This window comes from Chamaea fasciata, unplaced genomic scaffold (assembly GCF_029207755.1).
Source record: "Chamaea fasciata isolate MVZ Bird 193981 ecotype frontalis unplaced genomic scaffold, bChaFas1.0.hap1 SCAF_1, whole genome shotgun sequence".
Classification (NCBI taxonomy): domain Eukaryota; kingdom Metazoa; phylum Chordata; class Aves; order Passeriformes; family Sylviidae; genus Chamaea; species Chamaea fasciata.
This window is the reverse complement of record NW_027094086.1, coordinates 50,212,089-50,284,177: the sequence shown is the minus strand read 5'-3', so window position 1 is coordinate 50,284,177 and position 72,089 is coordinate 50,212,089. Positions and strand designations below refer to the sequence as shown.

Genomic DNA, 72,089 nt, shown 5'->3' with positions numbered 1-72,089 from the left:
CCGGCAGGCAGGGGCAGGATGTCCCGGCAGCGCAGGGGGTGCAGGGTCACGCTGTAGCAAGAGGAGCAGCGCCGAAGAAGCCGAAGGTGAGGCAGAGCCTGGACCAGCTCCCGCGGGTGGCAGAGAAAACTCAGGATTCAGGCCAAACTGGTGATAGATTTCCCAGGACTGGATCCCTTTGGCCACAGTGAAACTCTTCCAGCCAGCAACAGCTGTTCTCTCTCTCCCCCGAACGCCAGAAAAAAGAGCGCAGCTGCCTCAAGGTCTGTCTTTTACCTGCCTTTTACCTGCGTTATCTCCCCCTTCCAACTTTGTCCACCTCTTTGTTTTGGTTAAGTACTCTCAAGTATCCAACACTTGGTCTCCTTGGTAACTTATGGGGAAAAAATTCTTTAGAGAAAGAAGGAACAAACCTAACCCCCAACACTTGCCTTCTCTGTAGACACATTCCCCACTTTTCTGTCTCAATCCTGTCCTCCTCTCTGTGCTCACTTAAGTCCTTCTGACTCTCTATCTGCTCTTTTAGCAAAGGCCCTTATTGTTTCACTCCACTTTTCTGTGGAAATATTTAGAATTCATGGTGTGCATCCAGTATTCCTTCACACCACCTTGCTGTGATGTAGACTCGATATTTTCTGAGGCTGAGAAGAGCTAGCTCTTCTCAAGAGAAACTTTTCAACAGTTTTCTTTTCCCCAAAACAACCTTGTGTAGGCAATATTCCTTTCCCATAAAAACAGGTGTTGTTTGCTATTTCTATTACTTAGCCTATGGGAGAGGTGTCAGCCCCATGGACCAGTAACGTGCCTCCTTAGTGCAGCATGTTATAAAAGGACTGAATGAATTGTAAATAAAGCCTTCTAATTTCTACTGCCTTCTGACTGGAGTCAGGCATCTCTATTTGGTGTCCCATTGCGACACTGTGGTCTTCCCTGGGAACATGGATTCAGCCAGCCCATTTCAGGGCATTATTTCTGTCTAACTTGTTGAAAGTAAGGTTAGTATTGCGTCTCTTCAGGCAATTTGTGTATATTTACAGCTGCAGCATTTTTTAGTAGAAACAGCTCTGTCTAATTCTGTGTGAAGGCAAAATGGAGACACCCCCAGAAAATGTGATATTTGTTAGTGTATGAGAATAAAGAGGTAACATCATTGCTATGCTGACACATAAACTGTTCTGGAATAAACTAACGGTTTTATTTCCACTGATGCCCATGACCAAATGGGCATCTTCACTTGTCCCCAGCCTTGTCTCTGAACTGGAGCTGGATTCCACCTGATCTGCTAAAGCAAGGACTGAGGAAGGGGACTGTTTCCTCCCATTTTAGTACACATGATGCTTACATAAACCTTAGGAATACAGTGAAATGTTCTGACCCACATGAGGCAGACTGCTGTGACACAGGCTGAGCAGGTCAGGTATCAACTCACTGATTACATGTGTCGGCGCATTTGTACTGAAATGATGCATCAACAACATTTATTCAGCCATGCTACTCAGCTCTCCTTCAGTGCTTTTAATGCTGCAGGAGGAAGATGGCATGGCAGAAGAGAGGCAGGCAAAGCACAGGCTCGGCCAAAGCCTTGTGGGTTACAGGAACCTTGGCTGGCACTCTGCATGTTCCATCTGTGTTGTGAAGTACATCAATCATCCCAGCAGTTAAAGGTAATGGATGTTGTGACAATAGTAGGCCCAATTGGCTACCTATCCAAATTTTACCATTATACACCCTTGTGTCTTGGTTTAGATAGACAGGTATCTGCCAGGGAAGGTTGGAGTCTCCCTTGGAATGTGAGCCCCTCCCCCCACTTTCCAAATTATTATAAATTTGCAATTAAAAGGCTGTCAGGCAAAGATTTTGGGAATAGGTATAGCAGTTCTTTACTAGGGGTATAAAAAAAATGCAAATGCTGTAGTAAGGAAGAATAAGCAAGCAAACAAACAAACAAACAAGAAATCCTAGAAAGCCCTGACAGTCAGAAAAACAACCTGATGCTCTGTTGGTCAGGGTGTTGGAAGCAGTCCAAAGTAAGCCCTCCTGGAGTGGCAGATGTGTCTTTGTTGGAGTAGAGATGGTCCCGTTGAAGAAAGGGTCCAGTAATGGTGAGATGGGTCCGGTCTTCTTCCAGGGATCCGATGGAAAACTGGATACCTGGTGGCACTTGTGGCTCCTTTTTATCTAGGTGAAGATGGTTTGGCTCCTCCTCCCTGGGTGGAGCATCTTACAATAGTGCAGTGTAATGTGTAATGTCATTGATGAGCTCTTAATGGTCTATTAGCAGAAGATATCCCCATGGGGGTAGTAGAACAATGAAGAGAGATAAGCAACATTCCACCATCTGATAAGTAAAACTGACCCACTCAGCCCCAACAGATGGAAGAGAATAACATTCTTTCAGTTACAAAACCCAAGACACCTTGTTTTTCCAGAAATGTATGTTCAATGTGGGAAGCTGATTCCAGTTTCTTCAGTGAAGTATGTTTATGTCCTATTGACAATTGACCCTGCAGTGTTAAGGGACCCACCAGGTGCTTTGGCAGGCCAAACCCCATTGCTCTAGTGATTTGGAACAAGCTGGGGTTTTTTTGTCGAAAGAAAACTAATTTGGCCAAAACTAAAAACCTGCCTTTTTCAGTCATGTGAAAAGATCCCACCAAAAGCCTTATCAAAATTCCATCAAAACATCAGTATTGTTAACGTGTTATGGTGGCAAAATCAATTCCTTCACTTTGTATGATGGAACTTATTTTTGAGCCTGGAGAAGACGATGTGACTGAAAGACAAGGTAATTGGTTCAGGATCAAGAAAGCTGCATCTTATGCCTGAGTCTCAGTAAAAAAACTTTGCTATCATGTCAAACTCTATGCTGTGTCTAGAACATTAATTCTGTACTTCTTTAAGACAAAAAAAATGGTGGCAAAGGGAAAGAAAATTCTTGTGGCTATTCATAAGAGAATGATCATATGAAAAAAAGAAGACCTCCAGGTATGTGCAAGTAAAATAAGGCAGTAGTGTTGCAGCAGATGGTGATACAGAACAATGAATAGCTATGTGGGTTTTGTAAAAATCTTGGGGGTTTTTATTTAGGAAAATGAGGTAGGGCAGAGGATGCTAATGCAGAATTTCTGTAAAAGTAACACAACCTATTTGTCTAAGTGATGCTTGGTAAAATATAAATCAGACAAAATGTACCACATGTAACGAAAACATGAGATATGCAAGGCAACATATCTCTTCTGTTAGCATGTATCCTGTAAAATGCATTCTTAGTGTTCATTGCAGTCATAAATTACTAGCATTGCTGTCTCCAAAAGGAGTAAAAATGGTGATGGACAAATATCCACCCACCATCTGAAACAGGCATATTTCACCTTTACATGCTATTACTTTAAGATTTTGATGAACAGAGATAAGAACAGAAAAGGCCATCCCCATAATGTTGCTAAATTCCACAGCATGTCCTCAGGTTATATAATACTAAAGCATATCTCTAATCATGTCTTTAGATACCAACAACTGTGCTGTTATTTGATGATACTTTTAATGTGTGCCAGGGAGAAACTAGGCAAAAGAATCTATATCCACTGCCTGCACAGTTGCTGGGAAGGTAGTGCTGATGGCTCAGTCATGAGCAAAAAATTTGAAGGGATTTCATTATGCAGTAATATTTGCATTTGTATTTTCCCCTTCAAAAACAGGCACAAAACTACAAATTGTGTGAACAAGACTGAAGTATTTCAACACTAAACCAGTAATATTGCTGTACCTACATGAAATTATGCAAAGCAACTATTGCTGAGACTCCCAAGTAAGCTGATTTCAGATGTACATAATTTGATGATGATGTTCACCTTAAATTATCTGCTTGGTCAAAGAAGACCTGCGTGCTCATCTAGTCTGGCAAATAGATTTCTTATAAGTCAGTTGGTAAATATTTTGTCAAAATTGATGCACACTGTGTTGGCACCAACAATTAAAACTCACCCACCTCTGACACTCTTTTGCTGCTGGAGAGAGAAATAATGATCTTTTGAGACAACAGTAATATCTAAGACCTCCTAATATAGCTGTCTCTGCATCCATTTCTCTCCCAGAGGGAGAAAAAATAAACAAAGACAGCAGAAATTCCCTCTTGATTCTCTTGGGAATACACTGATGGATAGAAGTCATAATCCCATGAAGGCTTTGCTTCTAATAGGACAAGCCATTGTCCTCAGAAGATGGGGTATTTGAGAGCACTGGATCTGATGTTGTCTTTTGGATCTGGTGCTGCCTTTTCTAGCTAGTTTTCAGCAGTCTCCTCGCCAGCCTTTCCTGCCCAGTTACATTGCAACTAATCTGGAACTGCACAGAGGATAAACCTGCCTCTCCTGGTTCTGCTTCTGCTTCCTATATCCCTCTCAGGTATTCTGCACTGTTTCTCACTGCTATGCATTATGGGCCCCTTGGCTCTCATTCTTCTTCTAACAAAGCTTTCAGTTTCATCTCAGTCATTTTCTCTGGGATGCAGTCACAGCCACACTTCCTGTTGAGCTTTACTGTCATCTTCCTGGTACAAAAAACCAGTGACACAAGTCACAAGACCTGAAGATCTGACCTTACCAAGTATTTTGTATTCAACAAATACCATACTGCTACTACCTTGATGACAGAAATTTTCACAGGCATCCATATCAATGCAAGGTGGTAGAGAAACTTCCCTCATGCCAACTTACTTGTCAGCCAATACCTGTGGCTTGCTCAGAGCCTACTATTATGGCAGTCAGGGCTAGGATCTGTCCACATCATAAACACCCATGTATTGGGTCCCTGTCCATTATGTGGATATGACTGAGCATTAATCTTACTGTTAGCAGAACAGAAATGCATAAAATAGCTACCTAAAAAGAAGTTGAAACCAATAAAATATAACACTCTCCTCTACTATTTTTTATTTTTATTTTTATCAAATGATAGCTGCAATGTGTCTATATTCATTTTCAATAACTATTCCTTACAAATTTCTTACACATTCATAGTTCTCTATACCCTGCTGCTGTGCCTGATGAGCAGAAGTTTACAAATGCAGTGTGTATTAGTATTATTGCTATCAAAAAACAATTGTCAGTCTGTATTCAATGTATCTAATTTCAAATATTAAGGTATAATAATCTCATGGCTGATGCAGAATAAATTGAATATTTCCTTCAATATCTATAATAGGAACTTCTTTTATGATGTGCAGAAACAGACACCCCTCTCAAATTCACATGAAAGTGACTTCAACACTAAGAAACATGTGCCTAGCTCCAACAGAGCAAAGGTGAAAAGAAGGTCACTACCTTTCCTCAGACAGTTTGCATTTTTGTTTCACTGGAAAGGAAATGCCCATCCACTTCACAACAGTGATCTGCTGTCATTCAGAGAGGGGTCCCTCCACATGTCCATTTTGTATGTTATGCTGGTCACCAGCATGGCTTGTCAAGATCCTGCTTTTGAAGATGATAATACAATCGAAACATTAACAGAAACTCCTTTACTTCTTCTTTCTCTTTAAGTTTGAAATAAAATTATCAGGTGGTTCTCAGATCAGCCTTAGCAAATGACAAGGAAAGCTGTCATTTTGATTTGGTATTATTTTCTGTATCTTGGTTCCAATGCAAGTACAAGTGAGTTTGGCATGGTAGTGGCAATGGGCAGGCACAGCTTCTAACATGAGAGGAAATCTCACTGGGAGATGTTGTCTCAAGACATGGAAATGTGTAATAGGAGAATTAAAGAATGCATATTCTTTCTTCAGTGCATATTCCTTCCTACAGTGCCAGACAGGGAAAGAGTTGTGACAGACCTAGAAGGAAATAAAGCATCTGCCTACATCACATAGGTAAACATATATATTTGTCTCTAAGAAGAGAGTTAATGTGGAAAAGAAGGTCTGTATACCCCGAGGACTAGGAGTCTAAATAACCCCCACAGATGGGTCTGAAGGATATAACCCTAAAAGAAGGCTATGCAAACAACAGATGTATAGCAGATTTACCAGGTTGTTCTGAAAGCAGGAGAAGTAACTTGGAACAGAACATTTACTATATGTTTGCACTCTAACAACTGAATTTGCGAACAGTACTTGCTAGATATGCTACTTTTGTTACGACAAGATTTGGAGTCTGACTTGAAGCCAGATGAGAAAAAAAGAAAGGAATTCTGCTGTGTCAAGTTTTGTTATCCCAGTAAACAGAATTCTACAAGGCCTTCCCATTGCTGGATACAACCTTTTGGGATTTTAGTAAACTTTATAGAGAAGGTATACATTCCACTGTTAGCAGGAACTCAAACTATGTCTTAAAGCCCTCTTGCCCTTTAAACCATATTTCTTTAAATGTTGCAAGACACTGTGTAGTATCTCTCTGAAGTAAGATCTTGCCTCAGAATTTTACTTCAGAAGATCAATATTCCTTCAAAGAGGATTTTTCCACCCTATCTCTGGCAGTAAAATAACTAAAAATCAAAGCAATTCACTAGAACTACAATATCAGAGCAGCCTCATAATTACAGCAATGAAAATCGAGGCCTATGAACACCACAGATCTTTTGGGGCCCAAACTGGTGAGGTCTATTTTACTATATGAAGGTAAGTCATGAGGCAAATATGCCTGAGATTTATTAATATTTTTTTCTTCCATGGGAAACTGTAAATACACAATCTAGAAGCTCCTGATCACACCTCTAGGTTTAAGCCAGTGCACTGAACACAGGTTGTATATCTGGCATGATGTCTGGCTGACTTATTTCAGACTGACACACTGCAAAAAGAGAGGAATGGACGCTGTTGTACACCGCAACGACACAGACTCCGACTTCAGAAGGCTGAAAATGACTCCTTTATTTTTGGGATGTGTCTCCCTTTTATACTATTCTACACAGACCAATTTGATTAGTGAAACAAAGACAAACCTCTTCAATCACATTGTTTAGACCAGAGGGACATCAAGAAGAAGTCCCTCCTAGGGAAAAGAATGAAAACATAGGTACAGTTACAAAAACATGTCTCTTGTTTACAGAAAATTCCCTGGGAAAAGAATTTCAGAAAACTAAAACATCTCAGGCACAAAACCAGGGCTACAAGGAACTAATAACAATTAAGTTCATCATCAGTACAGTATATACTGAACTATATGTACAGTATATATATCGTTTGTTTTACTATACTGTCTTGAATCTCTGTTCATGGTCCAAAGCTTCATTTTGCAAGACACAGAACACATACAGAACAAGAATGCGGATTCTTCCACTAAACAGCTTACAGGCAATACAAAACACATTGGTAAAGACACCTAGGTGAATAGAAAGGGATGTGAGGGGTGAAGGATTCCAGTGCACATAGCTTGTCTACTATAAAGAGCTTTAAAAGGGGAACTTTTAAGAAGGACAAGAGAAACACTTTATTTATGTTTATAGAAAATTTCTGGAACAAACTCAAAATAGTCCCACAAAGACTGAGAAAAAACCTAGGGTAAACTAAGAAATTAAGATACAAGTTTTGATGGCTGGACTAGTGACAGGACATGACTGTGGGGGCAAATGAGGCAAGAAACTAAACTGTACCAAGGTTGAATGGAGCCAAAGATCACAGAGAGTTTTCTTCAGGGAAGACACAAACTCAGTAATCATCCTTGTGGGGAGTTCTTAGATAAGCTTATAAGGATGAGGAACTGGGCAGTTATAATTATCCATCAACAAGGAGGTCACTGACATCTGAACACGAAGGGCCTTGAGAAGAGAAGAAAGACATTCAACAGAGAACAGTAGGCCAAAATTAAAGTCAGTGCTCTATAGGGTCCACATACCAGGTACCCAAAAGATAAGAGAAGGGTCAGGTGAGCTCAAGTGCTCCTAAAGTCAGAGAAGGTGAAAATATTTGACAGTAAGAAGACCGGAAAGTAAAAGATGTCACATCCTCTCTGGTCTTTCTACACTAGTGATCTTATGAGAGAGAAAAGGCACCCAAATCTTACTTGAGTTATTGTTTGTGTGAAACTCCTGTGAGCAACAAATTGTATGTTCAGGAAAAGCAAAGTAATTAGCTGGGCAGAATTCATGGTAAAATTGCTCCTGCAAAATGAGCAAGCAAAAGGTTTTAACAGTGTGTTAGAGGACTGCAACCGAAAATTGCTGAATCAAAGCAGCCTGCAATGCCTAAGGCTGTTATGACATATTTAGCCTCTGTATTGTGGCTCTTTAACTGTCACAGCAAAACTTGCGAACATATATAGTTAACACTTAGTGTAGTAAGCTAATAGACAGCATACTGATCCAAAGCTCTAACAGATGCTCTGACTTGTGTGGTGCATGAAATACTTAAATATTGTGATCATTAGCAGCCTCTGCTTGAGGATCACAGGCAGTCTCGGGCACCACAATATGAAAAAGATATAATGCTATCAGGGAGCATCTAAAGGGGGGCCATGAGGCTGGTGAAGGGTCTCCAGGGGAAGGCTGGTCACTTGGTTTGTTCAGTCTGGAGAAGAGGACACTGAGGGGAGACCTAACTGCAGTCTACAACATTTCACAAGGGGAAGCAGAGGGACAGGATCTTCACCCAGAGGGTGGCTGAGCACTAGAACAGGCTTCCCAGGGAAGTGGACATAGCACCAAGCCTGACGGAGTTCAAAAACCACTTGGACAATGCTCTCAGGCACAGGGTGTGATTTTTGGGGGGGTCCTGTGCAAGGGCCAGGAGCTGGACTTCGGCAATGTCTCTGGGTCCCTTTCAATGCAAGATATTCTGTGATTCTAATATCTGTGATTAACCTACCAAGCTGTATGCTCTTAAGATAATAAATTCACTTTTTCTTTTCCTTTTAATACACAGCTACACCTGAGTTTTTCAAGCTAGAGGGCTAACAAAGGCTATCACATTCTCCTGAAACACTATGGCAATTACGTTAGCAAAAGAGAATCACTGAGAATTATATAGCACTTATATTTGGAGATGTTAAAACAAACAAAAAATCTTCTGCTATTTTTCTCTAAATTTGGATTTGGACAGAGTTACAACACAACAGAGTGCACATTATAAGTGCTACAATATCTCCTGAGAAGCATTTGCGATCCCAACTGCAAAAGGCACCATATGGGTTAAAAGTGATGATATCTGGAATCTTTTGTGGATCTCATATACATGAGGATGTCATGTCTAAATAGAGAGGATTCTGCTACTGAAATGAATGACATCTACAGAGTCTATGTCAATATAAGAGGTGAAGCTTATAGCTGCTGTCATTTCACACTCACTTCTGCTGTGTTTCAGTTTGTTTGAAAGACATCTCTGAAATCAAGGCTTGTACTGTTAAGGTACCCATGGTATGGCCTAAGAAATTTCGAGTGCATGCTAGAACTGCTTTCACAGCCACTGATGGGGAAAAGTCACAGAATTATGTCATGGTTTAAGTCAGAAAACCAGCCATTTTCTCTCATATGGGTGTATTTGAAGCAAGAGTTATGCTAGCACTTTGGTTTCCTTCAGTGTGTATGGGACCTTGCTTGTTGTCATTTTAACAGCTGTGAACGCCTGTAAGTGCATGCACCTAAGGCTGACAAAAAGAACTCAGGTTTACTCCTATTAATAACAATATACCTTATTAACACAAGAGAAAGTCTGGAAAATGCTGCAGTTACAAAACATTTCTAGCTTAAAATGTGCACAAATAATCTCAATTATCATTTCAGTGAGTGGTACATGATGGACAGCATGTGGAAAATTATGTTTTGACTATGGTAAGCTCAGAGAATGAGCATCAATATGCAGTAACAGTGTACCACACACCTGCTTTATTTGGACATATCTCTCCCTAACACATAGAAACATCCAAAGTGATTAGTTGCATTTGATTTAAGGAGTGATGACAATTGAGATGAAAAAGATTGTGAAGGGACAGAATCTATTTTAAGGCACTCTAGGCTTTCCAATGATTTCACCTCCCTGGCACCCACCATTAAAGGATCATCCAGACTGGCAACATTACTTTCTGTTCATTGGACTACTTGGCAGACAGTAGGCAGAGTCACTATGTTAATATGATAAAATTGTTCTCTATCCTCTCCATCCCTTCCCCATTTGTCCTATATTGCATACAGATACTGGGACCAAAAAGGGACTGTAAGAATTATTCCTGAACAGTGCATGTCTGTTATGGTATTTATGCAAGATATTTGAGAAGTTGCTGTATCTTCAGTGGTATCATAGTTGGATGGTTGGTGTCTTAGTTGTGAAACACCTCTAGGGTTTTCCAAGCAGAGGTTCTTATTTTAGCATATGTTTCTCTTCCACATTGATAAGACCATCTGACTGCTTTCATATCAAAATAAAACATGAAGGACAACTGCAGAAGATAGAAAGCAGAAATGGATGCTTAGCCATCCACCTTGAATTCTGTGAATTAATACAAACAGAATGGTAAATGCAGGTTAGTTAAGTTGCCAATGCATAACGTAATCAGAGTGCAAGCTTGCAAATTCTGCTGCAAATATACTATAAGTGATAAACGTAACTCTACTTTATTTTAAAGTCATAGCACATTTCAAGCAAAAAGACTTCTTGTATTACCACCACAGGCTGTAGTTGTATCACTCACAGTTTTGGCTGAGATGTCAGTGGGCATTTAAGTCCCAAGTATGTATGAGGTAAAGCAGAATGAGTAATGTTTGGGATGAGCACAAGGCATGATTATCATTAATGTCTTCATACTGAGACTGAGCGATTTTCACTTGCTCCAAGTAATTTGGCAGTCACAGCTGCTGGAAATATTTATACGTGCTCTCTGAAAAAAGCTCTAACAGACTGTAGATATAAAACATAAATTGTTCAAACCAGGCAAAGGTTTGAACTTACTACTAACTTCTACTTATTTCCATTGGACTAATAATTCACACAAGCCTGTAATTTATTGCAAGTTATGTTTCCTGTGCTTCCTGCAACTTGCACAGTATTGAAGCACAGACCCAAATGCGGCTGCAAAATCCATGTGCAGTTAAAATCAGTCTGAAAAATCCACACACGCACAGCACTGGGCACTCAGGCAGATGAAAGAATCTTGATCAAACAAGCTGGTAAGAATAGCCTGTTTTGGCAGAAATTTTGACAGTCCTGTGGCTGAACAACGAATGCTGTTCTCAGATCAAGTCCAACTGTGCATCATTGCACTAGGAGCAGCAGCACACCACAGCCAGTTAGCACTCTAGAATGCAGTAGCTTAATCTCGTGGATTTTTTCCAATTTTCCAACCACTTTTATAAAAACTCTTAAGATTGGAAAATCCATAGGTTTCCTGCCTCAGCCAGAAGCACTTATCAGTGCTATAACTTCTTGCTGCAGCAGGCAAACTGGAAATGAAATTGTTTGCCATACCTGTTGCACTATACTTTTTTGTGTTCTAGTCCTTACATTTCATATTTTGTTTTCTGTGTTTACCCATGTTCATAAGGATATACACTCTCCCTGGGGATCTTGTACATTAGTTGAATGTATCTAAGCCATTATATCAGAAGCCAAGGGCAGATTATTTTGCCACAGGTTAAACATTACAAGCTACAGTGTACTGGGTTATTTTCAAGCTTCTGCAATGGTAGCAAAGCCAACCTACAGCTACTAGGGTGCCCTGAAACACCACTGAAGAGTGCTGTGTTTAAAGTCAGTATAGAAACACAGGCAGATCTGAGCTTCAGACAAGCCAAATTATTATATTTTTTGACACTAGACTTCATAGGAAACTAGATGAAAAAAAGCAATTGGTGGAGTATGCTCTGGTAATACCAGACTTTTAAACAAAATATAACAAAATAAAACAGCCAATGGCAACAACAACAAAAGAACCCCAAACCACACCAAAAACCAAACCAACAAACACAACAAAAACAACAACAAATCTCCAAACCCTAGTCCCTTTGCTTGGAATACTCTGTTCTGGCAATTCCTTGTCTGAATTGACACAAAGGATGCAGTCCTACAAAGGCAAAATAAATAGGTCTACACAAAGAAGGGAGAACTTAAACTATCACATATGTCATTGCTTGTGGGCACCTGTCGTATCTCTCACCATGGTCCATACTGACAGTGGAAGAAAATGTTTTGTTGGCCACTACCGGCGATTGATGGAGAGTCATATGGGGCACCAATTATCGGCGATTGATGGAGAGACGGGAAGACTGATTCATGATCAGAATTCGATTTTACTCAAGTTTTCCAAGAACTTATATACCATTTCAGTAAAGTTAATAATTTCCACTACAATAATTAAGTAAAAAAATCATACAAGCAACTTATGCATTTTACAACATCTTTATCGTAAGAAGTTGATTGAGTCTTTTCCCTTAAGCAGGTTTAATCTCATCTTCTCATAAACTCAAAGTTCTGTTTGTCCCTGCCATGGCATCCTAGTCACCAGACTAGCTATGCTAATTAAGTCTGTCTTGCTCTCAGTCTTGTGTATTCCCACAGGCCACTACATATTATTTTCTCATAGCTGCACACATGTTTTTGTAGTGCAGCAAATACTGAGTATCCTTCCAAGCCTCTTGAAGATGCTGAGTAGCCAAGGAGGACAAAAGGGAAGAGCTGCTTAAGCTGTGTTAAGTTAGCATTTCCAGCACATCATTGCTTTGATATACTTATCTTTGGATCTCTCAGCAATTTATAAAACTGTGGCAAGACAATTTGTTGAAGATTGCAAAAACAGATGTATTGATCATAGTTGAAATCTATTATTCTTAACAGACACCTCTTCTTCTTCTGGATATTTTTTTGAATTCAAAGTCACAGCCTTTAATTTGTACGTATTCAGGAGATAATTTAAAGGGAAATGGCTGGTATATACAAAGAAAGTGATTGACATCTATTTTCCCTTAGCTAATCTTACCTACAATTTTCAGTTAATTTGACACTCTTTTCTCATCTAAAGTAAAGCTTTTCCAGGTGTTTCTGAGATGAAGAAAATCATTCTTACCTACAGTTTATATATCTGCATACCACTTAAAGGTTTCTCTGTAGCCATCAAATCCCATAACCAACAGTTAACATTCCTTCATACTGAAGTATCATGAGGTCCAAAAGTGATAACAGGGTATCTTGACTTTTGGGCAAACTATTAGCTACATGATATAGAGACAAAGCTTACACTAATAAGGAACACGGAAGAAGATCCAGACTAGTTGACAGGGGATTGCTTTTGTTTTAAAAACTAAAACTGATAGGATTCAGTATAATCATTGTCTTTATTCCACATTGTTCACACTGTGTAGCACACGAGGATGACAAGTAGCCTCAATGCATTGAAGTAATAAATTAAATACTGCTTTTGCAAAATTCAGTCCTAAGAAAGCAGACAAGGCAGTAATAATACTTATACTGATTCTAATACTGGATTTTCATTTTTCCAAACCCTCATTAAACTAAATGGAGAGTTAGGGCTTTTTTCATCTTCTAAGAAATGAGACTGATGATTTACAGTAATAGCTTTGAATTTATCACAATAAAATTCCATTACATCTGAAGAGACCTAAGATGTGTTCAATCCTATCTTTAACACTGCTTGACAGTGTCTCCCATGGAAATCAATGAGAGCCATTCTAGGTACTTTAGTGGATGTTGGATGTGATCTCTGAACACTATGACATTTGAAAAGCTCCTGAAAAATAGAGGACTACACTTAAAAAAAAATTCCAAAACATAGGCTTACATTTTTATTTTACACTCTAACATACAACTTTTTAATATTCTTGAGACAACTAAAAGACAAAGGCAGGCAACATTACAATTTAAAATCCCCTTTTCCCTTGCCCCTAAAAGTGCACTTACACTTCTACTTTAAATTGGTAAATTAAATTTATTCCCTAAATTCTTTATAAAGTACAGAGTCACAGAGAGAGATATTTTTCAATACATTTAAAAGATAATTTCATAGCTCTATGCATTTTTCTCAACCTAAATTTTATAATTTTTTTCTGTATACAAAGTGATGCATTCAAAAATCAATGTTACTCAATAAGCCAGTTTAATCTCTGCATTGCATTATAAATTATGGGACCACTTCTGCTTCCCTAGTGAGGGACAACATTCCTACTGACTTTGAGCAGAATGAGCTCAAGCAAATTGCCAGGCAGCAATTTTCCCCAGGTTTATTCCTTTTCCTAAGAGGCCTGTAGTAGTGTCAAGATGTTTGTATGCACCTCAGGTAACACACATAAATATAAGAAATAAAATCCTCCCTGCAAAAATCCATCATATTCTGCAACTGGGCAGTGACCAATGCCTCGTATCTGCATTTATGAACAGAATAATTGTTCTTAGTATGCAGGATCATGCCCTCTCCATAACTGTGCTGCCTTTCAGAACAGGCATTTTGATGGCCTAATGGGGTGTCCTCTTTCCTTGAAGACCACATATTTTCATTAACTTGACATTGATTCAAACTGCTTTTCATTCCGCCAGTCCTTTTTACAATTATTTGTTCATTGCACCCCTTGCTAAGGGCTGACCCACATAAAAGGGGAAGAAGCTGTTTCTAAAGATCAGGCTAAAGAATAGTCTGATTTCTAGAAATTTAGGATTAGGGCCTTGGTAATCTGAGCAACCGAGCAGTTAAGACTGCATCATAATGCAAATACACAGAGGATCATGGTGAAGATTACTAAAGTAACCTTAATTCTTCCTTCTTTATACATGGAGTGCTTAACTTCAAAGCACTACTTTTCTTTTAATGCAGGCTTTTGGCAGTTGCAGTATTTCACAGACTGGCAAGCCAAAAAGAACTACTATAACCATCTAATTTGACCTCCCGTATAAAACAGGACACAATGTGACTTGCTGACAATGTTACTTTGAGCCAATTAACTAGCGTGTGACTAAGCATAACTTTGAAAGGCATCCATTTTTTCACTTGAGGATTTTGAGAGATGAAGAATCCATTAGTTTTCTTTCTTTCCTTCTTTTATTCCAACAGTTAATCATTCCCTCTGTTTAAAAATAAAGTACGCACCATTGCTTATCTGAATGGTTTCACAGTCACAACTTCCAGCTACAGACAATTCAAGTCTTTGGACTAAAGATCCCTTTATTCACCCAGTATTTTCTCTCCGTTAAGTGTCTTAGTCTCTATAATCAAGTTATCCTAATGCATACTCATTGAAGAAGCTAAACAACTTGTGGTTCTGAAGTGTCTCACTCTAAAACACTTCCTGCAGCCCTCCAAATAATTTTTAAGCTTTTTTTTTTTTTTCCCCCATTCTATTCAGAACATGGGAACCAGAAATGTGCTGTATTTCAACAGGACATGAGAGACTGATACCCATCATGAGTTGAAACCAAAACCATGCACACCTGCCTCAGCTTACTCAGATATATCTATATCTATATCTATATCTATATCTATATCTATATCTATATCTATATCTATATCTATATCTGTATCTGTATCTCTATATCTATATCTATATCTATATCTATATCTATATCTATATCTATATCTATATCTATCTATCTATCTATCTATATCTATTCTTTTTCTTGGGCAAAAGTTATGAAGCCTTTTTGGGACAGGTACAGACCTATTAGATTTATGAGACTAATTCTATTTTATGATATCTGTTACATTCTGCAAAACATTAAATACATAAAAAAATACTACACAACACCAAGGCTTGCTGCCACCAGTAGTAGAAGTAAGGCAGATGGCAAGGAGAACACTTTGCTACCTGCCACTGTTCTAAGATTGGGATCCATTGTAGGAACACTGGTCCTTCACCCAAGGATGTTCAGATCACCCTAAGCCAGGGAGACCCTGCTAGTAGTATTGCCTTTACCAGATCTGTGTCAGTTCAACCTTAGATTTCACCTTCCTACTTCTGGTTTATTTTCTGCATTTGAGGCTGCTAGACAAGATTTCACCTTCTGCAGCATTCCTACAACCATGTGGCAAAAACACCAGCAAAAAGTGATATCTAAAACAGTCTTATTGCTACTACAAATGAGTCACATCTCAGAGTTGCCTGAAGGCAATGTGTAAGGCTTGTTCTTTGGAAAGAGAAAGGTTATAAGCAAGAGTAAGTACCAGAAGGACTTAAATTTCTCTTTCTGTGTTTGCTGTTATTGTGTATATTCCTGCCATTAGAAGGAAGCTAGTTTAAAGAACTGACATTACAAAAAAAAATTAATCCTTTCTCCTGGACAGCTATTGCAAACTTTAATTTAAAAAAAGGCCATTTAGGGAAGAGAAATGGATACCAAAGTTATTCTTTCTCTTTTTGCACTTTTAATAATTGGTAATGAAGGTCGTGTGTTTGTCCATGGAACAGAAAAGCCATAGTTACTTAATGTTGTATGACATCAGGGTAAGTTTTTTAGCTTTCCAGGTTGATTTATTCCCTTAAAATTAATCAAACACTTCTTCCATTATCTAAATATTTTTTATTCTTGAATGGGATACAATTAATTATATTTAATTGTTTCAATAGTGCACAGAAGAGGGTTTTTTGCTTCCAGCCAGAGTATAGTTCAGCTCAAATGGTTTTCTGTGGTTATGATGGGTTTGGGGTTTTTTTGGTTATGTGTTATTCTAGCAACCTTTAATGACTTAGCTGTTAGATGAGATCACTTCTGAATTCTACTTTCATTATCATAAAATTGTTTCCATGCGTTCTGCAAATATTCAGACTCAATAGTGAGACTGAAAATGCAGGTGTTAACAGTGTAAAATCTTTCTGAACTCTTTGGAGGAAGGCACTGATGGAGGGTTGAAATGTACCAACTAAAATGGTAGAAGTGCTCTCCATTCTAAAATTCACCCTTTTAAAATGTGAAAGTTTATGGGCACTAGCAAATGTGCAGTAAACCCAATAGCCTTCACATAAAACATCACACATAAAGCTACACAGCATGTTCACTGTAATGAAACTTTCCACCTCTCTTTAAGGCTATGAATGCCAAAATATGCTGAACTGCTTGGGAAAATGTCAGCAGATAAGTGCCTGCAATGAACTAGTGAAGCAAGCAGCTGTACTACCTAGAAGTAGGCAAGCAGTCTTCTAGGGGGAGCCTGATTCCTCTCCACTGATGGCATTTTGTGTGAGGCTTATGAATGCAGGAATACTGGTAATTCAGTGATGTGAAACTATCATATTAGATACTGATTTTACTTTTTTTACTGAGCATTGACTAACAAATTTAGCAATGGGAAATTAAATGGGTTGTTCTTGCTCTAAACAATAAACATCTAACTGTTTTAAAAAAACATGTGGTTGACAAAGAATAAGGTTGGAGAATACTGAGAGCTGTAGCTGTGAGATGACTGATTTTTCAATTATAGTCTATCCATAATTATGAGGAACAGTTTCCAATAATCAAATGCAAGATAAAGGCTTGGGTTTTTTACAAAATAAATAGATCACAGTTAACAGTACTTGTTTGCATTTGGCAAGTTTGGCTCCTTTCAGAAAATGCAGACTATGCCATGTCCAAATGATTCTATCATTAGGAAAAATGTATTCAGTAAAAGGGTCATCAAGTATTGGAACAGGCTGCCCAGGGAACTGGTTGAATCACTATCCTGGAGGTATTTAAAAGACATGTAGGTGTGGCATTAGAGACATGGTTTAGTGGTGGACTTGGCCATCCTGGCTTAACAATAGGACTCAGTGATCTTAGAGGTTTCTTCCACGCTAAATGAGTCTATCATTAAAATTCAAATGTGAATAAAAATCATTTTTGCATAGCCATGATGAGCTACATGTTATCTTGGTAGCCACAACTCCAGCTCAAAAAAGAGTTAAATTGCTCCGCTCTGCCCATTCTCATGCCAGCAGATAATTCATCCAAAAAAATTTGTGTGCCCTACTTACACAAACAAACTGGACAGAACATAAATAATTCACAGAATGGCAGCATCTCCTATTAATTGCATACCAACAGACTCTGACAGAAGCATGAAACATGGCTGAAATCACCACATAGGACCAGGTTGTATATGTACTCTGTAAATCAAAACTGCACTTGACCTGTGAATGAGAAATTTGGGGTTTTTTGATAGATCAGGCACGAGGAGGCTATTATACAGTTGTGGACCAGCTGTTTCTTAGTAGTATGTTATACTGCTGGCAGGTCTGCAATACAAGCAAGACTCAAGCACAAATACAGCTCTCACCAAGTATGTATTAATTAATTCACCAAAAAATCTTTCTATTCCTCCTATATATTACACCGTTAAAGGTCAAGAAATACCCAGGTTAAGAATGAATGTGTAATTTTAGGCTTTTGTCCATTTGATACCATCTTTAACTAGGATGATAATATATATATATAAATATATATCCCCTCCTTCTTTCTTCTCTGGGACCTCCCACATGTGTTCAGTGTTCTCTTTCTGTTGGGTGCTGTGAATAACAGTAGACACTGCTACTCCCTAAAGTCTCTACCTGTAGCATTTCATAGCTTCAGCACCAGAATACAGGATCACAACGGAATCAGGTAGGAAGACAAGGACACAAAAGTAAGGAAACAGAGAGAACACCATGGGGGAGGAAGAGAAAGTGAAATTTCGTGATATGCTTCTGGCACTTGGGGTTGGGAAGTCCATCCTTTTTCACTCACTGTCCATATGGTTCTAATCAAATAAGGGTATCAGCAAAGTCAAGAATTGGGCTGAGAGTAAGGTAACTGACAATGAAAGAGAAAGAAAAACAATAAAAGGAAAAATAGGAAAAATAGGAGGATGAGTAAGATATAGGGGAGAAATAGATAACAATAGTAAAGAAATAAGGCCCAAACCCCAAAACATGAAAAAAATGATACCCCACATATATATATATATATATATATATATATATATATATATATATATATATATATACACCCCATAGATATATATAAAAATATATCCATAAAACGGGTAGGGGAAATAGGGATGGGACACGGAGACAGAGAGGATATTAACAGGGACAGTAGTAATAGGGTGTGTGTAACTATGCAAATTACAGCTAGACCTGACTAGACTATGGGATGTCTTGTGGATGCACAGAGTGTGAAATGCCATGTTCACATGGCCACGTCTTCTTGCCTACCATGAATCTTGACAATCATCTGTCTCCAGGTATTATTATACCTGACTGTAGATAAACACACCATAGCAGAAGTAGTAGAATTAATTGGTAAGAAAAGTTTATCATTAAAATGCTCCTCTACTTAGAATGCAACAGTATTAAGTAAGACTTTGCAGATCAATTTCTCTAGAGAGGACTCATGTCCCTCCAGGCACTGGTGCAAACTGCAAACTCCAAGTGCTGTTCAGTCATTTGGAGGGTGGCGTGGCCTCTCACCATCCATTTGTACAGCTTAGCCAGGGGCTGTGCCACCAACCTCCATCATCTCTGCTCCACTCCTCCCCAGTTGTCTCTGCTATTTTCTCTTTCGTGGGGACACTTGAAAACACAGGCACGAGTAAGTGATGCGAAAACCTGACTAACTCACACGCAAATTTCTGCCGGGAAATTTTCCAGGTTGCTATGGGAAACACACACTGCAAGGAGCATCTGCTCCCTGACTTCCCTGCTCTGTCCCAGCACATTCACTTACATGCTCAGGAGGCTTTGCTGTCCTTGCTGACACATGGGAATATGCTAACAGGGTCTATGATTCCCCTTCACAAATATTGGATGGTTTGTATTTTTACCTTCTTTTCTGCACTCTTGACAAGAAATCTGACACATGGAAAATCTGTGTCTTTGTATGATGGTCAATTCTGCAAGGCAGAGATACAATCTCAACACACGAAAACTGGCCATAATATCACCATGTTTCTATTGTCATTTGGAACTCACACAGACATTATAAACCTCACCATTTCAAACACACATGAATCCACTGACACCTAATATATCTTTTACACCAGTCATCACTTAGAAAGTGTTAGATGCAAAGCTTCATTCTTCCCTGCATGCCATCTCCAATGCCTCATGCATGGCTACACTAAGTGGCACTTGTCATTTTTCACTCCTGTTACACAATTTTCTAAACAAAACAAGCACATCCTACAAAGGACTCTTTTCTCTTACAGATATCCCTGCAATCCAAGCAGTCTGGAAACAGCCTGTTGGTTCAACAAATCCACAGCATCTACAGTCTAGTTTATCAGATAGGAAAACAGCAAAACTACTTCAAAATCTAAATGTTAATCTGTCCTAGCTGGGTACAGGATAATGTAATAGGAAGAGTGTTTCAGTCAGATACATGATTCAAACAGTTTTTCTGCAGAAGGGTATTTTCCAGTAAATTGAAAAAGTACTTTATTTTGGCAACTGACATGACTACACATATTAGTCCACAGACATGCTAGTGGAGATGTGAGGGGTTTTATTCTTATGCTTCACCTTCAATAATACATATATTCAATCCCAAATCTTTTAATCCAGAATTTTTGTGACATTTACCTTTCATCTCTGATTTCCAAAACCCAGTGCAACATTGATTTGTAATGAAAAATATTACATACTCTACTGGGTTTGTGTGACAAGCTTTCGGTAGTGGGGGGAAAAACAGAGGTGACTTCTGTGAAAAGCACTAGAATCTTCCCCTGTGTCTGACAGAACCAATGCCAGAAAATCCAAGGCAGATCCACTGCTGGCCAAGGCTGGGCCCATCATTGAGGAGGGTAGTGTCTCTGAGATAACACAGGTAAGAAGCAGGGGCAAAAACTGTGCAACAGAGACAAGAGGGAGAATTCATGAAGGAAGCAGCTGTGCAGACACCAAGGTAAGGTGAAGAAGAAGGGGAAGGGGTGCTCAGCACTGGAGCAGAGATTCCCCTGTAGCTCATGGTGCAGCCCATGGTGAAGCAGTTGGTTGCCCTGTAGCCCACGGAGGCTCATAGTGCAGCAAATATTCACTTGCAGCCCATGGAGAGCCCCCAGCTTGAGCTGGAAGAAGCCCAAGTGAAGCTCTGACCCTGTGGGAAACCTGCACTGGAGCAGTCTTTTGGCAGTTATAGAGCCATGGAGAGCCCACACTGGAGTAGGTTTGCCGACAGGACTTGCGACCCTGAAAGGGACACACATGGGAGCCACCTGTTCTTAAATGACTGCATCCCATGGTAAGGATCCCACGCTGGAGCAGTTTGTGAAGAACTGCAGCTCATGGGAAGCACTTGTGTTGAAGAAGTTCATCGAGAGCTGTCACCTGTGGAAGCAATCCCATGCTGGAACAGGGAAAGAGTCTGAGACTTCCTCTCCCTGAGAAGGAAGAAGCAGCAGAGACAATGTGTGACAAACTGACCCTAGCCCCCATTCCCCACTACCCCATGCAGTTGGTGGGGAGAAGGAGGAAGAGAAGAGAGAAATTGGGAATGAAGTTAAGCCTGGGAAGTAGGGAGAGGTGGGGGAAAGGTGTTTTAAGATTCAGCTTTTATTTCTCATTGCTCTACTTTGATTTGACTGGTAATAAATTAAAATAATTTCCTCAAGTCAATAGTGTTTTGCCCATAACAGTAATCTGCAAGTGATCTTCCCCTGCCCTTATAACTCAACACATGTGCCTTTCAATATACCTCCTCTCCCCTGCTCAGCTGACCCTGACTTTGGTGGGCACCAGGCATCCAGTCAGAGTCAACCCACCACACAGTTAGAGAGTAACAATGATTTTAAAATTTTTTTTAAATTTTTTTTATTCTCCACAAACCATGGTTACTGAGTCTAGATTTGATCATATGCTTCCCCTATTTTAGTATCTCAGTGGGAGCTCCTAATGGTAAAATTTGAAACACGCAGAAATACACATTCAGCAGTACTCTAAGATACAGAAAATCAGAGAGAAAAAAAATGGAAAGCTGTACATTTTGTAAGGTACTGGGTGTTTTTTTTCATTACTAGTTTAATTCTGATTACTCAAAGTAGAACCTGGCCTTAAAAGTTAGGAATATCCACACTTTGCCAGGTACAGGTAGAGCAGGAAGAGAGAGTGTGAACAAAATGAAGAGGTGTCATTTCTTGGTCAGTGTGATAAACCAGCAGCTACGTGTTTCTTAGGAGCAATAAGGTTATTGCAGTGGTGTTTGGGACACTGTCAAAGAAAGAAATAGCACAGTGTGAAATTGTAAAAGGGAAGCTCCTTCCGTAGTGGAGAGAGTTCTTGTACAGGATTCAGAAATACTTCAAAGACTTCACACAATCATTGAATGGTTTGGGTTGGAAGGGAACTTAAAGATCTTCTATCTTCTCATCTTCCCATGAGCAGGGACACCTCTTCCACTAGGCCAGGTTGCTCAGAGCCCCATCCAACTCGGCCTTGAACACTTCCAGGAATGGAGGCATCCGCAGCTTCTCTGGGCAACCTGTGCCAGTGCCTCACCACCCTCACAAGGAAGAATGCCTTCCCTGTATTCAACCCAAATATCCCCCCTCAGTTTGAACCCATTACTTGTTGTCCTATTTAAGACAGTTTATCCTGCCTTCTGAATGTGAATCACTGATATTACTACAAAAACAAGCCTGGAAGTTTTGACTGCCCAGGTAAAATGGGGCCCCAATTTCATAATATCTAACAAGGGGTGGGAAAAAATATTTTAAAAACCCAGCAAAAGTGATCCAACTGGACCAAAATTCACTGCATATGTCCGTGCATTACACAGAAATCTCTCAGAAAATAGCCGAGGAAGAGGAAGGAGTTATCAACCCAATGAAAAAGGTCAATTTGTTGCTCCCAGGAGATGACTCCACTATCCCAGTGACTTCTTCAACTCACTGTACTTTCCAACACAAGTACTTACAGAGATTTTTTTTTTTTCCCAAGCACACCTGTGCTGCACTTCACACTAGCAGAAACACTTTAAAGTTTTACTTATGTACAAATTATTCCAGTGAAATTATTCCTGTGCCATCAGGGTAGCATTTCATGAGATGCTTTTTGGAAAGAAAACCGGAGGTGGGAGATGAGCACAGCAATAAAAGCCTTTATTCTTTCCTAGCGATGGCATTATGCCTTTTAAAATTCAAGCCCCCCGAGCATTTGCAGGAGGGAGAGCAGGCGTGTTTGGGTGGGCAGAGCCGTTCCGCTCCCGGTGGCAAACAAGGGACGCACCAGGGGGGCAGGATCGCTCCCGCCCCTCTGCGGACACGCGCGGGCGCGCCCCCGAGCGCCACCCAACGGCCGCGCCGGTCCCGCCGCGCCCGGCTCGGGGCCGAGCCCGCGCCGCGCTCGCCGCCGTGCGCCGCCTGGCGGGGGGAGGCCGTGCCCGCGCCCCGGGCTCGCACACGCGCGGCGGGGCGGGTGCCCGCGGCGCGGCGGGAACGGCTGCGGCCCGCGCGCCCCCGCGGCCTGAGCCCCCCGGGGGGCCTGCCGCGCCGCGCGTCCCCCGAAGCGGGGGAAGGGCGATGGGAACTGGCGCAGCGCGGGCCCCGCTCCCCCCTCCCCAGCCTCCTCCTCCTCCTCCGCGCTCCCCGGGCACAGGCGCGCCCTCTGCTCGCACCGCGCATGCACGCACCCCCCGCGCCCCCCCCTCCGAGCGCGCGCGCGCGCGCACTGGAGTGCTCGTGCAGGAGGCGGCGGTGACGGCCGGAGAGACGCGCGCAGGGTCCCCCCCCCCCCAAGACCCCCTCCCCAAATTCCCCCCCATTCCCTCCCTCCCTCCCTCTTTCCCCTCCCTTCCCCCGTCCCCCTCCCGCGCGGCGGCGGCGGCGGCCCCCCCGCGCTCCCCCGGGAAGCGCGGTTCCGCGCGCGCGGGCGGGCGGCAGGTAAGCGCGAGCCCTTTCCCCCTTCCTGCCCCGCACCCCTCCCGCGCCGCGGCCCGGCCGCCGTTGCGCCGCGCGCGCGCGCGCTCTCCCTCGCACGCCCCCTCCCTCCTCCTCCCCCTCCCCGTGCCATCCCTCCCCCGCTCGCCGCCGCCGTTACAGCCCCGGCAGCGCGCGCTGGGTGAGATGGCGCTGCCGCGGGCGCGCCCGCCGCCAGCAGCCCCGGCGCCGCCGCGCGCCTGCCTCCCGCGGGCGAGGGGAGGGCCAGCGGGAAGGGGGGAGGAGGAGGAGGAAGAGGACGCGTCCGGCGGCGGAGGCGCACGCTGGGGCGCGCGGGTCCCGCGCGGCGGCGGTGGCCGCCTCAACAAAGGGGCGCGCGGCCGCGTCCAGGCTGCGGGAGTCGCGCGAGGACCGTTGGAGCGGGGGAGGGAGAGAGGGAGGCACGGACGGAAGCAGGGAGCGGGGCGCCGTGCCCGCGCAGCCCCGTGAGGCGGCGGGGCGGGAGCGCCGGGCTCGCTCCGGAGAGCCGCCGCCTGGCGCTCGCGGGCGCCCCCGACGCCGGGCCGGGAGCGCGGGCGGCGCGGCAGGGGCCGGGTTGGTCCCCGCCGGGAACCCGCCTGCGCCGCGCCCGCGGGTGCGTGGAGCGGGCGTGCGCCTCCGCGGTCACGGGCACGGCGGCCGCCAGAGCCGGCGCGGGGCGGTGTGGAGCGCGTCCCGAACAGTCAAGAGTCCCGAGCACACCTCCCTCCCTGCGGCCCTTGCGGAGGTAGCGGCCGTGTAAAAATGTGTGGAGGAATAAATCTGAATTGCCCAGTGGAATAAGTAACCAGAGCTTTCTTGAATCAGAGCTGGAAGCGCTCTGGGCAAGGGCCTGCCCTGCTCCATTCACAAACTTTGTTCTTTGCCAGTTACACAGCCCTGTTTACTCCGGAGCCCTGTTTTCAGCCAATTATTTCTATAATTAATTCTTTCTTACTGTCGACAGCATTGCAGCAAAATTGCCTACTGTTTAACAGGACGGTGCAGTTGCTGCTAGATTATTGGCAGTGACATTTTGCTGCTTGCTTAAAAAGCAAGCACTTTTCTCATCTTGCGAAGAACTCTAAAAAGATCCTGTGGAAATATTAGTCCTACTATCTTCAATGCTGGACCGATGCATTTTCCCGGGTCAGCAGACCCAGACAGCCCATAAAAAGTATACAGCATTGCTTTCTGGTTTTGTTTCCTTTCGTATATTTCAAATATTTACAAACTTACTCTCTGGCTATCTTAAAATTTGATTATTTAAGACTAAGAAAAGAATTCTGTCCTCTTTTTTTCTTTTTTTCCTCTCTTTTCCCTGTGTTGGCAGGGACACTTCAGCAGAGGTGCCAAACCTGCAGAGGTGTTTGTGGGAGCCAGGTGTTCCCATACCGTGTGAAATACACAGCACCAAGAGTTGCAAACCTGTCATCATACCTGTCATGCCTCTGTTTCATACATGGCTAAGGAAAAATTAGAATTTGAGGAAGAAATTCCCAGAAGATCTGTTCCAGGTGGCACACCACTTGTTCTAAACCAAGTATTAAATTTCCCTCCTCTCCACTGTGTTTCCTGCCTTGGCACAATTAGATGTCTCTTGGAACCGAATAATTTGAAATTATGTGTCTTGCATTATCCTTCTGTTTCCTGGTATCTCCATAGTTTGGAAATCTGGTACACTTATCTCTTTCCCTGGTCCTGGATGTGCATCCATCCCTGTCCCTTGTCTGCTGTGCCTTGGGATGCTTGGTCTGCTTGCCAGACCCTCTGCTAGGCTTGCTCAGATCTGGTTCAGCAGAAAACTGATCGCTCTCTGGATGGGTTGGTTCCTGCATTAATTGTGGTGATCCCTGGGGAGGTTTCTCAGACCTTTAGATTTAGTGCCAAGTTAAGTAGCAAGAAAGTGGAACCAGGGAAGTGCAGTAGCCATAGGAAAGTAAACACATGGAGTTGTCCTCCACAGTTGTCTCTAGTGGATCTTAAAAAATAACTGGGTATTTTAACAGTGTATTTTATCTAACTTTAAATAATAGAAAATGCTGTCTTTTAACACAAATTGAAAATAGCTTTTGGAATACATTTTATCATTTCTTGAAATGTTATTATCTTCCCATCTTTCAGGCTGAAGGTGGCCCATTCTGAGATTAATTTAATAATCATTTGCTTAGAAAACTTCCTGCATTGTTCATGGTAAGGCTTATATTTGATATTTCAAGTTTAGTTTGTTGTGCTGACTCATTTAATGTATTTCTTACACAGTTTTAAGTGTTAACATTTCCTTTAGCTATAATAATAACTTATGAGTTGGGTTAAACATTTACTGAGAATTGCAGTTTTAAAGAGAAAGTTTTCAATTTTGTGTAACTGAACTGATTCAATAAAGATTTAAATAATTGTAAATTGTATAACCTAAGAAAAGATCTTTATTCATTCAGAATTTTAAGATGAGTTTCAGGGTAATGCTTTTAGAGTCTATTAGGCTTTTTGTTCTCATTTTATGCAAAAAAAAAAAAGTTGGGTTTTTTTAAATGATGGAAATTACTTCATCTCTTGGGATTTTGTGATTTAGACAGCCTTATAAAAGTTACAAAATTTTCCTGTTAATTTACAGGAGTTTTTCATCAGTATGTCTGAAACCATTAAATATAATGATGACGATCACAAAACTGTATTCCTGAAAACATTGAACGAACAACGTTTGGAAGGAGAATTTTGTGACATCGCTATCGTGGTTGAAGATGTTAAGTTCAGAGCCCATAGGTGTGTGCTTGCTGCCTGCAGTACCTACTTCAAAAAGCTTTTCAAAAAACTTGAAGTTGATAGTTCATCAGTAATAGAAATAGATTTTCTTCGTTCTGATATTTTTGAAGAAGTTCTCAATTACATGTATACTGCAAAGATTTCTGTTAAAAAAGAGGATGTAAACTTGATGATGTCTTCAGGCCAAATCCTCGGTATTCGGTTTCTTGATAAACTCTGCACTCAAAAACGTGATGTATCTAGTCCTGAAGAAAACACACAGTCCAAGAGCAAGTACTGTCTGAAAATGAACCGTTCTATGGGGGAACCCAATGATACCCAAGATGATGAGGTGGAAGAGATTGGTGATCATGATGACAGTCCATCAGATGTGACAGTGGAGGGCACTCCCCCAAGTCAGGAAGATGGTAAATCACCAACCACTACCCTGAGAGTGCAAGAGGCAATCCTGAAAGAGTTGGGAAGCGAAGAAGTTCGAAAAGTAAACTGCTATGGCCAAGAAGTAGAGCCTATGGAAACAACAGAATCCAAAGACTTAGGATCTCAGACCCCTCAGGCACTCACATTTAATGATGGCATAAGTGAAGTGAAAGATGAGCAGACACCAGGATGGACCACAGCAGCCGGGGATATGAAGTTTGAGTACTTGCTTTACGGTCACAGGGAACACATTGTATGTCAGGCTTGTGGCAAGACCTTTTCTGACGAAGCGCGTTTGAGAAAACATGAAAAACTACACACTGCAGACAGACCATTTGTTTGTGAAATGTGTACAAAGGGCTTCACAACGCAAGCTCATTTGAAAGAACACTTAAAAATACACACGGGTTACAAGCCTTACAGTTGTGAGGTGTGTGGGAAGTCTTTTATTCGTGCACCAGATTTAAAAAAGCATGAAAGAGTTCACAGTAATGAGAGGCCATTTGCATGCCATATGTGTGATAAAGCTTTCAAGCACAAGTCCCACCTCAAAGACCACGAAAGAAGGCACCGAGGAGAGAAACCTTTTGTCTGTAGTTCCTGCACTAAAGCATTTGCTAAGGCATCTGACCTAAAAAGGCATGAGAACAATATGCACAGTGAAAGAAAGCAAGTTACAGCAGCCAATTCCATCCAGAGTGAAACAGAGCAGTTGCAGGCAGCAGCCATGGCTGCTGAAGCAGAGCAGCAATTAGAAACTATAGCCTGCAGTTGAAAACTAAAGCAAGAACTTTATCAGAAATAATATAAAAAGTGAAGTGGAACAAAATCTGTTGTTGATACACATTTAGACTGAGAATCTTTTCAAGAAAGCATATTTTTAGAGGATTTGAATGTTACATAGGAATATATAGCATTGCTTGGTTAGGAATTTTAAAACACTTCAGAGATGGGTATTCTTAGAATGTGAAACAGTTTTGTTGTCATTAGTAGTATAATGCACTAATAACTGCTTTAATTCAAGAATGTGATCAAGTTCTCTATAAAACAGGGATCATCACTGGCTGATACTTTGCTTCATCCAGTATAGAATACGGAATACAATGCAAACATTGCAATCAGTGAGTTATGTTTTAAAATGCTGAGATCTCAGAAATCACAAACATGGAAAGAAAGGATTCGGTTTTCATAATTCGGAAGTGTTACACCTACAATTTTTTGAGAAGCATACGCTTAGTCCCTAAGCTTTTTAATTCTTCCTTTTTTCACCTAATGTAGGTTGGTACAACAGAGTGTAAAGGAGGATGGTAATCAAAATGAAATTGCTTCTTATTCCATTCCCTCAGATAACCTCCTATTTTTATGAAGTTGGCAAGTTTCAATGAAATACTTGCATTCTTAAAAAAACTGCATTTTTCACAGGGATTCTGGCTGGCAAAGCAGAATTGTCATGGCATTCACCAGTCCCTTCTGTGGGCAAAAACGTCTGCCTCATTTGTTTTTATATTCACTTTATGCAGGGCCCCAGAGGTGGGACTGGGCCGCAAAGGAAAAAGGGTGCAGCATGGAGGAGACATGCTCGTTACTCAAACCCAGTAAAAATCAGTAAAAGCTAATGCAGCCTTGAGATGGTTTTTTTATTATGCAGCTTCCAGGTCACCTAACTAACCCAGCACAGTGAAGGCAGAGGAGTATCTGCACCAGCTGGTGACCAGGTGTCACTGTCAGACTCCCGAGGCTGCAACATGGGTGTCACATACCTGCCCACAGGGCTCAGCTGGGGCTTCTGTCATGGCTGGTCATACAGCTCATAGGTCCTGTTCAAGTTTAAAAGCTTCCACCTTTTGACACACTACCCCTCATCAAAAGGGAGACTGAATGAGTGAGTTCTCTCATAATTGATCCTGGGTGAGTGTTCTCTGTTTGTTGCTTGGGCTATTTTTTTTCAAGACCAGCTGGGGTACCTGTGATAACAATAGCTAACTCACAGAGTCAACAAAGTAAGTGGGCTTTGGATTGCAGTCTGCTACTTCTAGACATGAAGAGAAGACACAATAACAGTGGCAATGTAATCCAAAGGTATATTGAGCCTTTTTTAAAAATTTGTAAATACTACAACTGTTGTGAAAACTTCATTTGAAGTTGGAATGGGCAAAAAACACTCTTGGGCACATGGTTGGTAACATTGATCACTTGCGGTACCTATAGCATATCAAAGTATTACACCAGTTTCTGATAAGTTACTGTGTGGTAGATCACATCTTGCTTTTCTAAATAGAAATTTAAAATAGTGTTTTTGGAACTGTTATATGGAACTTCAATTATTGAGGGGTTTTTATTTGGTTGACTTTTTTTTACAGCTCCATTTTATTCATGTATTCATCAGGTTAAGCAGTTATCTTAAAATGCCAGTAATGGTTCAAACGCTGGTCTGTAAATAAAACATGACCTTAATATTTTAGAAAATGTAAACTTTGGACCCTTACCAATATATTTTTTTAAAATGTTGCTTCATTTTACATTCAGTAATATTAGTTTGTAAACAAACTATACATTTTGTACCTGTGCAACATCAGAGGATGTGTAATTCATTGCATTTTATTGGTTCTCTTGAGGAACATGATAAATTACCATTGTTAAAATGTTTTACTGTATATGATCATAGATATAAAGATAGTAGGTCCAAAATAGGATCTACTTTTTTTTCTAAATATATTAGTCTTGCTATGTTTTCTTATCTGAAATTGTGTGCACTTCTTCTTGGGTAAGTTGGGGTTGATAAGACTGTACAAAACAGATCTGTTGTGATAAGAGTTCAAAAGTGTAAAATGTGAAGAAAGTAAATTTTCTCAAGGTCTGCTCTGAAGAATGCAAGAAGCCATGAGCTTAAATTACAGCAGTAAACAATTATGTTAGGGGAAAAAAAAAAAAAAGAAAGGATTTTAATAATGAATCACTAAAAGAAAATGCCTGGGGAGGTACTGCAATCTCCACTAGTGGTGACATTCAAGAATGGGTTAGACAAACATATATTGGGAATGGTTTAAATATGGCTAATTCTGCCTTGAAGCTGAGAGATAAGCTCAATAACTTCTCAAGAAGAGCCTCATTGGGATTTTTTTTGGCAAGTAGTAAATTAAAATGGAGCTCACTGGGACAGCAGACACTGGAGTGGAAAGACCAAACTCAAGTATTACAGTTAAAGAAAATTGCTTCTGACTTCTGAGCAGAAGTAGTCAGGCTGTGAATTGGAAATTGTTGTAGAAAAGCAGGTTTGCATTAGAAGACTCACAGCAGATAGTGTGAGAACATTGTGTGTTACATCAGAGTAAAATCTGCTTTTGTTACAGCTTACAGCTGTAAAGGTTACAAGTGTGGAGGCATGGAGGTATCCTTAGCTGTAAACATGTTCTTCTTAATGTGTTCTAAACTAATCTGTATATTCTGAAGGAATGTTAGCCTATATATTGTGGGGGTGTGTCTGTGAAGTTCAGGTAAATTTGTCTGCACCTTACAACTCTACTGCTCCCATCTCTCTTGTGTGCCAAAAGACACCATGCACAAAAGCAGGTGTACATCAGCTCCAAGCCAGTGAGGTTTTCCAGCGCGATAAACTGTAAGCTATGAGCAGTGTTGATTGAGGAATGGGCACATTTTTATTTTTGCTTAAGCAAGGATGGCAACTTCTTTTAGAGTTTGAGACAGATTCTGTCCAATTAATGGTAATTTTGCTGTGTGTTTTATTGGGGCCAGACTAGACTAAGATTGCTTAGAAGTTTTTTTGTTTGGATTTTTAAAAAAAAAAATAGGAACAAAAATAGAACATTTTGAACTGCAATATTTGCTTAATTTCTCATCCTAATCGTATTAGCCATGAGTATGCTGCTGATTATTTGGCATAACTCAGTTTGGAAACTAGAAGTTCAGCAAAGAATACCTTTCAGCCTTCCTCCACTACCCAGCCCTTCTTTTACATACTTTTCTTATAAATATTTTAAAATTTTTTAGAAAATGAAGCAACTCACAATTGAGTGAGTACTTGTAGTTTTGTTTTTCTGCTTTAATCTTTTGGAAAGGTTTAGACCTGGTGATCAGAGTTTTAAAGGTGGTTTTGTGACAAGAAGCTCCTTATGCTCACTTGAGTAGCAAAAATTGGAGGTCAGCTTCTATTTGTTCCAGTAAGCTACAGAATGCTAAATACTCCTCAAAATCATGCTATTTAGGTAGCCAAACTGGAGTTCTTTTGAAGATCTGGCCTCAGTTTTCTAAAACAGAGATTGCTTTCATGGTACCATTAAGTAAAACTCAAAATTAATAGAGCTGTGTGAAATACAGAATAAAATATCAGATTGTATCAGAAAATCTACCTTAAGGTTAGAGTATACTTTTAGTGGCAGATTATTTTTTATTAAGTATTCTATTAATACAGACATCTATAGTTTTATAGAGGAGATAAAGCATTTATGAAAGAGACTACTGCTTGCAACAGATGACTTTTCTGAATGTAAACATTTACAGATAGGTTCAGAATAGCATAATTCTGCCTGAAAGGTAAAGACAGATCTAAGGAATTTTCATCTTTTCCAGTTAGTCCTTAGATCACACTAGTGTGCCCAGTCAGCCAGAAATGTGAACATTTCATTAAAAATTCTATTACAGCAGTTGGTCTGTCATTTGTCTTCATATAGATCTAAAACAATTATAGTAACATTCTTATTCATTTCAGAGCAGATGGAGGACTTCCATGAATAGATTTGTTAAATATGTGTCATAAGAGTTGAGACACTTATTCTCAGGAAGTATTTTTTAATGTAATGCAAGAAATCTGAAATAATAGCATAGTTTAAAATAGTGATTTATGCAGTATTGGTGTTTTCCAGTGTTTTTCTCTTCACTGCCTTTCTATATTATTTTTATTTACCTGCCCTGCTCATTTAGATATTTATCGAACTCTGAAACTTGGTGAACTTCAGTGTTTCCAATATGAACAACACTGCAACTCTTCAAAATAGAAATAATATTTTTGAATCTGCTTAATACATATTTTTAAATTTACTGGTACTTTTACTATTTAGTAGCTAAGCATTTAATTTTTTTTATAGGTAAACCTGAAAAACAGGTGGACCATATGAAAAAGATGTGCTACATCTGATCTGTTTGGTATAGGGGCATCAAAAAACATGGCCAAAGCAGAACTTCTGGATACCTGTATCTCAGATTCCTTCCGTGATTTTTTTTGTAAGTCTATAGTTTTGAGAGCATGAGTTTGTAAAATGAATGGTACTAACAAGAAATTGAAATTCTTACTGAATTGAAATTCCAAATGTATTTTCTTTTTGATAATACTGAGCCATTTTAAAGAAGACAGTACCTACATGCAACATATTATGCAATCAATAGATTTAAAGTTGAATTTTCATTCAGAAGTAAAATAAATTCATAGATATGATGCGTTTAATATGGATCATCTTGATGAAATCGTTAAAACATGAGAGCTCTTTTTTGCTTTTTCCACCAAAGAATGAAAATTTTTATGTTTAGAAAAATATATTTTCTTATGTAAATCCATTCAGTTAAAAACAGTCACCAAAACCACCTAAACCCTACAGTGCTTCCATTTGCAGTTTTCTGACCTCCTCCACACGGCCTGCCTATACATTTAAGTAATCTGTATATGCCAGCAACATAGAGTATTTTTGTCTTTTAAAAAAATTCTAAAGACCAAGCTTCCCTACATCTAAGTTTTCATTCTTCACTATAAAAAATCATTTTTTTTCCAGGGTAGAGGGTACCACAAGCAGTGCTTACAGGAACAAAGCACTGTAGTGGCATTGCTAATTGCTCAGACAGGAGAATGGAGTACAGTGGAGCTCCAGTAGCTCCACTGGTGGAACTTCCACTAGGGTCAGTGCAAGAACAGCCTGTTTGGAGCAGCTTAAGCTGTTGTGGATCTGCCTCCTGAGACAGCAGCTTTGTGTTTTGACTGCCATAGTGAAACTGCGAATTGTTGCTAAAAGGGGTAATCTCATTTTCTCTTCTCCTTTCTTCTTGTTACCTTTTGCAGGTGTTTCCTTTGTCTTTTTTTGCCTCAGATTTGTGGCTTTTGTGGCTTTAGAGTAAACCAGTGGAGTGATTTTACATAAGAAAGTAATTCAGTGCTTAAGGGAGTTACTTTTAAATTGACCTGCTTTATTGAACCAATTCATTAGGTTTGACCCAAAGTATGTGCCAGGAGCAGGTTGCTGGAGTTAGGAGAAGGAATGGAGCAGGACTTGCCCAACTTTGACACCACATTAAATGCTGGGTGATGAAGCACAGCACATGTTGCAGAGTGTTTGTAGGAAGCAGCCAAGCAACAGAAGGGATCAGATGCCATTTCTTTGCAACATCCACTGCTGGTAGACTTGTGGGATCTTGAAGAGGCTGATCTGTGTGCATCATTTCTGCTTTTTCAGGAGGATGGAATTTGAGGGTTGAAGTTGTGGGGGCTATTTTTCTCTTCCTTTTTTTTGTTGTTTAAAGTAATATGCTCCTGTTTGCCTCTTATCCAACAGTTCCTCGCAGCCTTGAATGGTGGCAAATTGCTCAAGTTAAGGAGAAAGGGCTCTTAATAAAAGACAATAGTTATTTAGTTCACTGAAGGACAGAACTGGAATCCCAAAGTGATGAAAAAAATACATTTTTCAACGTAAGTTAATCTTTGCAAATATTAAAAGTAAACTATTCACTTCATAGTTATTTACATCTATTTTAGATCTGTTTTAGATACCGTGCTGGATAAAGAAAAACAAGCACTCTTTTTAGTTAAGGCAGATAATATATATTCAAAGTATAGGGGTAGATTCTGTGTTTCATTAGGTGATGTCAGCTAGGCTGCTTCTATCATTTAATTTTCTACCTTTAGAGTTTAGAGTTCTATGGCAAACCTAAAATTTTCAAATGAGTGATTTTGATTTATTTTTACCTACAAATATGAATCCATTTAAAGGCCTGGATATAAAAACTGTAGGGTTTCTTACATTTCCACTTGGTATTTGACATTAATTAGTTTTAAATGTAATTCTTGTGTTGTATAGCTGAGGCTACAGAAGACATTCCTTGTTGCCTTCTTTCAGTGTAAATATCTTCCCTGGAAATTAGTTCTGTTTGCTGATATTTCTCATGGTTCTCTATGCTTTAAACAAGAAATTTTTTTCCCATTTGAAGTAATAGCATGTGAACATTACCTTTTTACAAGGTTCCTTATTACAGCTGTTACTGATTTGAAATTTTATTAATTCATCCAAATTTTCCAGTAACTCTTACAGTAAGCCCCTTATGGTCCCTATATTCTTGCTCTTAATGTATAAAATAGAACTTACACCAGGATTTGGAGACATAAAATTTGCAATGCTGGTGTAAGCTATCAGTCTTTAACTTCTCGGGGCTGTACAGGATATCTTGTACTCCTGAAAAGCAGTAAGATCTCTTTGACTGCTTGTATTGGAAAGAGCTGTTTTTTCAAAACATTTGTGTATGTGTATTCTATTTATGTTTCTGGATTTTTTTATCTGAGATCAAATAAGGGCAAAGAATTCAACTGTCCATTTGGAAAGTAGGAAGGAGCAGCTTTACCCTTTTGGATTTCAGAGAAGTTAAAGTTCTGAACATAAGGTCTGGACTTGGTTACTAGACTGAGAGTTATCTACAACTCTACATATAGTAACAATTAAAACTTACAGTTTTTAAAGAGCCTGACAGGTTTGCTTATGCTTGAGCTTTGCAGTTCAGTCTGCACAAAAAACCCCAACCCTGAAATGCATCAGAAATGTTTACTTTAAAATGTCATTGCTGCCCTCATAAACAGTGGTATGTTAGACACAAATATTTTACTTGAAGTGAACAATTACCCATTTTAAGAGTCTTAGTCGGTGTTTTCAATATGAAGTACAGGTTTCATTTTTCAACTTCAATGATTAACTTCTAACCATTCGTGTGACTTTCTTATAGATCTCCCATTGTTTCAAGGACAGATTAAATGGAGTCAGATGGGAGCTCTGATTTGATGGATGTGATAAAGTCTACCAGCATAGGATTGTCCCATTATAGATACTGTCCATGTGGACATGGATTATGCTCTGAGAATCTTGCCAACCTAATTTAAAGTTTTAGAAATCTACTGTTTTAAATCCGTTCTTTTGTATCAAAGTTGATGTTTTCAAACTTAATTTAAAATTCATATATTTATCTTATTTCTCCACATTGCTTAATTTTTAGCCATGGATGATGACGAAAAGCCCCATTCTTTTGACTTAATAGGACAAGTTAGGAAGCTGCATTTTGTATTTACCATTTGTATTTCTTATTGCTGTAATTCAGTATAAGTTCTCCATTCTCAGTTCTTGAACAATCTAAGCTATTTAGTAGCACATTCAAGTTATGATTTTGGTTTTTACATTTTAGAAACCTTTTTTTTTTCTTTGAGCATTAAATTAAGCATGTGGTTTAATATTTAAGTTTACTTTTATCAAAATATATAACTTATTGATTGAGGACTCTAATAGTGTTTTTTTTCCCCAAGTTTGGAAATCTTCATTCATTCTAAAGCTGACTTTTCTTCTCCTTAGCTCATTGGCTATCTGTTCTGCCATGGGTCATAAATGCTTCTCTCCATTTAATTTCTCGAAAACTTGAGAAGAAAGCCTAATTTTATGGCTTGTGTGTCAAGTTACACACACCAATAAGCTGTGGCATGATCAGAGTCTTAAAAGGGTTTTTATAGAGAAGAGAAAGGCACATATAAAAATATTCATTTTTAGTATAATGAATGTTGTGCTGATAGGAACAGAAAAAGGGATGAAGATGAGAATTACACTTAAAGGAAACTTCCAACTTATCCTTATGCATTTTCAGTATGGTGCAGCATGGTATAGCCTGGTCCGTGTCAGGGGACAGTGGTTGTGTGTGAGGTCCTTTAAAACCTCTGCCTATGTTTCAGAGTCTCTGCTAGATCCAAAGTCACTAGCCAAGGACTTGACTGGACTGAATTCCTTGCTGTATAAAAAAATTCCTGTGTGATGGAAAGAGTCTAAATTTTCGACTGTGACTCATTCATCTCTCTTGGTGAAGGGGCTGACAACCAGCAGGGGTGTGGCAGGTGGGAACAGCGATTACTTTGGCTCTACTGCACGGTTGTGTATGTAGTAATATTTTAGGTGTCATTGAATCTTTTATTTAAACCTCCTGAGTTTATGTAGGTCTTTGTTTCTTGTTGATTGGCTTTTGGTTTGGGTTCAGCTTCTCTAATTTTGACTCCTATCTATAACAGAAAGAGACCAATTTACTTTTATGGGACTGTTGGAGGATAATCATTAATGGGTGCAAGGCATTCAGACGTTGTGAGGGTGGCAATATAATAATTTAGAAATATTGCCTAGATGGACATGGGTGTTTTGGGGTATCTTTACAGGCTGTGAGAAGTCCTGGGGTGGATGCCTCTTCGTGATACTTTAAGAACCCCAACAAGCAAAACAGAAAAACACTACAAAACTGTACAGCTATTTCTCCTAGACTCTGTCTAAAATGTATTCATATTTGTAAATCACAGCCCTGGACTACTATGTAGTTTATCACATTAATTAAGAAAAATGAATAGACCAATGAATTAAAATACTATTGGCAACACTTATATTTAATGGTATTCACTTTTTACTATCTTGGGAAATGTTGCATGTTCTTGCTTCTGGTTTTCATGGTGTCGTCTCTTGGGCTGCTGGAAATCTGTGCACCGTTATTCTTCTGAAGCATTCATGGAAAGGTAACTGGCTTTTCATTTAATTATTTTTTTCACAAGAATGGCACTTGTGTCTATTTTTATTTTTATTTTCTACCTTCTCCGTTTATTCTCTCCTGCTTTCTGTTAGAGGTACATTAATCAGAGAGTATTTAATGTTAGATTTCTGAATCTAGGATCCTGACTATTAAGTTCCCTGCTGTACAGATTGCAAATTTGACATTTCAGATACTCATCTAACGTTTAGATATTTCTTGATATCAGTCACAATTTCCTCTAAATAGCTTCCTTGCAGTTTCAGATGTAATATATTGCATCTTGGCTAGTAAAGATTTTAATGTTAAGCTTAACCATAAGATTACAGTGACTGTTATCACTTTTTGAAGACCATTATGATCTTAGCCAATTTAGCAAAAGACATCAAATAGTTCAAGCAGTTTCCTAATCAGATTACTTTTCCCTCCCAAAAAGCTAGATGTGATTATTAATGTGTAAGTGTGGGAGGAAATAAAGAAAAAAAGGCTCAGAGATAATTAGTTCTCAAAGTTGGGGGGGAAAAAATTTACAGAATATAATACCGGCATTTGATGTCAAGTATATGCAATCTTGATTATCTCTTTATATTAATTTTATAGCATGTGTTCATTTGTGCTTAGGTGATTAGTTCTGAATGATTCTTTCAAAAAAGAGTTTAAAATACTACCTGTAAAATGTTAGCTGTACATTCTTGTTAACAAGACATTGAAACCTCTCACATCACCAGGCAGAAAGGGCACCTTCCTGAATATATATTTACTAAGCTTCTGAACCTATGTGACCAAGTAGTTGTTCTCAGCTCCATTAGAAAAAAGGGCTTACTTCAGATCTAAATCTACAGAATTATGAATAGCATGGATGATTTAAAGTGACATCAGTCAACATGATTTTTGTAACTGTCTAAAAATGTTAGCTGTCTGTTTAAAAACTGTTAAAGTTTTTAACAAACTACTTTATAAGTAAGCCAAGACTTCTTCAAATAGGTATTTGAAGATACATACCAAAGAATTTTTGCATCCACTGATGTTATATGGAAATCAGTAATTCCTCACGGAAACATTTAAAATTTAAATTATACACAAGACAGGGACTGTATAATTGCTCATAAAAAAAATATATAGATGTTTTTGTGTTTCTGTGCTTCCTATTTCATACATGTTGATGGAACATCTTTAGATGTATTGTGTTTTAGTGATATAACCTCCCTTTTACCAGTATGCTTCATTCTCAAGGGATTTTATTTTTCTTGTAAGTGGGCATAACTAGTGTTGTTTTTCACTTATCTGAGGTTGAATGAAGGAAAATTAGTAGTGCACTCTTTGTTTTGGCTGTTGTACTGCATTAACTGCACACTCTTTTTGAGGTGACAGTTCACTATAGATCTCCATCCTGTGCAGTTATTTCAGTGAGTTTTTGGGTGCATTTGAACTTGTGAACCAATCCAAAATCCAGAAATTAACTTTATGACAAAAAGAAGCTGAAAAAGCTTTTTGATAATTTTTGTTTCTCTAGCAGAAAACATTACTTGCTGTTGGCTTTTAATTTGAGCAAGAAAACTGAAAACTCTAGAATAAAATGTGACTGATTTGAGTTAGTTATCAGGTTAAATAGAGATAGCAGTTAAAGAAAGGATGTTCACTAACATTATTGTTAATGACCTGTATTCTTTCTGCAAAATGTTGTAGGTTCATTAACCAAGTTGCATATATCCACCTAGAATTTTGCAGGTTACTTACAGACTTTGATATCATTGAATCATATTTATTGTTTTGAAAATATTTTAGCCAACTGCTCCACCATCTCAAAACACAATCCTGTAGAAACATCCATATAATTTCTTTTGAGAATGTATATAGTAGAAATGCGTCCAATAGATTTGGGGTTTTTTTTGAGAAGTGCTTTAATGCCTGGTTTTTATGATGGATGACTCTCCCTTGAACACACAAATCAAGCATTAAGGGCCACACAATGGATATATCATAGAAATACCAGTGTAAGTTTTCTTGCAGTCTTTCCAAATTATGGATCAGTCATGATTTTCTAAAGATTATGCGGTATCGTTCACCTTTCTCTTAAGAATGCTGAATATTGCTGACTGCATTAATTTCTGTATTTTGTATGGGATACTTTTGCTAGAAATTCTTTTAATTGAATTCTTACGTACCCTGTTAGTTCCCATACTTAAGGTCAATGAGGGTAATGATAGGTGAGGAAAGGTTAGAATAGAGATTTTTGAAGTCACATTCTTAAAGGGAACACTATTCCTGAGCAACCAGGGGTATGTTTATGTTTGTTCATTCAGTTGCCATGGAACTGAATCACTGAAATAGAAGAGACAAAAAAGAGAAACAAATAGCAATAAAGAAGCTGAGATTACTAAGGAGAATAAAAGGAATATCCAGAAACTGGGTACTAGAAATGGTAAGTGAAGATAAATCTGGGAGGCATTTCCAAGGAGAAATGATGTTACACACTAAAAACAAAACAAAACAAAACAAAACAAAAAAACCACCAAAAACAAACAAAGCACCCAAATCAACATCAACAACAATAAACCAAACGACAACAAAAAAACCCCACCGAAAAACCTACCACCAGATGATTAGTTTGACTTTGACAGTGATGCCACTCTTGAGTTCTTGCTGAAGTATATAAGCAATATTATTTAAGGAGTTCAGTGCTTTTCTGTACTTGTATTTTAAGAATAAGGCCTCATTTTGAGACTTCACATATCCCAGGTTAGCTGGGGAATTATGTGTTTGTGAAATGCTTGAATATGAAAAGAATGAATAAGCTTGTAATAATATCTTAGGTTATGAAAATGTGATTGGAAAATATATTGCATATTGCAAACATTTACATGTAAACATTTATGCACTTTTTTTTTTTAAAATGTGCTTTCTATAATTTGCACTGATAAATGTTTTTCAAAATCCCTCTTGCAAGTTAGGCTTAAAGAGGAGAGTTAGTTTTTTAAACCTTGTCGCATCTGGCTGTGTGTTTCTCGCTTCTGCTGTAGAAGTTCAGGTTCCACAGGGAATCTGACTATGGGTTGTACAGAGAAAAATAAATTAAATCTAAAACGTAAAAGATGGTAGGAAATTTTAAGCAGTCTTCTGCTGTTGACCCTCATCATCTTTATTTTATTACTATTCATTATTATCTTTACTGTTTTGCCTTGATGTCATCTTTTATATGCTGAAATATTCATGGGGCCTCTTAAAGTGCTGGTGTTGGGTCCAGCTGGGTTAATGGGCCTGTGAAATCAGAGTGTAAATTCCTCGGTATTTGGAAGCTTTTGGAAGTGAAAATACTGTGAAAAAGTACGGTGTCACTGGAGCCTATTACCAGTGCTGTCAGCTTGCAGTGAAAGCAGCGCACCCCAAAATGTCAGGCAGCGGGACTGTCGTCGAGAGGTAATTAGAAGCAATTAGCCAGTCTCCCTGCCGGTCAGATCGCTGTTGCCTTTCTCCTCTTTGCCCTTCCCCCGGCTGCCACTGCAGGGTAAGGAGTTGTGGCAGTGATGGTTCCGTGGTAGAGAGAGACAGTGTGTATGAGTGTATGTGTGTCCGTGCGGGCGCCCCGGCCCCCTCCCCGCCCCGCCGCAGTGTGGAGGGAGGGACCGCGGCCGCCGCCGCCGCCGCCGCCGTGCGGGGCCGGGCGCTGTCCGTGGTGCTGAGCTCGGCGGGACGGGCGCTGTCCGAGGTGCCGATCCCGCAGGGCCGGGTGCTGTCCGAGGTGCTGATCCTGCAGGGCCGGGCGCTGTCCGTGGTGCTGATCCCCGTGGGACCGAGAGCTGTCCGAGGTGCTGAGCCGTGCCGCCCGGGCGGCACCATGGTGTTCGCTCCAGGTAAGGGCAGCTGCATCCCGATCCCAGCCGGGTAGCCTCGCAGGAAGGCCCGGGCCGTGCCGGAGAGCTGCTGCGGGGAGGGGGTGATGGGTGAGGCAAAGCTGCCAGCAGACAGAGGCAGGTCGGTTCAAAGAAGGTGGTTTAGCTTAGGATTTCTTTAGTTGTGCATCCAAAGGTTATGAGAGTCACCCCTGTGGTTCTCATTAGGGACGGGAGCCTCCTACACAAGTGTGCAAAGCGCTGTGCCTGTTAGACTGCACTAAAGGGTCACAAAGGGGGATGTGGCCTTGCAGTGACTGGAGAGTGAGTCTCCCTCTGCACTGGCACCAGTGGCTGCCAATATGACCATCCCTGCAACTCATGGAGTTAATTTATAAATTTCATTTCCTCCTTCCTCCCCCTCAAAACAAAATAAGTGTTTGAATGAAAGAGAAGAGAAAGTTTGTTCAGTCCAATTTTTACTGGAACAAAATTGAAGATTTCAGCAGTTCATGTCTAAAGTGAGATCTCACTGTATAAGGGTGCAGAATCTCTAGTGCTTAGTATACTTTTGCGTTAACCCATAAAAGAAGCAAAACTACAGCAAATTTATATTGTATTTGGTACATTCTGCATGGAAATAGGCAGTTGGATGTTCAAAAAGGGATGTCAGGGATGAGAGGCCCAGTAGCTCCAGGGTGTAAATGTAAGTCATGCATAATATCTTCTGTAGGGACATGACTTGAAAATAACTTCGTTAAAAATGTATAACTTTCAGTAAAATAGTGGGTCAGTAGTAAAGGGAAAGTAAACACTGCAACTTAACAATGAATAACTATTGATACCTTTGCTTTGCAAAGCTAACAGAAGTTTTATCTTCCTTGAAATTCTATATCCAATCTCTGAAACAGTAAGAATCCAAAAGCTTTACACTTTCATATAAAAAAAACTTGGTGTTGACTTTGCTAACCCAATTGAGCCTAACTTTTTGAAAAAAAATATTTCTTTTCAACAATCTTGTTAATTTTTTCTATTTAACTGCCTCGATGGTTTCTAATTTCATACGTTTATGTTTACATTGGTTCTGAAATTGGGGCCAAGTTATTTATCTTAATAGAATGATCCTCTGCTTTTTGTTATTCACCTTTCAGCATTAGTGGCTCTTTCCTGAGCTCCTTGTGTCTGTCAGACTGTCACCATTAACTGTGCAAGTTTTTGAAATGCTCTGTGGGACTGGAATACTGCAGGAAGAGATTACTGCTAAAATAATGAAAACATGCACTTTTTTTTTTTTTCCAAAGGCTGACAAAGAACAAATCCCAAAGCTCATTAATAACTGCATGAATTGTTCTTTTCACAACTCTAATCCATAGACAGAAAAAAAATCCTCTGTCCAAAACTGTTTTATGTAGTCATTCTTCAGTTTACATTTACTCAAAGAAAAATCCATGGTCTCCTTGCAAATGTTGCCATAAAATACACACAGCAATTAAATGGGAATATGCAAAGGAGATGATAAAACAATCTATTGTGTTCAGACAGAGAAAGCCTGAGTAGATTCCATTTTTTTTATTGCTTTTCTTCCCTGCAGATCAGCTCTGCCCTGGCATTATCTCTTCTTCAGATTAAAAAAAAAAAAAAAAAATAAATAATAAGAGGTTTATGCATCTTTAGCATCTTCATAATACTTAAGGCCATATGATGTAAAAATGCTAAGAGTTTACTAAGAAACTGAGTTTCATTTCTTTTGATCTTATCTCACTGTGATGAATGATCTCATTTTCTGTTCCTTTTATTTGTTGGGGTGTGAGGGGAGAGGAACTAAAAGATTTATCTAACTATAAATGGTTAGGGTCAGGATGATAAACTTCCAGTATGGGATTGGGGAAAAAAAACCAAACCAAACCAAAAACAAAAACAAAAAAACCCACCAAAAACAAACAAACAAACAAAACCACAACCCAAACAAAAAAAAATGACAATCAAGAGGAAATTCTCTTCTAGAAACAAAAGTTATGGAAGTCATTTACCTGACAACAAAAATAAGATTTTGCAGGTGAATAAGATGATGGTCTTTTTTTTAAGGTCTTGGATATGTTATTTCAAAACTCTGAATTAGTGGGATATATTTATAAACTGTTAAGTAGAAGCAGCTTATCAAGTTTAAATAACTTAAAAAAGACAAAGCCTACTGACTATTTACTGAGTACATACTTTCTTGTTAATCTTTGACTCCCTAAAGCTTATGTCTCCTATGTTGAAAAATTAATTCAACAAAGCGGCACAAAACCAAACAACCTCCAAAGAAGCCTGGATTTTACTGAGGTAGGTAGGTAGGTAGGTAGGTAGGTAGATGGATAGATAGATAGATAGATAGATAGATAGATAGATAGATAGATAGATAGATAAAAATTATTATGAAGTGGCCAGTATTTAATGCCAAAATTGGACCTCCTGGCTCACTTTAGACAGTATACTGCTATTTGTAGGTATGCAAAAAGGTATTCTTTATTTCCATAATTTATTCATATTCTTCCATCCCACTTAAAATTAACATTGAGACTGCTCCAGAAAAGGAACTAAGAGTACGTTTTTACCTTACTTGGTTTAATTTCACTGGGGCTTCATTGCACTGTCTTGTGCTGAATGATTGATGATATGCTGATGTGTAGGAAATGCAGTCCAAACGCTGTGAGATGTCTGGGCATTCATTTTTCCTGGGTAATTCACACATGTTGTGCTGCCCTTAGAGTGGGGGGTTGATACATGAAATTCACACACACTAGGCATTACAAGCTTCTTTACTTTTCCTGAACTGAAATGCTTTAGGCAATTTGAGAAGTAGATAAAAATGTGTTATATCATAAAATTTAAAGGATTCAATCAAAAAGCAGAGAGAAGTCATAATTTTGAATTGGCAGATCTTCTTACAAAGTTTTTTCTTAAATTTTATTTAGAAAGGAGTATGTTCTAGAATTTTAAAAAATATCAATGCCAGATTAGCCTATAACGTATTGGTAACTATAAATAATTCCACAGATCAAATAAATGCCATTGTGATGTAGGAATGAAGAGGTATTAAAATATTTATTTGTTTTAACACATTAGTAAAAATTAGATTATGCATCAAGCTTTCTGCTGATAGCAGATCATTAGTTTACAAAGCTGCGATCACTTCCAATATCAGCATGTACCGGATTTAACAGTAACTTTAAATGTTACTAATCAAATTACTTTTTTGCAGACTTTCACTTACTTTTTCAAAAAATTACCTTGGGCACATTCCTTGCTTATTTTCAATCCCAAATCTTTTCCTAGTGCAAAGATTTTTTTAAAAAATGCTCTTTACTCATGATTTGTCTGAACAAACACAATGCAAAGCTGTTTTTAATGCTTCAAGAACTTTTTCTGATGTTATTTTGCACAAATCACTCAAACACTTATGTTTTAGGCCTTTGCCCTTACATGTTTGTACTGATATAGCACAGCCATGGCCTGCATTTTTAAAATTAGTTTGGGAATAAAGTTAGAAACCTATTAAGAATGTCTGAGCTACCTAAGGGGTTTTATAAGCGAACCTCCCAAGACTATAATTTTAGTGATCATTTTAATATATTTTGAGAATTTTACATTACTCTTACTCCGTAAAACCATAAATAAAATTACTAAATAATAGAGTTTTATCATTGCAGGCCATAATTGTTTCATCCAGTACAAAGCTGTGGTGGTTTTATGGGGTTTTTTTGGTTGGTTTGGTGGGGGGTTTTTTGGCATAGTTTATTTTAGAAAGGAATCCATTTTGAACTGAATACCTCAAGAAAGATTGGAATATTTACGCTGACAGGTTGTTTCAGGTCAAACACTCCCTTTCTTAAGCTTGTGTCTACTTTGAATTGTGTGATTTCATCTTTCAGGTGAATCTTGTTATTTGTCAGTGTAATTTGAAAGATTCCTTTTATCTGACAGTTTTTCTATAACTAGAAACTCACATGCTTTACTCAACACCCTGTATTCTAAAAGGAGGAGGAAGAGATAGAATTAATTTTTGTATCAATATTTTTGCGCTAAAAAAATGCGTGAACACAAGGTTTAAAGATAGACATTAGAGAAGTCAGAATATTCACAGCTCAGCGCCTTTTTCATGCAACAGCAACACCAGTAGGTTTTCAATGAGCTTTTCATCAGCACAGCTGTTCTTAACATTTTTAAGCTGGGAGCAACACAGCAGACGTGTATAATGACACTGAAGATCAGAAACGCATCCTGTACCAAACATTTTAGGAATCTCATTACGCTGCAATTGAAGGCATAGCAGCTGCATACTGAAACAGATGTGCTTCCTGGTCTGAATAGTCCTGCTCTTCTTCAGTGAAAAAGCTGGGATAGCAACCACCTGTTGTGTTGCAGAATGTGAAGGCATGACATTTCTTGACATAATTTTTCTTCTTTTGATTATAGTGTTACAGCTGCTATTGCAGATTCCTGACCACAATGCCCAGATCAAGACAGTAACGAAGACCCTGTTCATAACTGCAAAAATTACTATCAGTAACCAGTAACTTTACTTCTTTGAAGGTACCTTGTTGCGGGATATCTCCAATGTTTGTGCTGACTGTGGTACTCTGGCACTCAGTGGTGAAGTGTCTTTCATCCATGAGAACAAGGCAGGACACAGTCCTTGTCCTTATTAACTACTGTGCTACATTCTGCTAATGCTCCAAGTTCTGCAGTCTCCCCCAAAAAGCCCTAATAAAAAATGTAAAAGTATATACATGTAGGATTCTTATTTGATAGCTTAATGTTAATTAAGGCCCTGTGCAGGACATAATTTGAAAGTGAAAAACGTAACTATTTGCCAACCTCATGCAATCTGATATAATGGAGGTTTTGTCCACTATTTGTTATGGCTGGTAGTGAGTATGGAGGCCAGTTGCTGCCCAAAAGTGTCTGAATACATTTACAGCTCTCAACAGTATTCAAAGTGTTTGCCACCTGGTGGGAAGAAATCATATAGGAGGAAATTCCTTATTCTCTGTTGCTGAGGAAAAATGTTTCTTGTGCTGACCTTTTCCCAGTGACACATTGATCTTTCCCCTGCTGTGAAACTCCAACAGCAGACCTCATTAGTGAGGTGAAAGAAATTTAGTTCATAGATATTCAGAAGTGTGATGAAATTAGCAAGTTAAGAAAATAATCAACTATCCTACGTGCAATCTTTCTTTTAAGTATGAATCAATATAGTATTTAAAAATGGCACAGAATTTATTTTTTCAAATTATATTTAACAGAGCTGAAGGCTTGAATAAGTGAGGCTGGCACCTTTCACTTTGCTGTCACTGGATTGAATCCTATTCAGGTTAGGTGTGAGAATAATTCTGTTATCACAGTGGCTGTGTATGGCCTATATAGAAGGAGTAGTTCGTAGCTGAGGGATAGTGGCAATAAGTGATACAGTCCTTATTAACATCCTCACTGGAACTGTTTATTGACCAGGAAAGTCAAATCCTGGTCAGGAAAGAAATGGTAGAAATTCCTGGTAGAAAAGGAATGACTTACACTGACCTCTAGAGTTTGTCCCTCCAGGTCATCATTCTTGCAAGGTGAATTGTTCTCTTGTACTCTTATAGACATAAATAGTGTAATTCCAATCTTTTAAATTTTATTGTGCTAATGGGAATAAATGCCCATACTGTAAAATAGAGTGAAAGGTAGATTTATTTCTATGCCTCCAATCTTGTCTATTAAAGATATTGTAAAGGACATATACATTGTATTATGTTACAAATACTAGGTTAAGCAAAAATTACTTGTAAGCAATGTATTTGAATTTATTTATAGGTTTCGTGAAATTTTTGGACTAGTTGGTCATCTGTATTGTGTTTTTCACATAATAACTTGAAAGATTCTATAGAACTTTAGTGGATGTCAATCGGAGCAGTCTTTACTGTTGTTAGCAGAAATGAAAACCTGACCTGAATAGTCCTAAAATGCTTCAGGTTCCTTTAGAGTGCCTCAGCTGGGAAGTCAGGGCAGGTGAGCTCTGTGTTGCTGTTGTCTGCAATTGCAAATTCTGTAATTGTTTTTCCAGAAGGTGCTTTCTTCCTTCTCCAAGAGAGTTTGAATTTTTTTTTTTTTTTTTGTCTGAAGAAGTGAATTGAGCCATATTCCACTCAGGTATTTCTCAAATGGTGAGGCAGACATAACCTCTTGTGAATTACTTGTGTTTACTTCACTTTACAGTTAGTGAATCCACTCATGATTTACCACTACAGAGGGGCTGCATATCCATTAACACCTCCATTAGGTACTTGCAGATTGACATTACATTTTGTCTTGAAGTAAGTTCTTAATAGAGCAGAAAATATTTCTCTGGGAAGACAGAGAATCAATTCCAAGAGTGGAAAACACCATGTGATGGCATCCTGTTGTAGAGAGATTCTGTCAAGATTACCGCTATGAAATAAAAAAAAAAAAAAAAAAAAAAAACAAAAACCAAAAAAGGGTTTGCTCTTTCAAGCTGCCTTTTAGATTTATATAATCTTTGATTTACTTTCTATCATGACTTTGTGTATGTATGTGTACATGCCCAAGGAAATGGCTTGAAGCTGTGTCGGGGGAGGTTTAGGTTGGATGCTAGAAAAAGGTTTTTCACCCAGGGGATGGCTGGGCACTGGAACAGGCTCCCCAGGGAAGGGGGTCACAGCACCAAGTCTGACAGAATTCCAAAGTATTTGGGCAGCACTCTCAGGCACATGGTGTGACTGCTGGGAGTTGTCCTGAACAGGGCGGGAGTTGGATCCGATAATCCTGATGGGTCTCCTCCAACTCAGCATACTCTTTAATTCTGAGATTCTACATGTGTGTGTGTAAATATATGTATATATAGTCTCAGCCTCAGATGCTAATAGCTGTATTTACAGCCTTCATACTCCACTCACATTCTAGAATGAACAGGGAAATTTTTCTGTACTGCTGTGCATGTGCAAATTTAGGGCTTTTGGGGGAGGGGGGTATTTTTTCTTGGGGGTTTGGGGTTAATTTTAGCATTACAGACAATGTAATGCTAAAAAGCCCTAAAAATACTCTGCTTACCTGACAATTGGCCAGACAATTTTTGACTCTGAATAATCTGGTATAAATTGAAATTTATCTAAAATGAAGCAGGATGTTTTCACCAGCTAAAGCAGGATGTTTGCTGGCTCTTTACAGGTTCTGTAACCTCTTCCTTATTTTCTACACTTAGAAAAGAAAAACAGGTTCAGATTTTGCAAATTCTAATTAACCTGTGCATAGTTCTTTAAGACCGAAACCCACAGAGAAGTTCTGGATGCCCTATGGCAGCAGGTTTAGAGTTATATGTTCTTTAAGCTCCCTTCCAACCCAAACCAATCTATGATTCTTTGATATGGGTCACCTGTATCTGTGCCACTTGACCTCTCCTGCCTTGGAAGAATTACAGCTTTTGATGTAGAGAGCTTTCTTATTTTAGTATTTGAAATGTATTCTCTAAAAGAAGTAGGAAAATTGTGCAGATGAAGAGAATATAAATTTTTCATTAACTTTGAAGCAGCTGGTCCCAGATGCTCTTTAGGGAATATCTTATTTTTAATACACTGAACTGCAGCCTAAGACTCAAAAACCCTTTTAAATTAACCTTAGTTTACAATATTGAATCCAGAAGTATTTATTTTGGGACCAAAATCTGAGTATCACATCTATGGGTTTGGGTGTGGCAGAATTGCCAGTGACTAATATTTTGAACTACATTCAGTCTTCAAAGCTGAAAGACACAGTCATTAATGAATGATGTTATTACAATATGTAAAAATACCTAGAAAATATATAGATTGAAGTGTATAATCTGGTTTTAGTTAATATTATTGAACTATGGCAAGAAATCTTACTAAAACGTTGAAAAAATGCTTAAGGATAGGTTTTAGCAATCTCTTTATCTAAAAAAAAAAAATCATTTTCACTGGCATATTTCAAATGGTATGTAATAACTTGCTGGAGTCTTTAAAAAGATAGCTTTATATAGCAAAAAACCCAATGCAAATTCCAGATATTCTTATCTCTTATGAAATAGTAAAAAAAAAATCAGTGGGAAAAAATTACAAAACCTGAGTTGAGATATAGCTAATATCTGGATAAAAAGGTACAATGAAGTATTGCTCTGGAGATATTAGTATGTCCTTCGAGGCAGCTTATCTGCATTTCTGCTCTTCTCTTCTGCCATTATATTCCTCCTCCACTTGTATTCAGAGCAGAGTTATTTCAGCTTCATTTTTAAAATTTATGTTGAAGAGCAAAGTAGTCTGTGCTGGCCCCCTTTGTGATAAAGTTCCTCTTCCATGCTGGGTGAACAGCAGGAATTCGGGATGAGGTTAGGGCAGAAAATAAACCTGAAGTGAACCTTAACTTATCTAGTGAAAGTCAATGTTGCAATCCCCTGGACACAGCAGGTCGGGGAACTGGAAAAACACAGGATCCTACATTAAAGTACTTTGGGCATTTCTAATATGCTCAGCATCTCTCTTCTTCCTCAAGGAATCAGGATGAGTGAGTATTGCCACCTGATGTTTGACAGCTATTAGTCAGGATCTCACCAGGCTCTATTTTAGAGCATGAGAAATGGTACTGGACAGAATTAACTCCAGTGCAGTTAAGAATGCTTTTTTTTTTTTTTTTTTTTTTTTAAAGATTAAATTTTCGACTTCAATGTAGGATCTTTTCATGAGGTCTCTGAGCTGGCATCATTACTGTCATTGAGACAAATTGGGTCTCTAATTCTGTAAAATAGTTTAATGACTCTCATGCAAAGTTGGTTTGTGCATGTGTTGGAAAGTCTTCAGCCCTGGCTGATTGCCAAGTTCATTCATTCTGGATGTAATTAACATGACTCATCAACATTTCCTGGCTATGGATCTCTTTTTCAAATTAGCCTTCTTGTGCTGAAATGCCAGCACCAACTTCTAAAGCAAATCAAAGAAGGAGATTTTTTAACCACTTCAATTCACAGGTTACAAAATATTTGCCAGAGGAGGCTCACCTGGAACATCCATGTTGGGGCCAACAAGATGGAGAGATACATCGCTGCCTAATGCCAAAGGGAAGCTGAAGAACTGTACTTGGTTTCTTGTAGAATATCAATATTGATGCAAAGAATGTTGCTGTTAATTATTACAATATACACACATACATGATGTCATTGCAAATCTGCCAGGTTCTATAAGGTTTTTCAATATCTATAGTTTAAATACAATTTAGGTAATGACATGCAGCTTTTTTCTGTATACACAGCTCCCATGCGTCCACGCTGGACCTCCTGATGAAGTCTAATCATCACGGTCTTGTCTACTTATGCTTTCATTCCATTTAAAATTTTCATGAGTACTGTCAGCTGGATTATAAAAATTTTAGCTATAATTTGCAATAAAATTGAAATAGATTTTACAGCGATCAGGATTTTTATTACATTAATAATAATAGTAATAATAATTTTTATTTAAAAACTAATTCTAATGCTGCAGTGCTGCAGGAAAGAGTAATCAGTAATTATTGCAATCCAAAGCAATATATAGCTAAAACCAATGGTAAATTTTTAGTTAAAGACTATACCTGCATAATCTTATGTAAATTTGAAGAAAAATATATTTACTTCTTGGCTCTTGCAGCTTCAGAATTTTTGCATAAATTTAAATTGTAGTTAATGGGAATGCATTATGGGTAATTCTGAGTTTTAAATTGATCAGAAGTTTGTTTAGGGGAGTGTGATTTTTATTCTTAGTTTTAGATACGGTTAAGTTCAAAGTGGTTTCTACAACATACAAGCTTTGAGGAAAGGTGAATTAAGAGGTCTTTAACTCCCCCACTGTTTATGGACAGCATTAGTGGATCTGGGATAGACTTGCTTCTTCACAAGGTCATGCTTGTCATAGTTTGCCTTCATGATAGTATTCCAAATAATCCTATGAAAATTACAGTAGAGAACTTAGCTGTTGATTCAAACAAATTACCCATTATTGAGGGTTACTTATTAGGAGTTTTATAAGGCATAATAAATTTACTTCTAGCGAGCTGAAAGGAAATAGCCCCAGGGGATATCAAGAGAATGTGCAGGAGCCTACTTTGATTGCAGGCTGGAAAGGAAGTGACTCAGGATACTTTGAAAAAAGTGAAGTGTATAAATGAGAAAAGGCTCATGTGCAACCAGAGTGAAGTTCTTAAACATTTGATCTGCTAAATGCTTTTTCTCTGTAGTTATTTTTTTTTCCAAGTATACCTTTTTAGAATATTCCATAGTCTAGAAACATCTTGGAGGATGTAAAGTCTTACACACAAGGAGTTCTTGGACTTTATTATTAGTTCTATTAATTGAAAGGAATACTTGGCATTTACTTCAACTGTTTTTTTTTCCAAACTTCTACCATATTTTCCTTCATGGGGGACATCCTTAAGCAAGCTAATTTCAAGGCACTGATACCACTAGTTTTAGTTGGAAGTGGAATATGTGACTGATTCCTGCAGCCAGTCCAAGATTTTTATGTTTTTTGGATCTCTCTAACTGTACTTTGGACTGTAGAACCAGACAAGAGTTTAAAAGTTACTTTTTATCTGCTGAGTTAGTTGGCAGAAAATTTGCAGAGAGTAGTATATGGTAATAAAAACATGCTAAAGAGACTTCATCATGTGTTGATGATAAAATTGCTGTCTCGTATTTAACATCAATTAACCCAGATATGTAAGTTCTCTGTTTACAGAATTGGTGTGCTGGGTATGAGGGGTGAGCATCTAAGGATAGAGAAGAAGTAAAGATTTTCTGACATCAAGAGAAAAATGTGGTCTTTAGATAATGACAATAGGCAGCCTATGTTTCTGATGTTGTTCAAGTTTTTCCCAGAAATTGCTTCAAATTACCTATTTGTCATGGAATTTTAACTTAGTTATACTTCAAACCTTAAAAAATGGAAGATAAAAAATTAATTTTATTTCATCATCCTGGTAACTCTCATTATGATTAGCTAAAGACCTAGCCAGAGGAGCCATGTCTTTTTTTCACTTGATTGAAAATGTGCGGTTCTAAAGGTGCCAAATTTATTCTATAGGCACTCAGATTTTTGGCCTGGATGTCCACAGCAGTCTGTATTTCAGCAAGGTGGTCATAGATATGTTCCAGCTCAGCCCTTTTGGGATTCTTATATGAGTCATCTCTGCTTTCCTTAGTCAATCTCTTTCTTCTTGCTCCAAGTAGGTCCAGTGTATCAATAAATAAATGAGCTTCTCAGAAAGCAACTAGATAACTGTTTTCCCTGAAATGAATATTTGGAAGAGGATGTAGTGGGGATTCTTTTGGGGAGATTGCTGTTTACTCATTCAGGAAATGGAAAAGCTGTGATTCATTGCAGTCTAACCATCTAAAATCACAGGAATGCAGTAGGTTTGTGGTTGGAAGGGACCTCAGGAGGTCATCTTGTCCAACTCCTACTCAAGCAGGATCATGCTAAGGGGATATGATCATTGCCCAGAATCATGTCCTGTTGGGCCAGCTGTAATAGATACCATATACCCAGGGGAGCTGGATGTCTGTGTTTGACTGCTTGAAGTCTTTGGAAGTCCAGCTCCTACAACTAATGGTCCCAACACAGGCTCAGACCTGGGTTAAACACAGTGTCAGATATCACCCTCTAAAATAACCATCATTTTAACTTGCTTTCTAGTTTAGATGGTCCACACAAGCTGCCAATGGTGTCATCATTCACATCACCCCAGGCCAACAGCTTTGATTCTCTCTGTGTCTGAAGCCAATTATCTCTTATTATCTGGGTTACTATCATCCTAACCATTTTACACAGATATAAATTAGGTTTATTCAAGCTCCTTCATTTCCTTTTTGTGCATACCTAAACCCCCAGAGGCTGGACAGAGGTAGTCCAGAGGTTTTGGGTTCCTGTTCTCAGTTATCTCTGGAAATAAAAGAATGAGCTAGAGTTGAGCAGATGTAATCTACATCTCACTCATCTGTGTAGGGCTTTCAGACAGGTTTTGCAACTAAATAAACAACTGAAAATCCCAGGAAGAAATGCACTAGAAAACTCCTTTTTATTTTTTTTTTTTAAACTGAATGTTGCTATGGATGACCTTTCTAAAGTAAAAATATTTAAACATCAGATGTGGTAGATTAGTTGCCAAGGACCAAATAGATAATGAAGCATCCCTAAGGAGAGCAAACTGAGTAATTTTCAACAGCAATGTGCTTAATGACAGTATGTTTTCAATTATAAATTCTGGGGGTTTGTGGCTTTGAGGATTGCCAGATTTTTCACATTTCATATAACCTCATTGTCCATTCCAACATACTCATTTGTATTTAGAATTTCATGTTTATCCCTACTTTTGTTAATACTTTATCTTCTGAACATCAGATGTGTTGACTGATCTTTTTTCAGCCAAGCAAGAAGACTAATTAGTTGTGTGATAAAATGTGAGTTCATATTTGAGTAGTAAAGAATTATCTGTACTTTATCTGTTAAGTAACATTTTGCTCCATCCAAAACCACATTGTTTCAAGTGCTGAGGAGTGGAAAAAACTGAATCAGGGAAGATGACTGTGCCAAGAATTCAAGTGATTTTTTCAGTTAGCTTTTCCAGTTTAAAGCTTGTTTTCTACTTTTTCACAGATTTTAACCTCTTACTTGTCTTTACAGTGGTGAGGACCCCAGATCTGTACACCAGAGTTTCACAGGAGCTGAGCGCAGGGATAAAATCACCTCCCTTGCCTCCTGGCCACTGTCTTTTTGAAAAGACCAGCATACATTTCTGGGCTACAAGCAATCTCATTTCCAACTTTTTGTCTGTCTACCAGTATCCCCAAGTACTTCTCCACAAATCTGCTGGCAATAAATTTACCACCTAGTCTGCATTGACATCAGGCATTACTTTGACCCAGGTGCAAGACCTTGCCTCTTCTCTCAAGCATATAATATATTCCCTAAGCAAACAAGTGATTCTTCTTTTCTTTCTATCTTAAGTTTCCTTGAAAAGAAATCTTAAAGAACATTGGGAATTTATCACAATTTCAGACACATACCTCTCATAAAAGAACCTGACCTTTAATTCACTCTGTTTGATTTCTCTCAGGATACAATTCTTAATATATGTCATTAAAACAGACAGTAAACTACAAATCCTATTTAATGAAATACTTATTTAATGAAATTGACTGAGCATAACAGTCAATTAAGAAAGAACTGAGATGAGTATCTTTAAAAATTTTAAAATCAAATATAGTGATGTCAATAGCACCTAGTCTAAACATTTCAATTAGCAACTGATTTCCTAGATGCCAATAAGTCTATGTCAGAATTTTTTATTTTTAATCAGTATCAGCTTTGACTATTATGGAGCATTCTTTATTGTCCAAACTGTTATTTATGTTAAGAGTCAAAATACTTTTAAAGATAAACCTCTTAACATAAACTGCTCTTCTTCATTACCAGATATCAATAGTCACACTGCATTACTTCTTTTTTCTCCAGATTTTAACACTTTAGCCAAACAAGGAATTTTCACATAAAAATACGTATTTGTATTTATATTCAGGTTGCCACAGAAAATGTTCTCAGTTTTACCCACAGCAATCTGCATGTTTCTTAATGTTTTGCACATATTTTTGAAAATCTATCTAAGGGTTAATAAACTGCACTAAACAAAATGCTGTACTTTGAAGTCAATTGGAATTTGATGGATGAGGGCTTTCAATCTGAGGTAAAAGTAGAAAGAAATGTTAATGAAGCAGAGTTTTTTTCTATATGGTGGTGAGGGAGTACATGTCGGGTTTGCAAAATAAAGTCCAATTCCCTATCCAGAAGCACAGCTCAAGTCAAAATATATGTGATTCACAGCTGGATGAGAAAACCTTCCTTTCCTATCTTACTGCAAAATGCATCTGTGCTTGTTTCAGTTATGAAGTCACAGCTGTCCCCAGAGCTGGGTAGTGGGTAATTGAGCTGTGTGACTCAAAGACTCCCCCCTTCATTCAGTCCTGTGGTGCTGAGCATGCAGAGGCACTTTTCCACCCTAATTTATCTTCTTCAGTATTGTCAAGTTTCCTATGTAATAAACTCTCCCTAGTCACTCTGTGATTTTGTTCCCCCCACCTCCTCTTTTTCCATCCTTCACATTTTCATGGACCAGCCCCAAGTTCTTAGTTCCCTTTCTTTTTTTGTTTGGCTCTGGCAGGTGAGAAGCCAGGGACAGAGCAAGATGAAGTTAAACTGCAGATTGCCAGCCAGCAGATTGTGCAGACTGCCATCCTCCGAGCAGTGCAACAAGTTTCCCAGGAGAGCCAGCAAAAGGAGAAGCGAACAAACACCAGTACAAGCCTCCAACTAGAAAGAGGAAAACTAATCAAGAAGCATGAAAAGAAGTAAAGGAGCAGACTGGGGTTTTTCAACTCCAGTCTGCAAGTGTTTTCAGCCTTCTCTTTAGTATCAGCTGTATTGCTAGTGCAATGCTACTGCTGTAAAGCAAACCAAAGTATTATCACACCTAGACATAGGGTAAAACTGCAATAGTCCTCATCTGAGAAATATTAAGTGCATTAGATGAATGACTCATATTTATGCAGTGCCTCTTAACAGAAAAAATAACCATAGATGTAAAATTAGTTTCAAGCACAAGCTCTTATGATATGAGCTATTCCCAAAAGCTTGTTGCCAGTGCACTTTCATGCTGAGTTCTGCATGCAAAATTTACGTCAGTTCAGCTGGACAGACTCTTCTCTGCGTTACTGAGTTCACTGAAGCTGTCTTCGCTGAAGAAATAGTTCATTGTTGGGTGTAGCAGAATGCTTTCAGGCTCCCTCAAAGCACGGGTTTGTACTTGGCTTTTATTAGACGTGAGCTATGTGAAATGGCAGTATAAAGTGGATTTGGTAAGTTCTGTGAACCAGTTTATTTTTTCATCTTGGGGAAAAAAAGAAGCAATCCAATAAGACTGCAGTGACTGTGATCTATGACTGATAATATACCTGTGATCTTTTTAAAAAAGAAGTTAAATACTGAAGTTTTAGTCTACTTATTGAAATACTTCTCTACTTCTGCATAAAAATCACTTGTGCCTCAACTATTCCTTTTAATTTCCTTGACATTGAAAGAAAAGCAACTGATGTGTTGCTAAGGAGTTGGGCAGCATTTGCTCCAGTTTTGCAACTTTGCTGGGTCTTGATTAACAGAACGTCAAGACTGAAGTGTCTTTAAAAAAGGGGGTTGAATATATTAATATCTTTAAGGGCGAAGATATACAGTATTTGAATTCTGTCATGGTATGTATTTCTCACCTCCTGGGTGTAAAGTGACTTTAGATATTAAATAGCATGGCGTGAAGCTGGTAATAGAGAGCTTATCCTCTCAACTGCTCTGTAGAGCTGAAGAAATCCATGATGTTTCTGAAAATACAAACTAAATAAATGTACCCTTTTATGCTCCCTTTGTATAATGATGATTGCACTATTATACATCTGAAATGAGTAACAGTATATTTAATTCTAGAAATGGGTTGTAGCTCTGCTTCAAATGAATTCCTGTTGTAATACACCTGGAAATATAAAGAAGAAGAAGATGCCCTGAAAAACTTTCTTAGTGGCTTTGCTACTCAGCTAGATGATCCTCAAAGAGACTGTGGGTTAAATAATTGGCTATTACTTACTGTGTCCTGTTGCTTATGTTAAACAATTTTGGGATTCCTTCTCCTGGATAGAGGCTTAGTCATGAATAACCACATACTATATTAAGTCTTTGTAATCTGCTTGGTTTCATTTTTTCTTTTTTAATTTAACAGCACTGACTCGTACAAGATAGTGATTTAGCTCAATCTTCTTTCACTTAAAAATGCAGAGAATTCAATATGATTGAAAGTGTTCCAAATCATCCAGCAATGAAAACTGACCTGGATTTCAAGTACACTGGTGGTTCACTTCTGTAGACACTGGGTGAATTTTTACAGTCAAGCAAACCTTGAAAGGTGAAAGTAATTGGGTCTTGAGGCATGTATGTGTTTTTGTAATAGTAATTTTTTTACCATTAGCTTTTTCACCAGTTCACCTTTGTTTGGGAGGTAACTCTTCTCTAAGCACTCTTTGCATTTTTGCTCTCTGAGAGCCTAAGAAAACTAATCATGAATAAAGGCTCTGTTCTGAAGATGATGATCAGACAAGTCTGGTGACTGAGAGAGAGCAAACCTGTTGGAGAGACTCTGTGGTGCAAAACGGTGTTTGTCACAGACTCACAATGTTGCAGGAAGGAGAGATATAGAACATTTCCACATCTTTGAAATTATTTTAGTTTTTCAATGCTTTTCATCTCCAGACATTTGAAATATGTTTGAGTTTGAGGTTTTTTGTTTTGGTTGAGTGGGTTTTTTGCTGTTGAGTTTTCTTGTTTGTTTTGGTTTTTGTTACTGATAGTTATGTTAATAACCTCCATGTAGTTTTGAAACTGTTTCTTTCTATGCCTTTTTTTTTTTTTAATTAATCATTTTGGCAAAAGAAGAATTTAAAAAAACAGTGAATCTGGGCTTTTGCCACTGCTTCATATGAGCCTATTCCTCTCCTCCTCCCACCATGTGCTTCTACACTATCCCTTTACTGTCCCTTTGCTACTGTCCTAGTCCTATTAAGCACACTATTTCTTACTTAACTGTTTCATAGTCATGTCTATCACTGGCAGAATACCAATGCCATCAGAAGTCTAATACCTTGGATAATCAAAAGTGGTTGGAAGCCTTGACTTGTTATGTGCTTACTAGACAATCTCATGAAGTAAAATGTGCTCATGAGGTTTGTAGTAATGGATACATTATCTAGCACAAAGCCCCCTATATCTTAGAAATACAAGGCAATCAAAAGGCATCTATAAGTATTTAAAACAAACTCGCCACTTATTAGCAGTTATAGTGGTAAGTAAAATATTGTACAAATATGTGAAATTATATTTATCACAACTCCAGAAGAACAGAAGAATCATGTGTGTGTGGCTATCCTGCACTACGCTTGCTATGTTGTCATTCAGGTTGATTATAACAGTTTTATTACCACATTGCACTCTTCTTTGTAAGGTTAATAAAGTAACAATGCCTAAATGGAGTTTCACGTGGCCACAGCAGGATGTTGTAACAGATTACTAAGTGCTACTGTACATCAAGTTTTTGGTCCTGTGTGATTACACTGAAAATCCCTGCTCTAAAATAAATAAAACCAACAACTGTGACTTGGAAACAGCCATATTAATTTTATCATTTCAGAAAAATAAAAGCTTTCTGTGATAATATTATGAGTTGGAAATTCTTGGATGTTTATTCAATAGCAAAGAATCACTTAGAAATCAATCGAATCAAGTCATGTATGATTTTTTTTTCTAGTGACATTTTGTGTTTCAGATTATAGAATGTCTACAATGGTAAGTGTATGAAATTGCTATATAACTATTCTCAATATGATTACCATGAATTATGCTGCAGTTGTTCTTTAAATGTGTGCCTATGTCAAATACACAGTTAATATGTCATTACTGAAGGTTTTTCTAGAAAAAAAGTTTAGATTTTAATTATTGGAAAAAGTAAAAGGAAGTAAAATTAATTCTTGAAAGTGTATGGGATTCACCCATTCCCTTGGTTACCCACTCAAGTCTGAGAAGATATTTAATGAAAACCTGACTCTTGACATAACCTAGTCTTTAGCAATGGATTCCTGAAACACAGGGATTAAGATGTCAGAATAGTTTGTGGGAGTGGAGGGGAGAACCTGAGCTACTGGTAAATGTGTTCTTCGCTGCTTCAGTAAGGAGTGAGCAGCAGTACTGATGGAGCCTGGTTTCTGGGCTTTCTCTTTATTAGGTTTTGGCACCTCGTGATAATGTCTGGCAGCATCTTTTTCCCTGTTTGGGGTAAAAGGTTTTTAATTTGTGATGTATCCTGACATTCAAAAGAAGTATAAGAAAGGTCTCTATTCTTTGCTTCCAGAACTTCATTCACAACGCCAGGTGGATATGCATGAACTTTGTTTTTAAAGATCATCTTCCCTGGATTTAGCCAACATGCCCAGTGATTTCTTTAATCCTTAAGACTGAATGGGTGAGCACATATACGATCTGTGTGCTCAGGGAACACCAAGCAATATATACATATTTTAAATTCGTTTGCTTCAAAGCTGTTCTTGTCTGCCAGGCAGATTTTGTTTGTTTAATTAACATAAGCAGCTTTTCTTTTCTCATCATTTTTCCTCCAGTGACTTGCTGCTTGGATTTTGTTATACGAGCTTGCTAGTTTTAACACTAAAACAATAGTTCACATTATGGTTTGGGTTTGATTAGAACCCCTGTGGTGTTACACGTTCCATTTTGGTGTGGTTTTTCATCTTTTCCTTCTCTACAGATGAGTAACAATAAATGATGTTCTAAAGAAAAGAGAGTTTGTGTGGGGGTTGTAGTTGTGTTGGCATTTTTGTGGCTTGTTTTTTTTTTTTCCTTCAGTTGCCTCTAGCAGAAGACCACATGGGGCAAATCATCATGAATCATTCACATGCACTGTGACAGTAGCTCAACATAGAACTTGCACAGAAAGAGAGAAAATAAACTCTTACATGAGCTGGAAACTGAACCCAGCTATTCTAAGCTGATTCTAAAATGTTAGAGTTAGACACTCCTGATAGTTTTAAGGAAAATACTCCATGTGTGCTTTGAGAGTTGAATCCCATTTAGAAACACCAGCTAGTGAAGACTGTAATTTCTTGCTTTGTGATACCAGGTGGAAAATGAGCACTACTGTATTGTTTTGAGGATTTAAATATTTGTTAGCACCTTGTGTCTGTGGAAGCTTTTGAATTGTGTCTTTTGGACAGGTGACCTATTTGCTCCTGCCCTGTGGAGTGAATTAGCTGCTCTTCTATGTGCACATGCATCCCAGAAGGTTTAGCTCCTGTCTTCAGTTGCTATAGTAGATGCCCTTCCCCTGTATTTTCTTAGTAAACATAACTTCTACTAATGCCTTTCCCCCTCATTTCTTTCCCATGAAGCAGCTCATTCTAAAAATCCTCAGCTACAAGATGAACTGTAGAAGCCATCTGCTTCCAGAAATGGGAGAGTGAATATAATAAATCTTCTTTGCCTCATTGGTGGGATACGGACCCTTTCCCACAGCTCCCTGTGTGTGTTTATTTCCAAGAAGGACAACTCTGTTAGCCAATGCTTCCTTGCTATCTCTGGCTGATGGTTTACCCATAAAGCAGTGATCTTCAATATTCCCTTCCAAGGCAAAAACTGCTCCAGGAACAGAGTTGGTCGTGACTTGTCACAGTTTATTGGACCCAGCTGACTTCAGCTGCTGACATACATGATTTGGTTTTTTATCTCCTATAACACAAGAGCAGACTTTCAGGTCTAATATCTACATTTTCTAAGGATCTAATAGTTTTCTTGGCACTCCCCCAGCTGAAAAAGTTTAAATGTGTTCATAAAGTAAAGCTTAAAGTAAAAAACTTTTTAGATCTTGTAATTCTTCCCATCACATTTTCCAGAATCATAAATACTTTCCTACAACCACTTTGTTTTACTGACCATTACACTTGCTAAATCTATAGGCAGGAACAGGGAGTCTTGTTGTTCTCCTCTGTTTCGATCACTGAAACCTGCAGGGAGTTTCAGAGCTGCACTGTTTACGCCAATGACCCTCACAGTTCAGAGCTGCTTTTGTGGCTCTTCTCTTGACCTCATGTTTCTTTATTTTTATGTATTCACTTCCAGAAATCAGTCAAATCAGGAGACCCACAAAACAGGGTTATCTGAGGTACCAGTGGTTCAAAAACCCAACATGTCCCCACATCATTCTCAATTTTATAGCTTTTCATAGTCAAGAAACAACTGAACATGGCGCTTATTAACATAGACTAGTTGACAAGATGATGAGTCAAAGGCTGAGTTTGATAATCTCAGAGGTCTCTTTTCCAACATAAAGGATTCTGTGAAATCAGCCCCAGGTCATGCCTTCTTCTGGTAATTAGCTGAAGGAACACAAGACTTGAATGCTCCATTTTTTTCTCAGCGCTTGAGACACTTGGGATGTGACCAAGAGAAGAGCTGTTTCCGTACAGGAGGAATACAAACTCTTCCTTCTGGTTGCTGAAGGTGGCTTCAAAGATTGGTGGCTCAGTCAGGTGACAGCTCACTCATCACTGTTCTCAGAGGAGCTGAGTGTATGAGAAAGCAAGGCTTCAAGCCAGGCTCTGAGGTATGACACTTTGCAGAAGACACTCGGCTTTCACATGATCAGGATTGGAGTACTCCTCCACAAGCCAGAGAAGTGAAACAAGACTCTCCATCTGGGGTAATGTGTTGGTTTTCTGTTCAGTTTTGTTTCATGTAAAAGAGAAAAAAATTAAGACCTTGAGTGCCCCATGTTCACTACCTCACTACCAGGCAGGAAAGCAAACACAGTACCCTAGCAAAAAAAGTTGTAAATTCAAAGCCACTCTTCAGGGTAAGTTACCTCAGAAAAAAGCATTTCCTTCAAGGCCAAAGTGGTAACTTGACCACTGCTTTGGTAACTTGACCTGTGCCTTCAGACTTTCCCCCTCTTCCTTACAATGCAAGGAAATACTGAATTTTGCAGGGTAAATTTATCCCCCCCCGCCCCCCGTTTGGTTGTTTTGGGGTTTTTTTCCCTGTTTTTGGTTTTTTTTTTTCCTTAATTAGGCCAAACTTTTGTCTCTCGAGGTCACATTTTTTGTCTTGTTCTGAAAAAAATGCTGAGGAAAAAAAAGGATTGGGTTAGTCTTTTAATATTTCTTTTAATCTTTGTGTTTCAGTATATCTGAGGCAATATGTTTTTTCCCGATTCAGGCAAAACCCTCTGTTTTTACTATATCTTTCATTCTTTAACAATTTTCCCTGTACCTGTGTTGTGTGTAGAAGTAGGATCGTAGAAACCACTGCCACATTAGAATTTTGAAGCTGTGAAAACTGCTTAATATCATATATATTAAAACATTACTTCCTTGAAAAATCCCTTACTCTTGGAAATCAGATTACACAACTCCATCTGCCCTGGTAAGAATTAGGTTAGCATCTATTTTGCCTGCTGGCAGGCTTGAAGACTATTTCTTTCTTTTCCTTTTTTCCCCCTGACCCTTTCAAATATCTACATCTGAGGCTATTGGCATGATTATTTGCAAAGCTGAACATCCAATGAGTGAGCACGGTGAGAGACTGAGGATTAGGATCCTATCTGAGGTGAGGGGGCTGCATACAAAACTGACGACGTGTAACTCCAGGATCTGTGTGCCCTGTGACGTGGAGGTACCATTATAAACAGCCCATAACAGATTATGATGTCTGGATCCTTCAGCTTTCAGAGTGCAGATGGTGATGCTGTCAGGAAATATCAGCCCTCACTCTCTGAATGTCTGTCACATTTCATTAGGGCGCCCAGATGACTGTTTCCTCCACTGCTGAGGCTTGACAACAGATAACAAATGAGTTCTGCTGGTAATTGCCACATTCCTTGTTATTTTGGGATTATTTCACTCAGGCATCCACATCTACAGAGGCAAAACATACTTTCACATAGGAACTTTTATGCTGTTGGTGACAATTTATATGTCATCACGCAGGGAGATGCCAAATGCTCTGCAGAAAGCCAAAGGAACCCCATTTTTCTCTCAGTATGCCTCTCTAGAGGAACAACACATCAACCTAAGGCTTCAGTGTACATTTGCAGGCACCTACAGGAGACAGACAACTGCTCTTTGTTTTGTGACTGTCACTTTGGGTATCAGACTATACTATGTCTCTCCTTGTCATTTCGCCTCTACCTTGGACGGAGACTCCAATAGTGCAGTCACATGGAGAACAACAGGGTTATAAAGGGCTGTGATGAAGCCATGGTTTTGGCCTAGCTGCACAAGAGCAAAGCTAAAAGCTCTATTTCCTACCCACTCTTTCTAGCATGCAGTAATGAAGCAACAGGGTTGGGGGACCCTGGCCTCCTTTCTTACATTACCTTCTTTATTAAAATATGAAATGACAGCGCCAGACCACCAACACTGAAAGGAACAGGAAAAAATGCCATAAATGGGCACTGAAGACCCTTGAACACATCAGTCCAAACTCTGAGGGGACATTAGATCTACAGGGGTGCTCTGAGGAAACAATTTTCCTACAGATGCATCCTACAAATCTTTATTCCTTTATATCACAAATCATGGTATGTTTTGGGGTAAATGAAACAGCAGTATATTTTGGGGAAATAAATTACCTACTAACAGAAACTTGCCCAAATACAGTAATTTTCTTGTGAACACTGTGATAAGTCAAATCACACCCCCATTATTTTTGGGGGGTTTGGGTTAATGCATGAAAGCAGAAAGTCTATGATATTATGCGACATGAAACCCACAACTATACATATGGGTCAGACTGTCAGAATTCTTTTCATAATCAACTCTATCCCAAAAGTCTTGCACACTGCTCCTTGTTGTTGGTGGTTTGCTGATTAGTTTTCTGAATTTATTTGTGGGAGAGAGAGACAGGTTGGTGCCAGTCTTTGTCCTTTTTTTTGAAAAGTCTCTTTTTCTGCTGAGGGGAAACCATTAACTTATCTGGAAACAAAGAAAACTTGTTCTAGCTGGAGCTGAAAGAAATCAAGGGGTGAGAGAGCAGCTGCACTTTTGTGTTCACATTTGGTACGTGGATAGATTCAGAAGTCATTAGTAACTTCAAAACACAAAAATTTCTAAGGATGTTTTCTGGGACATGTCAGAGCAGGAGTAGCTGATAAATATTCAGTAGGCTCTACTTTTGACAGGCAACTTTCCTGGTACTATAAATGAACTTCTTAAGATCTTACTCTCTATCATCCATAGCAGTCCTAAAATCTCATATGAGCAGCTTCTTGGTTTAACATATATTCTCAACTGAACTCCCTAGAGATAAATCAATGAGAGCGGATATTTTTTTTTTCTCTAGCAAATGGGGTAGGGAATTTTGTAAGTCATCTCTTTTTGCATACTAGCTCTACCTGTCTCTCTGCAAAAAAAGGCAGCCTGCCAAGTTAGCCATTATGCATCACTCAGGACAAATCAGGAAGAAAAGCCAGAGGCTCCAGCTGGGGTTTAGAAATTGTACGTGAGTATGTTTTAATTGCATTAAAGGTACATGATGTTCCTGTAAGAACAGCACCTGGAGGGGCACTGGCTCTAGCTCGTTCCCATTCTGAAGTCTGCAGTCTACCTGTTTCTAAAATTACTGTTGTTACTTCAGAAGAGTCATGAAAATAAATCAATACTTAGAATGAGATATAGAGTATTTTTCCTAGGAGCTGAGAAAATATTACTCACGTTTGCCTTTATTTCTGAAGCCAGTTACAGTTAACGAACCCAAGCTCTTAAAAATCCTGGCAGGATTCTCACCATCTTGAAAGAAGCCTGGATTTTACCCAATTACACTTTGAACACTGGCTTCTAAACTGAAACTGCTGCTTTCACATTGTACAAATTGCAGTCCATATCTTGGCAACAAACCTTATGCAACAGTGCACAATGAGCTCAGCTGAACCCAAGTTACCTTTCAGTGTGATCATCTGGGGTCAGTGGTGGAGTTTTCTTTGCCTGACTTCCTGAGAAAGTGAGGTTTACACGCTCGCATTAGCTGTCAGGACTTGTGCCTCCTGAAATCTTTTGTATCTGTTGGCCCATACAACAAAACCTGACAGAAGGGTCTCGGGACCTGACACCCCTTCCTGCTCAAAGATGGAGTGTCCAGGGAAAAACAGTGGGAAGGCTTGATTTTAAGGGATGCTTTAAGGAAAAAGCAGTTTTCGTGAGCATGCCTGAGCTACGCACTCTACATATAACTTAATTATTCTAGGGTTATTTGTGACAGGTCTTACTTCATTTTAAGACATCTCAGTACACCTGGGCTTTTGGGGTTTGGGGGGTTTTCTTGAAGGTTTTGAGTTCTTTACATAAGTTACAGGAGCACTCTTTATTTGATACCTAGACAGCAATATTTGCTATCTAATCAAATATTTACAAAAGGCAAACATTCTCTCCACAGGTACTTTAACAAAGGAAAGGAAAAATCAAAATTCACACATTTTAAAGGAGAGAAAAGGAGAGTAAATTCACATATTACAAAGGAGAGAACAATTTGTTTCTAAAATATGGGAAAATTTTAGAATTTAGAAATTTAGAATACACACAATATTCCTCATATAAACATGGTATTTCCTGCTTTTATCAGGTTTCAATAATGCTTAAACTTTTGCAAGACACACACACAAATCAGAAACAGTAGCTGGAATTAAATTAGTTCTTTAGTACCAAGATACACAAATGGATTAAAATTCTTTCTTTTTCTTCTCCCTTGTAATTATGAGTTTTAGCCAAAAGATGTATCTACAACCAAAGACCTTGTTATTTAGTCTTGGTTGAAGTTTACTCTTCGAAGAACGCATTACATTATGAGCTGCAGCAAATACAGGCTCTGATTGGTCTTAACATCCAGAGTGACTTCTCATATTACAAAAGATATAGTAGTATTATTTATTTATTCACTAAAGACTACTCTCAATGCTTTTAATATATAAAATAAAAATTGCGGCTTTATATTTTTTACCTGATGCACAGACAGAAATCCCAGGAACATGGAAAACTTGTTAAAATCCTTTAGCTGCGAATACAAAGGTAACCACTCAGTGAAAATGTGCCTCAGGATTTCTGAACATTTAAGTGAAACACCACTTGTGGTCTGAAACAGTTGGAGAATTATTGAATATCAAATGATGACGCCATATTTTCCCACGAAAATTCTTTCCTTATTAGTCACCGATGCTGAATTTGCGATAGTTTAATTACTGTAATCATTCTCTAAATTTGTAAATATTCCCAACTCTTATAAATATTTTATAACTCCTAGGAATATTTTATATTTCTGTGAATTGTGGCATCAGAGGAAAGTACGCTTTTGCTAAATACTCTTTTGCTAAAGAAGTCTTGAATTCCTTTCTACAAAGAGATACCAGCAATACAAGAAGTTTGGGTTTTTTTAACACCTTACATAGCTCTGTTTTTTGTGGACGCTAGGAAAAAAAGGCTTTTCATCTGTGTTTGCAGTCAAGCAGTGCAAAAAAGGTCAGTATCTCAGAGGGCTTCTAGGCAAAGGTTTTCAATTTAGTTTTCAATTTAGTTTTCCTTTTAAACATTGTTTTAACCTCAAAAGCACTGCCTTTCCCTTGTCATTTCCATCACAGAGCTCTGCAGCTTCCTCAGCCATGCAGGCAGCACTGCACTCTGCCGTGTCGTGCCATGCCATATCAGAGAACCCCCTGAGATGTCTCATGCATTTTGCATGACTGGTAGCTCTTCATGGATATTTTAGGGAGCTCTTGTGGCAGTGCCACCCTAGACACAGCTTGTCCCATCCTCAGAATGGTTTAGAAAGCTTCCCAGCAATCTTGCAGACTTTTTAAATCTTTTTTTAATCATTATTCTGTGATTATTTAATGTCATAGTGTACATTTCACTGTGAAGGTGACCAGGCACTGGCACAGGTTGCCCAAAGAGATTGTGAAGTCACCATCCCAGGAGACATTAAAAAGCCATCTGGACACAGATGCCATACTGGGCAATTTGCTCACCACAGACTCTCTCCCCATGCTGAGCCAGGGGAGGACCAGCCACCTCCTGTCCCTGCCCAAGGAAAGCAAAGGCCAGATCATGGCCCAGGGAGATGCCCTTGAGAGAGAGCCAGAAGACATATCATGGCTGCTGGTAGCAGATGAGTTCATGTGACTGCTCCAATTGTAACCCCTGTGACTGCTGCAGTTTTAACGTAAGCACCCATCTGCAAGGAATCAGTCAGACACAGCCAGTGATTCTCCACTCTGCAATTCTGATTATAAGGAACTGTTGAAGTCTTTTTTTTTTTAATGTAGGTGATGTGATAGGTCAGTTACTGCAGTTGTTAATGTTTGGTGCTCTTATTTCAAAATCAGGTTGTCTGCCACAACAGGTCTGCATTATTCCCCTTTGGTGATGTAGACCAGAACCCTTTTAAATCAATCAATTATAAAAAGGATATTTTCCTGTGCCCTTTACTAAAGGAAATGTATTCTAACTCAATGCAAATGGGATAAAACTATTAAAAAGAGATTTCCTAGTCCAGACAAGGCTCTTGGGTTTCATTCAGTCTTATATTACAGTATTTTATACTGAAATATGAACTTTGTTTCAGGAAATTAGTAAATTCACAATGACAGAGTCCATAAGTAGGACTGAACAAGGACTAGAATTCATTTTGGTGTGTGTCCTCTTTAGCTGTACTGTCTAAACTGCTTGATTTTCTAAAGCTGTGTTTGTAGTCCAAAAGTGCAGGGTATCAGGCAGCTGCCATGTGAAACACAGCACTGCATGATGCACTGGGAAATGACTGATAGGGCACTGTCTTGTGATGCTCAGTGTTTATCCGCAGTCATAAGTTGCACTGCCAGTGAGACTCCCATCCAGAAGGGACAAGTAACCCATGGGAAGCACAGAGGGGAGAAGATGAAAAAGAGCAGAGGGGCTGGGCTCAGCCAAAAACAGCTCACACCTATCCCTCCCAGGTCACCTCCAAAACATGGAATGGAAACAGTCCTGTAGATGTGCACCACCAACAGCCCAAAAATGAGATAAAAGAATGGCAGAGCCAGGGCAGCCTTTCCCTCAGCATCAAGCACTCTCTCTTTGAGAAAGAATGGACACAAACAAATGAAGTGCAATGGAGGGCTGGTGTTGAGAAGCTGCTATTACAAGGTCTGAAATAAAATTTTAAATTATTTAATTTTAAATTACTTTTAGGTAGGTAGATTTGAATGTTATTCAGTGCAATTTTTATCAAAATATAGGAAAAAATCGTGTTATTAAAATGCACAGTTTATGCTGAATGAATTTAATAAAAAAAAGTGACTCAGCTTTCTGGAGGAAAACTCTTTATACAAATTACTGATATTCCCTGCAGAGAAAAAACCCCTCAAACAGACAGCAGTTAAAAGACAGAACTACAGCTCTATGAAATGAGTTAAACCTCTTAGTACTGGTTTTTTTCTGGCCATCAAGAACCGAGCCATGTGGGAAGTCTTCATAAGTATTTACCTATCATGAGTATGACGAGATAGTAGAGAATAGGAATATTTTCATAGTGATTTTTTTTTCAAACTCAACACAATCTAATTGTGGAAGTAACAACTTCTACAATTAGTTAGTAAAGATGTAAAAAACAAAATAGTCATGTTTTCAACTGTAAAGTTACTACAAAAAATTTAAAAGTTCCCGCTCAATGAATGGGATGAAAATAATCAAGAACTAAACCTAAGAATGGTCTGGCATCTTGTGGATGCATTTGTGTGAATCATACAATGTGTCTAATGTAAATATAATGTGTCCAATGTAAAATACATATTTTGTGTTAATGAAATTCATTCTGACACTAAAGTGGGAGTAAATTACCTGTGTGATAATATAACCCATTTGTCCTGCTGGTTGTAATTTTTTCTGTACTGGTCCCTCCCTCACCACAGCATGATTTATCTCAATTTCACTGCCATCCTCTTAATGAAGTTAGCCAAGATCCGCAGTATTAAATTACAGAGAGCATAAAGGCTGACAATTTGGAGGTCTAAGCTCTTCAAACAGCCTGTTCCTTTTTGGGGCAAACCTTTTTATTAAAGATTTATTTTGTCTGGCTTTTGTGAATTACCATCAATTTGAAAGTTATCCTAAGGTTATTCCTGGAGAAAAGAGAGGAAGTGGAATCAATCCCTGCTGCTCCAGAACTGTTTCCTGTGATATAGGTATCAGGCAACCTTTAAAGAAATTAGATTGTAGTCAAGTTTCAGACACAGCCACATTATATAATTCTTTTCCAGTGTGACTACAGTCTGGTTTATTTTTGAGCTGTTCAAAAGGGCACAATTGGTGTACCAGTTAAAAGGATGGTGAAAGGCTGCTGCTGTGTGCTGCAGAGCAAGATGCACATGAGGGTGAAGGAAGAATATTCCTGTGGAGCAGGATCTGGTTTGGTTGGCCCGCTTGCCTGATGCAGCTCTAACCAAGTTCCTGCTCTTCAGCCTTGGTTGCCCTCACAGTCTTGGCATTTTCTGAACCATTTCCCAGGATGAAAGGAGACCTGCACATATGGATGCAAGAACACTGCTTCTACTCCAAGGACTTTTTTGATCTGACAATTTAGTTGTCACTGGCAGCTCGTGGACCATTCTCAGTGGCCCTCTCATCAGTGTTTTTCAGGCCAAATATTAAAAATAAAATATTTTCTCAAAATTTAAATTATTTTTGATGCTGTACTATAGGATCCAAGAATGGTTTGGGTTGGAAAAGGCTTTTAAAGGCAGCCTAGTACAAGCCTCCTGCCATGGGTGGGGAAACTTTCTACTAGACCAGGTTGCTCAAAGCCCTATACAACCTGGACTTGAACACTTCTAGGATGGGGCATTCACAGCTTCTCTGGGCATGCTGTTCCAATGCCTCACCACCCTCACGGGGAAGAATTTCTTCCAAATATCTATTCCAGATCTAGCCTGTTCCAGTTTAAAGACTTTTGCCATGTTTTATCATGCTCTTATCAAAAGTCCCTTTCCAGCTCTTTTGTAGGCCCTTTTAGGCACTGGAAGATGTTCTAAGGCCTTCCAAGGACTTCCTAGAACCATCTCTCCTCCAAGATTAACAACCCTAATTCTCTCAGCCTGTCCTCACAGGAGAGGTGCTCCAACCCTCTGATCACCTTCATGGCCCCTCTCTGGACTGACTCCAACAGTTCCACATCTTTCCTGTGCTGGGGAGGCCAAGGCTGGATACAGAATTCCAGGTGAGTTCTCACAAGAGTGGAGCAGAGGGGCAGAATCTCCTCCCTTGACCTGCTGGCAGCATTTCCTTGGATCTAGCTCAGGATATGGTTGTGTTTCTGGGCTGTGAAGGTGCATTGCTGGCTCATGTTGAGCTTCTCACCAACCAATGAGGCAATAGCTGAGGTTTTGAAAAGTGTATATCTTCTCTGAGCACAACAAACACATTAATTGGTCATTAATTAGATCCCTAAATTAACCTTTGTTATAAATGGCTTTCCCTGATCTATGAATGTGGGAAATTTTGGGTTTTCTCTGCTTACCCTCATTGTGTGTGTTTTTACAGCGTAGTCTGTGGTCTTGTAAACTAAATGTTTTAGATCGGTTTATGTGAAAATTAGATTCAAACTTTGACTATCTAGAAAGAACAGGAAGATTTTCTGTGATTCTTTGAGTACCTTTCCTACCACCATTTCTGAGGCTATTTTTCTTTTGTTCCAGAGCACTTCAACCAATCTCCCAGATTCTAATCCAATTGTCTCTGGTTGCTGTGGAGTATCCAACTAAGAAGAGACAGGAGTGGTGTGAGTTGTCTCATGCTTCTTTGACAGCTGGAGTTCAGCCACCCACATCTCCACCCCATCTTTGCCAGTCTGCCCCAACAACCCCAGGGTGTTCTACTTACCCTTGGTTGCACCTCTGGAACCTGTAATTTTCTCTTCTAGAAAATTTAGGATGGACTGCAAAACTGGGAGAGGTAGTAAAAGGCTTTTTAACAGGTAGCAGTCCTGATCAGCAGTCATGGGTTCTCTTTTTTACAAAGGAAAAAAAAAAACAAGAAATAAGCCAACATTAACAGAATTATGTGGTGGGTACCCTTCAGCTCTGTAGGAATATCCTTCATTTTTGATCTTCGTCTACTGCTGTCTTCACAGATCAGAAATGAGTTGGAGCCTTGCTAGCATAGAAAATGAGGAAAACACAGATTTTCAGTGGTGTTTGGTATCTCTTTTCATCACCTGACAAACAGAAGGTGCTTGCAAGTTTCCTCAAAATAAAATGAAATAATTTTGATGTAAGAACTATGTTAAATCACTTTTTAGGTTGACTGTTCTGGAGGTGAAATAATGAATTTGACATGTAGGGATACTGATGGCAATTACTGTGCTCAGTAACTGAAACTGAGAAGGTACTTGCTTTATTGACAGAGGACTAACAGCTTTATTAATATGCATTCCAAGTCAGAGGCAAGTATCCTGTTGCTAAGTAGCTCAATAGTACCCATCACAATTTATAATAAGAAACTGTTGATCATACATGACACTCCCTGATGTAGAACTGAGGATTTATAGTGCAGAGGATACATGAGGATATTAAAGTCTTGCACAGTGACCTGAGGAGGAGGTAGACAGAGGATACTTACTCAAATGTTAATTAAGAATTTTCCACATCAACACACCTTTTCCACTTCTTGCCACTGCTTATTGAAATACCACAGGATACTTGAAATCATCACTTTAATTTTGTATATTTAGCACAATTCTGAGTATTGTAATGTCTTCTGTAGATAAAATATCATTAATCTTTCAGCTAAAAATCCTTTCCAAACAGAACATTAAAATATTTCAATGATTTTGACACCACTGGGCTCTTTTGAATAATCCATTTTTCTAATTCTGATATACGACTGACACAGAGGATGAGGGAAAGAAAGGGGTTTTTATTCTTCCGCTTGGAAACACAAGAAGATGGATTGGTGAAAGCTTGTGGGAAAAGGGGAGAGGGCTTTCCATGATCAAGATGGACTGGAGATTGTTAGTGAGAATCGTGTACCCAAGTGTGGGGTACATGTCATGACAGGAAAGACTTTGCCTCAAGCAAAAAGTCAGCAGGGTGCAGTCACTGAGAAGATTCATGTACTTGCACTATTTCTAGTAGAAGTTGAGGCCTTTCAGAAATGGCAAGAGAGACATTTAAGCAGTCATTTCATTTATGTAGTGGATTTTGTACAGCCAGAACCTGCATTTCTGTGACTTTCACAGGGTGGCAACAAAGTCACTGCTGTACCCTGAGAAGTAAAATAACATCCTCTGAAATGCTGGCCAGAAAAAGGACTTCTCAGAAGTTATCTAGGGGAAAAAATCTGGAGCAATGAACTATTGTAAAGCTGGAAAGTAAAACTTGGTCTGAAAGCATAATGCTAAATAGAACGGGCTTCAGAGTTGGAGTCTTATGGCTGATGTATTAAAAAACAAAACAAAACAAACCCCAAAACAAATGAAAAAACCAAACAACAAAAACCCAAACAAACAAACAAAAATCCCAAACAAACAATCCTTAATAAAGGCATCTGGACAAATCTCTCTTTTAAGTGGATTCTCCAGTGTCTACTAACATAGGAGCTCCCTCTGCAGACTTCCCCGAATGGTCTGTTCAGCTAGCTGTTTTCACATACTTTGCAAGAGCCTAATTTCTCTGTTTGCTAGACCTTTTGTTAAACCTAAATGAAAGCTGACAGAAGATTTCACCTTCCCTTTTCTGTTGCTCTGAAAGCTTTTTGACCATGTATTTAGAAAAGCCTTAATTTGAACATTTCTTTTAAAATGAAATGAACCCGGTAATGATG

At 38.9% G+C, this 72,089-nt stretch overlaps 2 protein-coding genes across 4 annotated transcripts; both read left to right on the top strand.

The window, feature by feature from the left end:
* Positions 1–23,898: 23,898 nt before the first annotated feature.
* Positions 23,899–29,655, top strand: ZBTB14 (zinc finger and BTB domain containing 14). 2 transcript variants are annotated; one of them, XM_066183078.1, is made up of 3 exons: positions 23,899–23,922; positions 25,884–25,952; positions 26,374–29,655. In XM_066183078.1, exons 2-3 carry the CDS (start codon positions 25,950–25,952, stop codon positions 27,715–27,717), a joined length of 1,347 nt encoding a protein of 448 aa, XP_066039175.1. In that variant the 5' UTR covers positions 23,899–23,922; positions 25,884–25,949; the 3' UTR covers positions 27,718–29,655. The 2 variants fall into 2 exon arrangements, with proteins under 2 accessions (XP_066039175.1, XP_066039169.1); XM_066183072.1 differs by lacking the exon at positions 23,899–23,922 and adding an exon at positions 24,569–25,276.
* A 2,314-nt stretch (positions 29,656–31,969) lies between these two features.
* On the top strand, positions 31,970–57,884 carry AKAIN1 (A-kinase anchor inhibitor 1). Of its 2 annotated transcripts, none has more exons than XM_066205480.1 (2): positions 31,970–32,180; positions 54,818–57,884. In XM_066205480.1, exons 1-2 carry the CDS (start codon positions 32,123–32,125, stop codon positions 55,006–55,008), a joined length of 249 nt encoding a protein of 82 aa, XP_066061577.1. In that variant the 5' UTR covers positions 31,970–32,122; the 3' UTR covers positions 55,009–57,884. The 2 variants fall into 2 exon arrangements, with proteins under 2 accessions (XP_066061577.1, XP_066061587.1); XM_066205490.1 differs by lacking the exon at positions 31,970–32,180 and adding an exon at positions 40,533–40,600.
* Positions 57,885–72,089: the final 14,205 nt, after the last annotated feature.

Excerpts from the sequence above, each read along its gene's own strand:
- AKAIN1 (XM_066205480.1), top strand. The coding sequence starts at position 32,123 with ATGGCCAAAGCAGAACTTCTGGATACCTGTATCTCAGATTCCTTCCGT. Across the intron at positions 32,181-54,817 it reads TTCCTTCCGTGATTTTTTTT|GTGAGAAGCCAGGGACAGAG; the intron begins GTAAGTCTATAG and ends TGGCTCTGGCAG.